This window comes from Lissotriton vulgaris, chromosome 8 (genome assembly GCF_964263255.1).
Source record: "Lissotriton vulgaris chromosome 8, aLisVul1.2, whole genome shotgun sequence".
NCBI lineage: Eukaryota > Metazoa > Chordata > Amphibia > Caudata > Salamandridae > Lissotriton > Lissotriton vulgaris.
In genome coordinates this window covers 781,876,695-781,948,783 of record NC_141696.1, presented here as the reverse complement: position 1 = coordinate 781,948,783, position 72,089 = coordinate 781,876,695, and positions in this window count along the sequence as shown.

Sequence of the window (72,089 nt, the reverse complement as noted above, 5' to 3'; positions counted from 1 at the left end):
TTTCTTCACACCAGCTTTTTCTGGTTGTTGTCTTAGCGTAACTTTCCCTCTAAACAAAGAAAACTGCTTTGTATAAGTGCACATTCAATGTTGCTTTTTCCCAGAAACTCATGAATACATCTAGGGCCTTTCATTTTCAGAGATCCTTTTTACCAAGTGCCTTTCTGCCAAATAAAGGGAATTGTTTTTCTGGAGGCACACAATCAGTAAAGGTTGTTACTTCTGTGACAGTGTTGTCTATGAAAGGGCTTATTTTCTATTTTCCCATGAAGGCAGATTCTCCTAAATGCAATTTTTTCCAAGGCTGTAGAGTCTTATCAATGTTTTTATGTTTCTAAATTGGCCTTGTAATTAAGGGAATGGTAATAGACTTCCTGGGCTGCAAAATAATTAATTTTCTCATTACTGCAGATTAGTAATGCTCATTATGTGGCTTAGGTTCAGATGCCACCCACAAGCACATTTCTTTGGCCTCGCTGTATTTGGAAGCATGTTTTCTGTATCTTCGGTGGGGTGCTCTATGGAGTTGTACTTTTTCGAACAAGACACTGCCATTGCACAGTGCATTGCAGAGTCATCTCGCCTATTATGTGCCTGCCTCCAGTAATTAGGTTCTATAGGGCATATTCTCAAGAACGTGTGACATCCATTGCAAAAGTTACCCAACGCAACTTTCAACATTGCAGTGCATCGCAGAAAAATTACGCAGTGTTAACCAAGCATTTTCAACAAGGTGTTACCATGCGATAGTCTCCAGATAACGTGTCAACTGACCGCATTTAAACCAATGCCATGCCGCAGAAATGCAAAACGCCAATGCAATAAAAGCTGCAATGAGGTCAATCGCGATAGCAAAATCAGTGAAAACCAGCAACAGACCTGAAATTCAAACGCACCAGGTTGGAAAAATCACCATACAAGTTGAAAAAAAACGGACAAACAAATGCCAATCAAATGCCGGACAAACAAATGCCGATTCACACAGTCCTGCCCTTATGACTTTGAATGATTCTGAAACAGAGATTGTTTTAAACATCATTTGCCTTTGATTTAGTTGTAGTATGAGTGATGTGTGGAAGTCGATTGCAGGCATGTTGCAGAGAAATGGTGTTTGTTTTTCAGCGCCAGGCAACATCCATAAAAAAGTTACTTTTAGATGTTAATGTTAATGTTAATGTTAATCAGCATTTATTGAGCGCTCGTACGCCCAGAGGCTTCATGGCGCTATAGAAAGGAACAAGGCGCGACAGTCAATTAGTAGAGATGAAGCAGCTCAGTGATGTGCCTGAGAAAAGAGCCAGGTCTTCAGGGAGTGTCTAAAGCTGAGGATATTGTCGCTCAGTTTTAGGTGAAGGGGAAGAGAGTTCCAGAAGGCAGCTGCAAGGTGGTCAAAGCAGCTGCCTCCGAGACGCTTCCTCTTGTACGGAGGAACAGTCAGGAGGGATTTATGGGTGGACCGGAGGTTGGGGGAAGGGCTGTATCTTTTAAATAAGTCTCTAATGAATAGGGGGCCAATATCATGTAAAGACTTAAATAGGATGCACCCGGCTTTGAAGGCCACGCGTTGCTCAACCGGCAACCAATGTAGCTGTTTCAGGCCAAGTCTGACTGATTGCCTCCTAGGGATGTTCAAAAGAAGTCTGGCTGCTTGGTTCTGAACCAGCTGGAGGCGTTTAAGCTCTCCAGTTTGGAGCCCAAAGTAGAGACTATTGGAAAAGTCCAATCTGGACAGGATCGGGGAGATGACGATCTGTGTGAGGGCAGCTGAGGAGAAGAAACAGGCAATTTTTTTAATTTTCTTCAACTGGAAAAAGCTGGAAGACACAACTGCTCCAACCTGTTTTTTTAGGGAGAGATCCTCGCTGATAAAGATACCTAGGCTCTTGACCGAGGATGACTCAGATGGGGGGGCGCCCATGCTGGAGGGCCAGAAGCTGGGATTCCAACTAAGTATACTCTGTCCAGGCAAGACCAGTTCGGTCTTGCCTGGGTTAAGTTTCAAATGATTGCAGCTCATCCAACTCAGAATGTGGGACATGGTGTTTTGAAATTCTACCACAGAGTCCTTGGTGTTCAAAGGAAAGATGAGCTGCAAATCATCAGCATAGTTGAAGATGGTTAGCTTTGCTTTCCTGAGGGAGTATAAAAGGGGGCGTAGGTACAAATTAAAAAGCAGAGGGGATAACGAGGAGCCTTGAGGTACTCCGCAGATGGTGGATATAGTAGGAGCCGTGAAGGAGCCCAGTCTGACCGATTGAGTTCGGCCAGTGATGAATGAGCGGATCCAGCTCAGCGCAGGGCCCCTAAGGCCTGCCTGCTCGACACGGTCGACTAAGATGGTGTAGTCGACCGTGTCAAACGCAGCAGAGAGGTCCAGTAGCACCAGAGCTTAGTGGATCCCTTCGTCCGCGTTCCGCCTCAAAGTATTCTGCACCGAAAGAATGACCGCTTCAGTAGAATGGCAAGGACGGAAGCCAGCCTGATTAGGTGCAAGATACTCTGATTTTTCCAGAAATGTGGAAATGCTGTCACAAACGTGAGCCTCCAGAAGTTTGGCACAGTATGGCAGCAGAGATATGGGTCTGTAATTAAGCGGATCTAGCGGGTTGGCTCCTGCCTTTTTTATAAGGGGGATGAGGAGGGCTTTTTTAAAGTTGTTTGGGACTTTACCCTGTGTGAGCGATCCGTTCAGCAAGGAAAGTAAGCCCCCGGGGATGCTGGTAGTAGTAGTAGTTAGCCCTGTCTTGTTCTGAATAGGCTGTTCGCCACTTTCGCTCCATTTGACGGATAAAAGCAGGACCTTTCAAATGGGAAATTGCAGTTGGTTGCTGACATTATTATAAGCATTACTAGGAAGCTGCTGCTATATTATAATATCGAAAAAACATATCATAATCCTTGACTAATAGATAGAAACACATTTGCAATTTGATCAAGTGTGCCTGCGCAGTGTCGGTCACCTGGCCAAAGAGGGCATGAAAAAGGTGATATTGGATCATGAATTCAAAGCCATTCTGAACAGCGGCCCCCAAAATACATTGAGCCCAGGGCCCCCAAAATCCTTAAGATGTCCATGTGTGTCAGTGCAATTTATGAAAGTTACCAAATTTTGTAAACAAATTGTATTGGCATTATCATTGGTAAATCATTGCATTTGTGATCTTACAGGAAAAAGCAACATAACTCTGCTTTCCCTCTTTTTCACTACACCGGTCAGGGTGTCCCTCAGGGCTCTGCGCTCAGCCCGTCTCTTTTTAATCTCTATATGCAGCCGCTTGCGGCAGTAGCTAAAGAGTGGGAGCTTACGCTGGTATCATATGCAGATGATACTCAGCTGGTGATCACACTTACTGAAGAGCCATCAACATCGGCCACGAGATTTAGAGACGGGATGGCTGCAGTAGCCCAATGGATGACTGACAATTGCCTGCAGCTTAATGCAGGCAAAACTGAGGTGCTGCTTGTAGGGAAGAACACCACCCTCTGGAATGAGCACTGGTGGCCATCCTCGCTGGGCATCATGCCAGCGTCCAAGTCACTAGTTAAAAACCTGGGAGTTTGGATGGACTCCTCACTCAGCTTTCAGACCCACACCAAGAGAGTAGCAGCTACTTGTGTGGGTCTGTTGAGAGGCCTTAACCCGATATTGAAGTTTTTTTACTCCAAAGTGCGTCAGCTTATTGTCCAAGCCACCATCCTATCACGCCTGGACTATGCCAGTGTGCTGTTTTTGGTTGCAAACAAAGCCGAGATAGCGCGTTTGCAGAGAGTTCAGAACTCGGCAGCGAGGACCTTGGTAGGTCTTCCCCGTAGATGCTCAGCCAGAGCCACGATCAGAAAGCTGCACTGGCTTCTGATTAATTTCCAAATCCAGTTCAAAGCTCTCCGTCTGGTGTTTAAGATTCTTTAATCCGGGAGCCCTGATCTCCTGTGTCCGCTTCTGACCCCGTATGTGCCCCAGCGTAGTCTGCGCTCACTGGGACAACATCAAGTGATCGTACCTCGGACTAAACTATGTCGCATTGGTGCTTCGTTCCTTCCAGGTGCTGAGAGCCAAGCTCTGGAACTCCTTGCTGGTGGGCATCCGTGGAATGGAGAACCTGTCTGCCTTCCGAAAAGCTATTAAAACTTTCTTGTTCCCCCCTTCTTAGGGATGCACGTCCTAGCTCGGCTTGCTTCTAACTGTACTGCACCTCTTGATCTACCAGCGCCGGGACGCCTCTTTGCTGGGGCAGCTGTTGCGCTCACACAAACTGCTAACATAACAAAGCACAATGGACGTTTCCGGAGCAAGTACGGAGGAGAACCAGAACTCCGCAAGCCCCCCGGAGGACCTGCCCGGACCTCGGGGTCAGGGAAGGCCAAGGAGAAGAAGAGTAGGAAGAAACGCTTCAGTCTGCAGGAAGACAGGATCCTGATAACGGAGGTAGTCGAACACCATCAACAACTGTTCGTCACCTCCACTGTGTCATTTGCAACAATAAATGGCCTATGGCAGTCCATCGTGTACAAGGTGAATGCAGTAGGAGTGCTGAAGAGGACAATGGAAGAGGTCAAGAGGCACTGGAAATACATCAAGTGCAAAACCAAGCTGAAACTCCCCAACAACTGGAAGGCAGCAATGCAGACTGGAGGTGGGAGTCCTTCTCCACAGGAGGAGCTGGATGAGATGGAGGAAATGGTGTCCATAGTCATCAGTGGGGAGACGGTGACTGGAGTCGGGGGACCGGACACTGCTCAACATGACTGCACACAAGAGCAACAGGGTGAGTAATGACCAGGGACTGGGGGATGGGGGAGATGGACAGGTAATAAGGTCTCTCTCCCAGTTAGCTGACTCTCAGCTAACTGGGAGAGAGACCTTATTACCTGTCTAACCCCAGGGGAACTGTGTACAACCTTGTTTTCTTGCTCTTTGGACAAGTACACTGGACCCCTCTAAATATAGTCCATTCCCGTCCCCCCTTTTGTTTACATATATAGCGTGGGTTACCCCCACGGGACACTTAGGATACCAAGAGTGACACTCTTTCACTTTCTTGGCCCACCACATACTGGGTGGCTGTCCCCCAGTACACCGCACTTGCGGTTCTATTTTGGAATTTTCTATCCAGACACCACATTTAGCCACACCCTAGCCATCATGGAGGATGTACCAGGCCTCAGTTTTGATGATGATGGCATTGACGAAGCCCTACGGGCGGCCCTGAGTCTAATTACTCTATCGGCTACGGCTACCTCGAGTGCTACCAATGACGATTGGACTATACTCACCGCCTTAAAGAAAGAACTAATCAGGATCACGATGCATGGTATAATAATGACCGAGTACCTGAGAAATAAAATTGCCCCCTTAGGCCTTATCGTGAATATTATACCCAGACTCTTTCTTGAAGATAAACAGTTCAAGATCGAGTGGGTACAAGTCTCCTGGAAATGTACTAAAGATCTGCTTTTCCTCATCGTACAAACATCTAAACGGCTGTCAGAGGCCTTACAAGAGAAAATCTCAGCCATAGAAGCCACAATGAGAAGTACGGTCAATAAGAACACCAAGGCCAATTTCACAAACAAACTAGCGGAGATCAACCAAGAAATGGCAGATCACCACGAATATCTCCTTAATCAAAAAACTGCCAAACTACAGAAAGACATTGCCAAGTTTGAGAAGGAGAAAGTGTATCCTTTTCTCAAGGATGGCTTCAAGAATAAGAAGACATCTTACTCCTCTGACGAAAATACGGATAACAGCCGGCGAGGCTCCACTAGTAGTGACTCCAGTGGAGGTTACAACTCCAGGAACAACCGGGCCCCACAACATCCCAACTGGCAACCAGGATACCATCAAGGACCGGTGTTTCATGGCCCTCCGCACATGGCACCTCCATGGCAATACCCCTTCTACCAACAGGGTCCGCCACAATTTTTCCCCTCAAACCCGCCACCTTTTCAAGGCAGAGGTTGGGGCAGAGGAAGAGGGCGAAAGCGAGGCGGACAGAAAGGAGTACAGTGGCAGGACCAACCGACACCACAGATGTCGGTGGAAACCAGGAGCACAACCAGGGGGAGAAGAGTCTGACGGTGAATCTATCGAAGAAAGCTCTGACCCCCATTGAGACTCAAGTCCTAGAAAAAGGACTGGGCTTTGTCCCCACTCCCATCCCTGATTCGTTTCAAGAAATGATCGAGATCAAACAACTCTTCAGGAAGATACGCTTGAGAGCTTTCTTCCAAGACAAACCAGAACCAGATAATTCTGATTCAGGTCTACGGAAACCTTCCACCTTCACACCCACAGATGGGATGGTTCCCCCAGAGATTCTGGCTTTTGAGAGAGCAGTCCTCTACACCCTCAATAACAAACCACAATGTAAACAATTCAACAATTTGTCCAGCTTGGAGAAGCAGGCTTGCCAGGCCCTAGGGAATGACAACATGATCCTTATCAAACAAGCGGACAAGGGGGGCGCTACAGTCATCCAAGATTATGATGTATATGACCTGGAATGTAGACGCCAACTCTCCAACAGTTCCCACTACAGACCCCTCACCATAGATCCAACCAAACGTTTATCAACCACGATCATGAGTCTCGTGATAGAGGGTGAAACTAATGAATGGCTGTCTAAAAAGGAAGCAGATTTCCTCATCACCTCCGAACCGATCACGCCTTATTTCTACACACTGCCCAAAATTCACAAGGGGGTCACTCCTGTACCGGGAAGGCCCATTGTGTCGGGCATAGGATCCCTTCTGGAACCCTTGTCTCAATTTTGCGACGTATTCCTCCAGCCACTAGTGAAGAAAATCCCTTCCTTCCTCCAAGATACCAGAGATGTCCTACGTCTAATTGAAGATATGGACGGGAGGGAGAACGTCGATCTAATATTGACTTTGGACGTAGAGGCACTCTACACTAACATCCCCCAACAAGCCACCTTGGAAGCAGTAGAGAATGCCTTGAGATCTGAGGAGTGGACATCTTGCACCCCCATCTCTTTCATCATGGCCCTTGCGAGTATAGCCCTGACGGAAAATTTCTTCAGGTATGAATCGCAATTATATCATCAGATCCGTGGTACATCCATGGGTTCTACCTTTGCGCCGAGCCTGTCCTGCCTTTACATGGCTTCCTTTGAGGAACATTTCATCTACCCTGCTGCAACCAATCCATTTCTCGAACATCTATCCCTTTGGCGTCGCTACATCGACGACATTTTGATCCTATGGAAGGGGGATCGTACGAGTTGTGAGGCATTTTGCTCCTGGATTAACCTGCAGAACCCGTACCTTAAATTCACGGGTACCATCTCCGCCGTTTCTCTCCCCTTCCTTGATCTCACCATCAGGCTTGATCCTTCAGAGATTACCACCACTCTCTATAGGAAAGAAACCGACAGGAACAGTCTCCTCCCTTATCAGAGCCACCACACTCGAGCCTTGAGGGATAACCTCCCCTTTGGACAATTTCTCCGAATTCGAAGAAATTGCACGTCATTGACTGATTTTGTACGTGAAGCTTCTACCCTCCAACATAAACTCCAGGATAAAGGCTACCCGACCAGACTTTTGAAACAATCATTAAAAAGGGCACGTAACAACAATAGAGAAGCCCTGTTGGAGACGAACCCAAAGCCAATAAATGATGTCATTACTTGCGTGACAACATACACCAGGAATTCCACCTTCATCAAGAAGACAATTAACTCACACTGGGGTACTCTGAACTCCGCTGGGCTGGATATCCCACGTCCACGCTTTGCTTTCAAAAGAACTGCTAACCTAAAGGACACCCTGACCCACACCAGACCCAAGAAGTCAAGCATCCACCATGAGAACCCCTTGTGGGACTTGCCACCAGTGGTTGGGCACTACAGGTGTGGCAGTTGCATCGTCTGTCCTCAAGCCATACAAAGCAAAGATATCAAGCTAACAGCAACGTTTACCTGGCACATGAACAAACACACCAACTGTAACAGTAGCCGATGTATATACATGCTCATATGTCCATGTGGGCTGAAGTACATAGGCATGACTATGCGAACTGTGAAAACACGGATAATTGAGCATAATAGTAACATTCGCTGTACTAAGACACACACCAGGCTCTATGAACACTGTAAAGAAGCGGGACACAGGGCAGACAACCTTCAATGGATAGTCTTGGAATGTCATCCATCCATCCACCAACAAGCACTATATAGACTGGAACAGAGGTGGGTGCACCGTCTTCAACTGGACACCTGTGGTTTGAACGACTCTATTCCGTGGAATCAACTAGCAAGATGACTCCGCCAATTGACGACCCCTAATTTGCCTAGTGCTTAAGAGACTGGTCATCCTCCCTCTTGATTATTTTACACTACAGCATCATACCAGTCCCACAGACACAGGGGCACCTCTAACCCGAGGCTTTACTAGTCCCATGGGCCCCGTGGTATCCCCACCCCTGAGTCATCCCCCCGGGGTCACTCTGTCCCTTTTGGACCTACCACTGACCCAAACATGGCCATTATATCTCATCCCCAATCTTAGGCTTACTAGCCCCATGGGCACCGTGGTATCTCCCACCCCTGAGTCAACCCCCGGGGTCCTTTTGTCTCTTATAGCCTTCCTACTGACCCTACTTTGGCCATTGTATTTCCGAGCCAGTCATCGGTCCTCCTATTACGGGTGGTCCCAAACTGGGTGGATCAGTCCCCTATAATATTTTGGAGACGTCTATGATACCCCTAACCACACACACTACCTGTTTACCCCACTAACTTCTGGTTAGTCCCCTGTTCTGACTGCGGCTCCGACATGCCTCGGAACGCTCCCGGTAATGGCATCTTCATTTCCTATAATCAGAAACACGTTGCATGTTACTAATTGTGATAGTGACTTTACAGTAAAAATATGGATTCTTACACTGAGGACCCTTTTCGGTGCTGCCTCGCTGTACTATGCGAGCCACGTCACTCCACCCGACTCCCCATACACGCCTATCACCGCGCTTGCATCCCTAACGTCCTGTGCCTTGGTAGTCAAACTACCTCCCTCGCACCCGCACGCCCTGCTCTTAATGGCGGCTGTGCTCCTACTCTTCACCGGCTGTTCCGTGTGTAGCACACGCCGTCTGTGTGGGGGTAGGTGATATCGGCGCAATCTCCCCGCCGCTAAGGTAAGCTCGCAGGACCGAGCAATCGCTCGCCGCTGCTCCGTGTTAACGGCATGCATGCAGGGGACCACGTGGGGCGCCCCGCACCGCCGGGCTGTCTAGGCCGCATATTCAGCTAGCTTGTAGCTGCCCCTCGAGCCATTATCTCTGTTAGTTTCCAACCCTATACTACCACTCATGGTACAACCATTGAACACCTCTGCTCCCTGTTGTTCATAAGCGGGCTAATACACCCCTGTGTCTGCACTGCAGTAAGTTACTTGACAGCCTGGCGAGGCGGGGCGACCGCTGTCCCCTTGCCTTACATGTACTACATCCCTGGTGACAACCCCATGTGTTGATCCTGCTTTGACATGCCTTCTTCCCTTGTTCCTTCCTCCCTTAGGGCTAGGTCCCTAGCGCAGTCCCCACAGGAACTAGCCGCGCAGACTGCCATCGGGCTCCTAAGGGTAGGTTATACATATTATACAACAACCATCCCACAGAGTGCCTGTCTCCCTCCGTGTGGCTTAGTGGCTTTCTGATTATAATGAATATCTTCTCCTATCACGGTGGCTGTAGTGTTAGTAAATAACATACCACCTTTTTAATGAGTAGTACTCACACATGCCCTGAATACCCTCTGGGTCACGTCTTGTTACATGTAATAATGGTCTCTCTCCCCTCACCACGTTGCACTCCAATATTCCTCTGACACCTAGTAGATCATGTATAACTGGGTGCGTGATTGACTTTTGTGGTGAAGTCAACGCTTAGTTTGTCAGCGTTGTAATCAATAACGATAATGCAGCAACTGTTATGTTTACTTGATTCCTAGGTCTGACGGTGATGCAGTATTCCTCGCCATCTTTAGACCTAGACCTCTCAGGTTGTATTATCAATAGCCTGTAGCTCACCTCTTGGGCACATTAGGTTTATATGAGCACTTCTTTCGGTCCTGAAGAATTGCCCTGCTGGGCATGAAACATGTTGACCAAATGGAGGGTTGATATGAGGCCACACTAATAGTTACGTTGGTCCTCAGTACCCCTCCCTGCACTTTTTAACAAAGTGGCTAGCCACATGAATAAAGGTTCCCTCGTGGACTATCCAACTTTTTTTAAATTATTCACCTTTTGCTCACTACCTCACTTTTTTAAGCCTCACAAGTTTCTACATATCACGGCAAGGAACAAAAGACCTCCGCAAAAGAGTGACACTTGTTGTCACCCGTCGGGCATTGCAGCGCCGGCTCGACGTAGGAGCAGGAAGCCGATGATTTAAACAACATCCCAAGTAGGCTGAATGAGACATGTCATCCAGCTCATCAGTTGTGTGAGGCTTCCTTAGTTCCGACAAGGAACTTGCTGACCTTCTAGCATTTCCCACCCTCTTGCTGACTCTCAGCTAACTGGGAGAGAGACCTTATTACCTGTCTAACCCCAGGGGAACTGTGTACAACCTTGTTTTCTTGCTCTTTGGACAAGTACACTGGACCCCTCTAAATATAGTCCATTCCCGTCCCCCCTTTTGTTTACACGGATGGGGGAGATGGCCACAATGGCACACATGCACAATTGAGCTGAACACACCTGTGGACAAACCATACCCCAGACCCCAACTCCCACCAAGAGACCAGTGTACACAAGTATGCAACATCTCAGCACTGCATAAGCATAGAAGGCAAAGGCACATTGCAGGAAAGGGATAAGGGGTTGCAAAACAGAGCAGCAGGGGCCAACCCCACAAAATGCAGCACACACACATAACATGCAGAGCACAGCAATACTGACAACAATGTGGCACAAACCGCAACACGTCCACAACAGAACACAGGACACAACTGGTGCTGACTGGATGTAGACACTGGCCAATCACAAGTGGCATTGCAGGGAAATGTGAGACAACTATGTACAAGTACAAACACACACGTCTGCTGTCGAAATGTCCACTGTCCCCCATCAAATAGGCAGCTCCTCCCAAACAGCCATGATGTACACAGTCATTCAGTCTGTATATAAACATGTACAATGCGACAACACACATGTGAACACAATGTTAAACTAGATCTCCCCTTCACATTGCAGAGGGACAATCAACACCTCTTGCAGAGCAGCCCAACCCTCTCTTCTCTGATGACGAAGAGGACCACCATAGCTTCGACTCCGACGTCCTCCAACAGCTCGGGGGGAGCCTCAGCAGCCCACTTCCAGGAGCTGGGCAGCCCAGCTGCTACAAGGAGACCCCACCCCTGCACAAACCATACAGCAGGCAGCACCCACCACAACAGCTTCTGCCCAGGACCCCCACGAAGAACACATGGCCTTGCAACACTGTGTGTTCGGATGCCAGGAGCAGCTGGCTGCACAGGTGCGGGTGGGCTTTGACCGCATGGCAGACAAACTAGATACCATATGTGGGTGTCAAAGTCCCATCAGGGACCAATCACAGTCCCTAACAGACACCCACAGTCCGCTCCATGCTCTCCACTGAGCCATGGCTGATATCACCAGAGTCCTGACTCAGAGACAAGAACAACTGACTAGTCAGAGTGGCTCCATCGAGCCCACCCGGTAGGCGGGAAACATGCAGAGGCTCATGGAGACCATGGAGCGGGCCAATGCGGAAAGAGCAGCTGCCATGGCTGCACAACTGTGAGTGAAAGCTGGGTTCCTCAATGACCTCAAAACCATACTCATGGTATTGCTGCCACAAGGTCTGGTGCTGATGTATGGTGCTGCTACCACTACATCCACATCTCCGCCCCCTGAAGTGTCAGTGCCACACAGTGCGGCAGACATTCCACCTCCAGACCCTGAGGTGCCACTGCCACACAGTGCTGGAGACAGAACACCACCACCCACATGTGAGGCACATGGTACAGTAGAGAACAAAGAGGCAGATGAAAGCGCCATCGTGGTAAGAAGGATGTAGTAGCATTCATCTCTGCCATATGGCCAGTTTCAGCTTGGTTCTGCCCTCTGCATCATCACCTTCCACTGCCCCCTATACACTCTGCAACACTCACGTTGGACCTCGACATGGACTGCCATATTCTGTTTGATCGACAATGACACAGCAAACAGACTGCAGACTGAACTCTTCCTCTTCCTTTGGACTTGTCATTCCCTGAACGACTCTGGCTGGTCCTCCATGGGCCAACATTGTAAAGTGGGGTTTGCATGGCCCTGTACTGCTCCAGATGCAACACTCCACTGTATGTACATTAAAAATCTGAATCACACAGATGTGTTGTGTCTTTGGTCTTTCATGTACGGTTGTATTGATGAATGTAGGGTCACTGAATTCCCCCTACATCCATGTGGCTCATGTTGTTGGACTTGGCTCACAGGGTAACACATTGCCGAATGTTGTCCGGGTAGCGCTGACGCAACAACGGGGACACACGCATTAGTTACTTACTTGTCCAGCCCCGTTTGGAACCATGCCCAGAGCCCTGGGGTCATTGTTCAAACCCTTATGCTGAACTGGCCTGTGCCAAGCCAGCTCATTACGCTTACTCACATGGGGGGACGACAACGCTACATGTCCCAGGTCTTCCCTTTATTGATATGCAGATCACAGGTCTAGTTGTCAGCATGCCACAGTCACTCCATCATGGCTAGTATACACCCACACCACACCCATTCAGCACACGTGTCACAGCACATGTGACCCTGCCCATAAAAATGGCCGGGTGCACGTGCAGGATGCCATTTCCAACCTCCCTCGGGGTGTATCCGCGTGGTGTGCATGTAGGCATGGGGCCCTTGAGCCTGCGACATCACGTTCCGCAGGCCTTGAAGTGACATGATGGTGTCTGCACCACAATACCCAATCATAGAGGGTCCATGACTAGCAGGGCACAAACTTGGTGGCATCTGATACACTGCGGCCGGCAGAAGCACACGTGCTTCTGCCTATTTGCGGATTGACTGTCTAGTTTTGGAGGGACAGGGACTGGGGATGTGCTTCCACTGTAGACAGCCACTGGGGGGGGGGGATGAGGTCTTGCTCGCTCTTCCTGGATGACTCAGAGCTGACCTGAAAAGACCTTGGCTGCATTTAGAGTAGTGGGAGCAGTTTTCCTTGAACCTGAATAGGGTCTGTCTCCCTTGCACAATTCTGTCTCCACCTCCTGTGGTCCTACTGCACCAGTGATGACAGAACTGCTTTGGACTTGGCTCAGAGACACTTGCACAAAAAGAATGAAGGCTAAATGGGGTATCAGCAGTAGAACTTAAACCCCAGAACTTTAGATCACTTCTGGCCTCAAAAGGAACCTCTGCTAAGGAGAAGAGCTGGAGAGCTGCGATGAAGAGTGCTGCCCCTTTTACTGTGTGCTGTGTGGGGGTGGCCTGCAGTTGTCGCTTCTGCAAAGAAAATGACAAAGACTGGAACTTCGTGGTGAAACAGTTTAAAGAAGAATCTTCAAGGGCCTATGTGTGCTGGCCTCCTGCTCTGAAGTCTCAGGGAAACAAATACTTCACCTCCAGCTCCCATGAACTTTATTGCTGACAGTTCTGACCTGCCAGGAGGTGCCTATTGCAGTTTTGGGCCTCTGGAGGTTGTTCCTGCTTTTGGGAGCTGGAAGCAACTTGAAAGAAGCTAGAAAACCTGTCTCCGATGCCATCAGCGATGATGCTGTGACACCACGACCTGCACTAAGGTCAGGGGCACCACTCGTGAAGTGCACAATGCACCGCTTAGTCTGCACTGCAGCTCCGACACCCTTCTACGTCTGTAGCGCTTGCACTAACTCCATCACTGCCTTAATCCTGTTATCGCGACAGCAATAACTGCCTAGGGCGACTCTACGAAGTCACCTCACCGCCGACCCAACAGACTTCTCCTGTCTTGGACTCGGCACGTCGCCTCCTTGTGGACATGATGCATCGCATCCACCATGGCGGCCAGGGAGCCAGCCTTGACCTTGGCACCGACGCCTCACCTTTGCGACACCATGCATCGTCATAGACTTCATAATCAAAAGGTACTGTTTATTTGGTAGTCCGTGTGACTTGGTGCCTGATGGTACGCACTTCACGGTCAGCGCTGTACTTTGGATGTATTGCTGTCATGACGTCGTTATAGCCGCAGTTGGAGTTATTTGTTTTCTACAAGCTTTATTTTGTAAATGACTGTTCTGAAGTGCTATTGTACTACATGTATGTTGGAGTTTTGTCGTTTTGGTCTTGTTGAATTTAGATAAAGATTCTTTAGTTTTCTAAACTTGTGTGGTGTCCATTTGCGGTGTTATCACTGTACTACTGTGTGTTTTGAGTACAAATACTTTACACATTGCCTTTAGGATAAGCCTGCCTGCTCGTGCCAAGTTACCAATGGGGTGAGCTGGGGTTATCTAGAGTGTGTATCCCCCTTTCCCTGAATAGAAGCAGGGGTTCCTATTTTGACAAAGGTGCATACCTCTGCCAACTAGAGACCCAATTTCTAAAAGGGGAACACCCAGTTAGACCCAAAAATACTGGGTCCTTATTCACTACCTGCTATAATCAGGTGGTAAACATCCGTTGTGGGGGGGGGGGGGGGGGGGGGTTGAAGTTGTGGGTTGGGTGGTGGGGAGGGCATCTGGGTGGTGGGGAGGCAGTAGGATCTTGGGAGAATCTGATTTATGTATGTAGCCTGAGGAAGTGGGCACGGGCTAGTTTGTACCTCTGCCCTGTAGCCACTGTCACAGTTTTTCCAGGTTTGAATCTCACTCTGGTCACGCCAACCTGGTGTTTCTGGACCTGGAAACTTTTGTTCTAAAAACAGCAGATCATTCGGTGTTGACCAGTGTGCTATAGACCAGATGTCCTCTTCTGGACAACTCATATTGGAAGCCATAGACTGGCTGCAATAAATATATAGAGCTGGTTCTGTGAGTGATTGGCGTTCACCTGCATTGGTGCTCCAAGGCGTGAATGAGGATTTCAGTTGCTCCGAGGTTCAGGCATTTATTCCTGTCCATGAGGGTTTTCAGACAGGGGCAAACAGGGTTCTGGCTCAGGACCTGATCTATATCAAACAAATGATGGACGAAATGCTGAATGAATCATACATTCACTTCAAATCAAGAGATCTGGGTTAAATCCATCATTCTTTTACTCACCATGCCATCCCAGTGAAGACCCAGCCATATGCAAATCTGTCTTCAACCTGAGCCTCATGGGAACAGTCCACACCGAACTGCCAAGCCACGTCCTCCCTGGACCAGAAACCAGCATCCTGGGACTAGTTTTAGGTTATGTCACCCTTATTCAGCCAGGCTAGCTTGAATTCAGTGGCACAGTGATCAAGGGACCGATGTCTGTGCATACCCATCCCACATAGGGCGAAAAGTGCTACGCAAACAAATGATGGGCGGAATGCTGAATAAAGCATTCATTCACCCCCAGTCAAGAGATCTGGGTTAAATCCATCATTCTTTTGCTCACCATGCCATCCCAGTTTAGACCCAGCCATACGCAAATCAGTCTTCAACTTGTGCCTCATGCATGGGCACAGTCCAGACCGAACTGCCAAGCCACGTCCTCCTGGACCGGAAACCAGCATCCTGGGACTGCTTTTAGGTTATGTCACCCTTCTTCAGCCAGGCTAGTTTGAATTCAGTGGCACAGTGATCAAGGGACGCATGTCTGTGCATACCCATCCCACATAGGGCGAAAAGTGCTGCGCAAACAAATGATGGGCAGAATGCTGAATTAATCATACATTCACCCCCAGTCAAGAGATCTGGGATAAATCCATCATTCTTTTGCTCACCATGCTACCCCAGTTAGGACCCAGCCGTATGCAATTGAGTCTTGACCCTGTGCCTCATGGGAACAGTCCAGACTGACCTGCCAAGCCTGATTTGAATATGGCTGGGTCCAAACTGGAATGGCATGGTGAGAAAAAAAATTATGGATTTAGGCCCAGATCTCTGTACTGGGGTGAATGTATGACATTGTTCTGCATTCTGTCCATCAATTGTTCTTTTTGCATTTGTCACCCCGAGTGGCACGGGTATGCCCAGACGTGGGTCCGGTGCTCTCCATGCCACTGGATTCAAGCAATCATGGCTGATGAGGGCTGAAAGCCCGAAACCAGTCCTAGGATGTGTGTTTCCAGTCCAGAGAGGACCTGGCCTGTCAGTTCAGGCTGGCGTGTTCCCATTGAGCACAGGGTCAGGCCTGATTTGCATATGGCTAGGTCCAAACTGGAATGGCATGTTGAGCAAAAAAACAATGTATTTAGGCCCAGATCTCTACACTGGGGTGAATGTATGACATTGTTCTGCATTCTGTCCATCAATTGTTCTTTGTTCATTGATCTCTGTTGAATGTGGGCCCCCCTGAACTTCCAACAACAAGGTCCAAAGATGGGTGTTTGCGTAAGGTTATGCCACAGAGCAGTATTTTAATTTTGCAAGTTTGAATTTGAGTTTGCTGCTACAAGATGGTACGGTACAAAAGGGGGTGGTGATGGACAGAGCATCTGAACCAATCAAACACTCACACCCAGTCAACAGATCTGGGTTTAATCCATCACCGTTCTTTAGCCCAATATGCCACCCCAGTTCAGACATGGCCATATGCAAGTCAGTCTGACCCTGTGCCTCAAGATAACAGTCCAGCTCGAACTGCCAAGCCATGCCTTCCCTGACCGGAAACAAGCTTCCTACGACCGGTTTCTGGCATTAAAGTCGTCTTCAGCCAGGGTTGCTTGAATCCAGTGGCAAAGTGAGCAAGGGACTCACGTCTGAGCATACCCTGCCAATTTATGGCGAACAAAGCGGTACAAAAGGGGGTGGTGATGGAAAAACTCTATTTTTATAAATTGGTGTTGTATTTCTTTTGGGTCATGTCAAATACTTGCACTTGAACTGACTGTCAAAACTTGGTCTGTGGACCCGCAACACCTTAACTCCTAGTATGTTCCATGGAATTCACCCTGCAAGTGACAGAGTGTCACCTGATGTTGTTCCCAAAGTATTGATTTCATTATCACTGTAAATTCTATAACTCCAGTTATACGAACAGTACATACTTTATTCTGGTGTCTAAAATTATATAGAAACAAACTCTATTTTTATAAATTGGTGTTGTATTTCTTTTGGGAGTAAAGACAGTTCCCAACAGGTATTATGCGGAGACAATTTTGGAAATGTATGCAATATGCATTACAAAGAAAAGAAAACCAAGGAGTCAAAGGCTTTTCAGAAAGGGTAGTCTTATTTTCATAAGCAATAGGAAAAAACTTTCAAGGGTCAATACAGTTAAAGCAGCACTGTACAGAGTGGATCTTGTGACAATCCGGTGACACTTGGTGCAGGTGCAGGAAATCCTGTTTATAGACTCGATCGTCCATTCACTGCCTGCAACCCGCTTGACAGCAGACTCCCGGATACGGCCCACAGCCCTGATTCAGTCAGGCCTCGCCAGTATTACTCGCTGCCCAGACGGAAGAAACATTCAGTAACCTTGGACGATCGAGTCTATAAACAGGATTTCTACCACGTCTTCCTACCAGAGCTTAAGTCACTGTTCCCATCGACAACCCCGTCCTGATGAGGATCCCGACTAACGGGGATCGAAACGCCGTCGACTAGACAGCTCGAATTTCACGACGCATTTCACGTCTTGTGCTCCCATACAAATAATTGTGTTTCAAGTGATGGTTACTTGTCTCTGTTGGGGCCATTATCTGATGTTTTTACCTTGATTAATGCGTCGCCTTTGCTGTTGTTTTTAAACACTTGCACACCCACTTGTCACTGATTGTATATAGCACCTGCACCAAGTGTCACCGGGTTGTCACAAGATCCACTCTGTACAGTGCTGCTTTAACTGTATTGACCCTTGAAAGTTTTTTCCTATTGCTTATGAAAATAAGACTACCCTTTCTGAAAAGCCTTTGACTCCTTGGTTTTCTTTTCTTTGTAATGCATATTGCATACATTTCCAAAATTGTCTCCGCATAATACCTGTTGGGAACTGTCTTTACTCACATGATACACCCATCCCAACGAGGTTTATGGGTCCTCTCCTGTTGTTCTCATACGTATTTCTTTTGGGTCATGTCAATTACTTGCATAACTCAAGTTCCTTTAAGTAAGCGTGTCTGCTGTTTGCCACTCTACCAGGACTCTGAGAAGGATTACTGGTGTGAATTTGAAGTGCACTTTTGGGTATTGTGGTAATATTGCATTGGAAAGCCTCCCAGCCATACCAAATAATCTTGTCACCTTTCTACAGTGACCCCTTCTGACATGAACACTGCTCTGGGAATAACAAGTGTTACATAAAGATGTCCCCTGGAACTGTAGTACATGACAGCACCGGGAGGAAAATTCCAAAGGCACAAAAAACCTCAAATGTGAAATATCCAAATTATGAGACAGAATCTGCGAGCCTGTAGCTTGGATCCAGATAAAACGAGACATGGAGCAGAGCTGGAGCTGGCGGACTGAAGGAGTTGCAACTCACTGGAACCATAAGCAAAGGCTCTAAATAGGAAACACCCAACAGCAAGGGGGTGGTCAGAATTACTCTACTTGTTTAATTGTCCCCTCTGCATTTTGCATGAGCACCAAGTAATATTATTTGATTGTGTGGTACTAATTTGTTTCATATGTAACAAGTAAGATGTAAGATTAAGAACTGAAGATAACGCTCTTATTGATGAGCGACTGACTGCGGGCTGTGGACTAATTGTGGTACTAAAATGTGGCAAATCGTCATAGGAACATTGTCATTTAGTCGATTTCTCTAGTCTAACATTTTGTACAGTATGTGGGTGACAACAACATCGACCAACTTGGGAACTGGATGACCTTACTTCAGGAATTCATCTCACTTTCACATTTTCTATGAGGAAATTATTATTGTTCAGTTTGAACCATCCCTAGAAAACACTAGGAAAAGGGGTGTAACATTGTGTCATATTTTTTCCTTGATCCTTGGAGCTGAATGAAGAATCAAGCACTATTAACCATGAGAATACTGGGACACTGGACACTCCACAACTAGCTAGCCTCCCAAGCCTCCTTTACTCTCTGGGAACATGTGGAGGGGCCTATCTAAAGGAGAACGAGTACGCGTTTGAGTCTAGGTGCAGTACAACATATCTATGACAGTTGCAATAAAGATATGAATGCCGAGCCGAAATTGTGTAAGATTTTGTAAATACACTGCAGTTAAATATTATCCAAACATATAAATATAAGTTCAATGAAAGCAAAGGTCAAACGATGAAAATAAAATAAATCACAACACACAACAAAAAAGATAATGCAACGCAGGGCCTTGACTATTAACAAAAAGATGCTGGGCCCGATTCACAGAACTAATTTAAGACAAAATCCTAAACTTACTACTTTAGGTATTCACAGAAGTTGGGATTTTGTCTTAAGTTTCAATACCCCAATAACATTGTTTTATGTCATTAACTGATTTTATTATTTCACTGTGACGAGGTTGCGGCATTGCATCCATGCCAAAGGCCTCAGTCAATGTTGAAACCTATTACCCTTATGTGCCCATTCACCAGCATACAACTAAGACAAAGTCAGGCTTCTGGCATACCCTCATTATAGGCCGCCCTCCTTTATCATTGAATTCCTGTGCTTGAAATCAGAGGTGCAAGTCTATGCACCGTCTCTGAATGGAGATCTTCAAGGACACTGTTAATTAATGCACTGTCTCATGCAAACTCATTGTGTATCCCATTTTCTCTTCCTTATAGAGCTCTGTAACAACATTGTTGTGGTATATTCACATTCACAAATACCCTTATAAATAACTATCTAATTGTTACCCAGGGTATGACTGAGGATGGCCTGCCAGTGACAAACCTACTGGTATCTCCATGGAGGTCATTCTGGCTCCCTATATTGTTTCCAAGAGAAAACAATGTTTATGAATATTTCATCAATCGGTGATAGTTATTTGTTATTTTCTATACAATGTGTCGGGCTTCCATACCTAGGCCAAAATGCATTAGGACCTTCTGTCTACAGGAGATCTTCATCAGAAAAAAATTGTGTTTTTTCTAGTTTGATTTTAAACTATCGGTTAGGATAAATCACATTCCAAACCATATTGGAGTGTATGCGTGTGTGTGTGTGTGGGTTTGAATAAGTGTCAGAGAGAGAAAAAAACATATTGGGAGAGATTAAAGGAGTCCCAATTTTTCCCAAATTTCCATTATGTTTTCATAAATAGCTTCTCTAGAAAAAGTAATATTAGGCCACTGTTTCTTCACCTAAAATAATTGAAATAGCATTTCAAGGTATATATATTGGAAATACTTCTTGATGATAAGTGCCAAATACTTGACATACTATTTTTAAACTACACTTGTGGATGCAACTATGGACGTGTGCACCTATAGGCATGCTAACCCACAGCTTGCACTTTTCTGCAATAAAGGGTTGTGGGTCGAATATGTGTGCCTCCATGAGTCAAGCTACACCAGCCAGTTGGCTCTTGAAAAACAGAAATGCTAGGGGATTCACATCTTTGCCAATGTATGTTTAAACTGCAGATGCCAATGTTTGCTAAATCTCATTTTACAACAACACTGGCTGGTTCAGGTCCAGGTTTTTAGGTCTGGCTTGAACTCTCAGTTGTATCCATATCTTATAGGAGCAACATAAAAAGATCTTCAAGAAGCAATACTGGGAGAGGGGTTTTGGCGTCATTCACTTGTTGATCTTTCTCCCTTCTGAATTTGATAGTGTAGAAGCTGTGATCTTCCACAGCAAAAGCAGAGCTTTTATATCACAGATTATAATTCAATAAAGTAGGCCTAAATTGGTTATGGTAACAAGCCAGTGATCAGTGCTATAGGCGTGATTGATTCAACGGAAAAGCTATTTTACATGCTGTAGATTTGATCAGTTTATTATAAAAATTAGGAGTTGTGGATAATATTTATGCGTTATTTGTTGAGAAAAGCATATTTTGAGGCCAGTAGGCCTTCATGGATTGATTGTTAATATACTGTGTTAAGTACTATAGAAAAATATTTTGTAATGCAAACTACAATTTAAATACAGTAGGAAGGGGCTTTGCATGACATAACCTTGTGACAAATACATTGTGATCTCTCTGAAAAAGAACAATAGGAAGATGTTTTACATTGTGATTTCCTTGCCAAACACCGTAGGCAGGTGCTTTACATTATGAGCCCTCTGACACATGCAATAGGAAGAGGATTTAGATTGTGAAATCTGACAACTACAACACCAAGGGTTTTCAATTGTGAACTTTTGAACAACTTCAATAGGTAGGGTTTTTATATTGTGAACTCTCTGAGTGGTGCAACAGTGAGGGCTGTTACATTATTAGTCACATGGCAAAGCCCAAAGGAGGGACTTTACATTGTGAACTGGCTCACAAAAAATAATAGGACCATGTAGTATGTTAAAAACTCTGACAAAAGCGGTTTTATCTGGTGAATATTATGACAAATACATTAGGAGGGGATTTTACATTGTGAACTGCAGGACAAAAATACATGAAGGAGTGTTACATTTTTAACTGTTTCACAATTATAATAAGAAGGGATTTAAATTATGAACTCCTGAGGAATGCAATAAGATGAGGTTTAAGAAATATGTCCCTTTAATTGGTCTAGCACCAGAAAATGCTGGACATCTCTAGAGACACATTTTGGGTTTCTGTCCATCTATACTTTTAGTTTTTCTAAAGTGTTTCCTGGGTCTAGGTGGACTGTTCTGCCTCAATACCCTGAGAGTCAAATTTTACATTTTGAACTAATTGACAAATGCACCAAAAAGGTGGATTACATGACGAACTCTCTGGGAAATGCAAACGGAAAGGATTTTACGTTGACACTCTTTGACAACTCCAATAGGAAGAACATCCTCTGAGGACATCACAGAGAAGGGCTATACATTGTTTAACACTGTTAGACCTTCTTGGATTGATCTACAGTACTAGTGATGCTAGAAAGGTCTAAATTCCATTGAGAACAGTTGTGTGTTCATTGAATTACATTTTCATTTTAAAGTAACAATAGTACACACAGATTTACTGAACAATTATTGTGCAGTTTGTGGAATTATTTATTTTTTATTTACCTCCACGTTAGTTGCCTTAATTAATTATTTAGGCGTTACTTGTGTTTACTTGGTGTCTGTGGCCTTCAGATTGTGCAAAATGTAACCCACATATCTGTTTCTTAATTGACCAGATCCCAGTTAGACATCCTTCACTGTTTTCCAGTGAATACTTACATCTTGTACAAACTCATTGCATGGATTACAAGATACTTACTTGCACTTGTCCTGTGCATTTCAGATTTCGGTGTCAGCCCTAAGTGTCCTCTCACATGCTTCATTCGTCTCCTCATGCACTCTTAATAGAGCCAAGCTCCATTGAATCACAGCAGTCAGGACCACTTTCTGGTTCTGGTTCCTATTGCCAACACTCCACGGATAAAAGACCTTGCCCATGTGAGTGCAGGATGAGTGGTGTGCCAGTGAAAATACAGCCTGCAGCACATTATACCAAGTGGCATTGTCAATATTTATTAAGATCGTCACTGCTAATGCAAATAATTTAGGCAATTTAGTGTTAAACTGTGTCTCCTTTTCCTGTAATCCCCATTAATCCCCCATGATAAAACAACAAGAATTCTGAGAAAATTGATTAAACAACTGCTCATGTAATTATTGTGCTTAATATTATGAATATTTTATCAGGTGTTTTTGTTGCTTTATTGTTGTTATTATTTTAATTATGATGATGGAATGCAAAAGTCAACTTTTATGAAAAACAAATATTGTTAAAGGTCTTGTGCATGTAATTTTTACTCTAGGTTGACACTGCTGATTTACTTTTGTTCAGTGAGTTGAAACCTTAGTGTAAAATTGGAGGCCGTGATAAAAGAGATAATGAATGCAGTTAGATCACAATAGGGTAATGGTGGAATCTGTCATGATCTCTGGGCAGAACACCTTACCATGGGGCTCCACTTGGTGGCTGACTGAACTAGGGCCCACAGTGCCAAGAACCTTGGGATTATCATTGACAAAAAACTTGACATGACTGGCGAAGTCAACACTGTTACAGCTTCCTGCTTCCACACCCTGGAGATGCTTATGAAAATGTACAAATGGCTCTAGACCAGCAAAAGGGTCACACACACCCTTGTCACAACCAAGCTGGAATACCCTCAATGCCAGGATCAGTAAACAAATCACCAGACGACTGCTAACCACTCATATCTCAGCAGCCAAAAAGACACTCCAACTCCTACGCCATACACACATCACACCCCACTTGTAGGAGCTCTACTGGCTTCCGATACAGAAATTAGCACAGTTCAATCTCCTCACTCACACCTCAAAGCACTGCACTGAACTGGCCCAGCCTACTTCAATAGAAGTATTTCCTTTCAAAAACCATCCAGACACCTGCACTCAGCCGGACTCCTATTTGCACACACCCCACACACACGGAACAAAATCTGGCACCCAGGCCATCGGCTACATCACTCCTGAAGCATGGCAAGACCTGCTGGCACACATCAGAGTCTTCTTAATATCCATAAAATGCTGAAAACATGGCTCTTCGCATAATTCCTCATGCCCATACTAGTCAAGGCTAGATTCACACCTACTGAGTGACAAGATACCTTCCTGGGTGATTGAGAGCTTCACAAATATAGATAACGCAACATAACATCTGTGCACAAAGAAATAAGGAGAAAAATTAACAATAACAGAGTAAAGTGGACTGCACAACGTGAAAAATACTACCACAAGCTACACAGGTAAAATGAAACAGTAATTGTGTGAACTTTCTTGTAACATATACACGCGCACCCTGGCTCCGAGTTTAAAATATAAACAAATATATGACTATGTATCCATGTGCTAATAAAGTAGCAGATCGCACTAATTTTGTTTCTGGCCTAGAGACAGCTTTAACAGTACAGTACGCTAGCCTAATATTAAAAAATTATAAAATAAAATGTAATACATATTTACATACACAGACGGTCTTTGGGTCACATCTCTACTTCTATTTTTCTTTTCAACTGTAATTCATGTTATGCTTCTTCCTTCCACAGAAGACAACATGCGGGAACGGGGCAGTCCGCTTCAGCAATTTGCGCTCTTGCTCGAATTGAAAGCATGTTTTTCCTGATCATATTTACAAATATGCCTTAAAAAAGCGCACTTCAATGCCAGGGCTGGTGGGCCAATATTCTACATCAACAATCCTTTTTTATTAGCATTTGTTATCATTGTTATGTTTTGCATTTAACCTATTCCTTCATGTTTTTGCAATTCAGAGCCAAAAGTATTTTTTTCTTTACAAAAAAAAACAATTTTTTTACACCTGTCCTAAGTATACCTATCTCATAAAAACAACCTTACTGTTGTATCAATTTTATGTCCCTTGGATTTTTTTTTAAAGATTATTATTAAAACCATACTGCCACTGCATTTAGGTGACAACTTGCTTTCTTTTTCTTTTCGTAGCAGGAGCTTTTTTTTAAATAAAAATCGAAGAACAACGTAAACTTCCATTAAATTCACAAGGCCATACCTAATGGCTTTACCAGTCCTTGTTGGGAAACGTTGCAAATGAAGAGGAAATTCAGATTTGTATGATGTCAGCTGTTTGAGTACAAATCCCTCAAGAAAAAATAGAATCGTCTTGTCAACTAACTTATGTATTAAAAAAATAGTTTCTGCAAGCAATTACCCCGCAATTTTAATCAACTGTTGTTCAAAACCCTTTTCAGCTATTGCCACTTGAGAAGAGACTGTGCACCTCTTAACCCTTGACCTTCTACAGCCGGCTCTTAGTTGGAAGTATAAAATATGCAGCACTTCACTATTGTCTCACCCATTCTTTCTTTCTTTAGTCTTCCTGTACTTCTCTAAACGCATGTTAAAATACCTGCTGGATTACTTATCTGCCATTATAACATAATGGGGTAACCCAATGAAATGGATTACTTATCTGGGCCGCAGACTGTTTTGGAATATCTGTAACACAAGTGATTTTTAATTATAAGATACATATAACATTCTTTTGAGTGACAGTGCTTAATAAGCAAGTAATGGTGTGAAGGATTGTGAAGTATCTTTGGTTATTCTCAAGAAATCAACTAATCACATATATGTTAGTCAAACCTGTCACATTTTAGTGCATTTATATTCCTGCTATCACGTACTGGTATCTAAGAAGTGTATTACTGATGCAGACATTCATTTGCAATATTCAGAGTTCCCAAAAAAGACACATAAAGTATCATGCTTGTAAATGTGTAGCCTCGGTTATTTTATTTAAAGTGACAAGATAAATGTGCGTCAAACCCATTTATGGTTACTCACCTGCCACAGTCGTGCTAAAATAATTATTCCCTCACCCATAGCAGTGAAGAAAGGTCACCCCATGTATCTGTAAATTATGTTTCCCTTTTTAGGTCAAAATCCAAACATCACTACACTTTGAAAGGAAACAAAACAAACTCACTTTATTACATCACTTTCCTACCAATAAGCAGTAGGGAAAGGAAAGGGACTTAGCAGTCTTTTGTACCCAGTCGAACAAATAGGAAATTGAATAGTTTGCGACAAATTGTCTGCATCTGACACTGCCAAAGAAAAGCCAGAATGTGTGAAAATGTGGAAAAAAACTGACGCCTATTATCACACAAGCTAAAGCTTGAGGACCTGTTGTAATAACATGTCACTCTCCCAATAATTCAGAAGGAATAAATAACTCGGTCCAGCCTTCTGGTTTTCATACTTTATACTCGAGAGCTCGGCACTCAAAAAATTGTATTCAGCAGTTCATTATTTGTTCCTATGAGTCATAAAGTGATGCGCAAGAGCCAAGGAGCAATCTATCCGCGTCCTTTTGCTATGACATGGACCAGTGCTGTGGAGTGTGGAGGATTTTAGTATCTCTCCTGTTCTAGCACAGAAAGGAATGACATAACTGGCAATTATTGTTGGCATTCATTTTGAGACCCAGAGAATGGTGCAATAAAAGGTGTGCAGAGTTGTAAAGTTTCCCTCCACAAATTTCATGAATTGTTTAACAAGTCTTCTCAAAGGTTGCAAAGTTTAAAAAAAAATTTGAGACTCTTTTTTCTTTAATAGTTGTTTACGCAGATAAAACTTAAAGAAAAGTACACTCATTATGAGAGAGGTGTGAGACAAGGGTGCATTTTAGCACCCTTTCTCTTCACCCTCTATATTAACAGTATAGGACCTTATCTCAGCAAATTCCAACATGACTATCCAAGAGTTGGAGACACCCCTATCCCTATCCTCTTGTATGCAGATGATGCCGTAATAATGTCACGGACCAAGATTGGTCTTCAGAGGGCAGTAACAAAATTCGCAACATACATGAATGCAAGAGGGTTAAAAATAAATGTGCCTAAAACATATACTATGATATGTGGAAGCAGGACAAAGAATATACATGCTATTTTCTTGGGTAAAAAAAAGATTGAGAATTCCAACAGATTTTCTTACCTAGGCATCAACTTTGATAAAAATGGGACACAGCAGGCTGCTGTGACCTCAAGAAAATTGGCCTTTTCTAGGGTCCTAGGTGCCGTGGCAAATTTTGCAAAGAAACTGGGAGAAGGCCTGTGCCAGTATTGTTGCAGATCTACAAATCTAAGTGTATCTCCACTAGTACTTATGGGGCAGGTATCTGGAGGATTGAAAAGGCGAAACAGATACAAAGATGTGAAAACCACATTACCCGCTACTTATTAGCAGTGCCTAGATCCACGGCGACTTCTAGCTGCCACAGTGAATTGGGTCTAACTTATATCACGGATACCATCAAAATTGCTCCCCTTTTGTTATGGCATACGATATGGGGTACAGCAGAAATGGGTTTGAATAGAGACATCATCATATAGTGCCCTGAATTAGATGGAGTGGTCAATATTAAATGGATTCACTATGTAAAAACTTGATGCACAAGATTGGGCACCCTGAATACTTTGACATGCCTGCCAGTATGGAACTAGTATCCAGAAACACATTAAAAAAGGCGGCCATGGAACATCTAGAAAACAAAAGGTGGCTCGTCGAAAAGACAAAACGTACAATGATGTAAAACCACCTGATGACCATCTGTGAGGGGGTCCAACCGTACTTGCTTCATGAACCAAGTTGTCATACTCGGATGTTATTGTCACGTTTTCACACTGATTCGTTTCATAGATTAATAACCTTCCCAGAATGCAACGACTGGTCTAGGGATCTGCCAAATTGCCCATGTGATGATGTTTCTTATCAGTCCAATATTCACTGTACCCTGTTCTGTAAATTCTATATAGTTCCAAGAAAAAGATTCTTGACCTCAATACTTAAGACCTGGGGGCAAATTAAGTGTAGAGTAGGATTTCTAAAACATCAACAACTAGAGACTGACATTGTAACTAAGGCAGTATCTTCTTTTTTAAGGTTAGTTATTCGATACCGAAATACCATGTAAAGAGCATCAACTAGTTAAAACATATCAATTTCTGTTTCTCATTGTTTGAACATGTTTTTCCCTACCCGGAACAGATCTCTTAAAGTGCATATTTATCACTCCATACATGATCCTAACAAACTAACCCATACATAATGTTCCCTTAGCCGCCTCACATTCTACACACCCACCCGCCAGCTCCGATCCGCCAGCCACGCCCTCGCCTCCGTCCCACGAATTCACAAATCCACCGTCGGAGGAAGATCCTTCTCCTACCTGGCAGCCAAGACATGGAACTCCCTCCCCACTCACCTACGGCTGACCCTGGACCATCTCTCCTTCAGGAAACAACTCAAGACCTGGCTGTTCGAGCAGTAGAGATCCCCCCCCCTTCAGCGCCTTGAGACCCTACGGGTGAGTAGCGCGCTATACAAATTTCGTTGATTGATTGATTGATTGATTGATTGATTGATTATAGTACTTCAGACCTTATGAATTATATATTTTTACTATTTCATGAATTTATAATCTGTATTTTTATATGCCGTTTTTAATTCTGTACTTATTGTTCATACATTTTTAAAATTTGTGCTTTTATGATTTTGGAACACAAATCGAATAACGCTTTATTGACTTGACTTGAGTCCTTTGCTAATCTCAGGACATGTTGCAGAAAGTCTCACCTGGTCACTCCAGCTTCTCCAAGAAGCTGAAATGTATGGGTGACATTCTATGGGATATGAAGGAATTACCAGAGAAATCGGGTTCACTAATCCCCATTCTTTCAGTAATTCCTCATTTCTGAGGGAAAACTATTGGTACAACAAAGGATACCAAAGTGTTTTGTTCTCCTAGAGGTCCCCTCGGTGATTTTGCAGCTGAAATGTTTTCGCCCAAAGTCAAAGTTTTATGATTCACAAACAATTACCAGCCTTTGCGAGATGCAAAGTGTGTAAACTTTGCAACACTTCACAAGAAAAATCTACTGAAAGTCACTGATTGAGTGAAAAATAAGTGATAAGTACACTGTAAGTCTCTCCAGAAAAGCCTTTTTGCTTAGAAAAGAACTGAGAATGGCGGTGAGAAAAACAAGACTCCCAGCGTCCCAATTCACGCCTGGGATCATATAAAGAATACCAGGAAGCTATATAAAAAGAAAATCTGGATTGATCAGAAAGCAAAACAGGAGATATTCTGGACAAAGCTACATTCCTGTGCCAAGCAAACCAACAACAGGCTCTTCTGGGAATTAGTTAATGGTACAATGAGATCATCACAAATATTAAATAATGCATGTGTAAAGGAGCCAGGATGGGCAGCTCACTCAAACAAAACCTTTGAAGATCCTACACAAGACGTTAATAGAGAGATGGACAACAACCACAAAGCTTTGGAGCCCAAACAATTTGAAAACAACATAATCAGAGCTCAAGATACCAGTAGCTCCTTGGTCTCACCAATAGCCCGGACAGCCAAAGCCATGCGGTAGAAAAGGTATCTAGAATAATAAAAAAGGGGCAGCAGGGACGGGGCACATGGACCAAAGGACATCCCACAGACCTTCTTTAGGAATGATCCGGATTACTGGGCAATTCCGCTGTGAGGGCTCTATACAGAGATAGGCACATTGAATACCCTTCCCATGAGTTGGAAAGGGTCAATAATCAACCCAATCTTCAAGCGAGGCGATAGGTCGGATCCAGCAAATTACAGGCTAAATACACTTAATGACATTGAAGCCAAATATTATGAATCATTAATCTTGGAGCACCTGGTAGAATGGTCCAATACAAACAGATTGATCCCATTCAATCAAACAGGATTTCGCAAAGGGTTTGGTACAACAACAAACATCTTAGCCCTGGACATAATAGCGGATAAGTGCAAACCCTTGCCAAGAAAATTACAACTATGTTTTATGGATTTTAAAGCAGCGTTCAATCATGTAAACCGTGGCTTGTTGTGGAGTAAATTAAGGAAACTGGGCCTCCCTGAAACAATACTACGAGCCATATACAACTGTACACATGCACGTGGGTCAGTGTGAACATTGCACATGTCACAAGACTGTCAATGAAAATACAAACAGAGATGGGATTAAAGCAAGGCTGTGTATCAGCCCCCCTTCTATTCAATCTATTCTTGGCAGATCTCTCACCATAATTGAATCAGGTTAATTCACATCCCCTGCACCTGGGTCCACTGTCCATAACACATTTCTCATATGCAGACAACATAGTCTGCTTAGCTTAACTAGAGTCGGTCTTCAAAGAGCACTCAATGAACTATTAATGTTCGCTAAGGCTAATGCCTTGGAAATTAATACCATAAAAACAAAAACTGTGTCAATTACGAATCCACTGGGACATCATCATCCAATCAAGCTGGGAGAAACAAGCTTAGGAGAAATATGTACAACAAACATCTGGGGGTATATATAGACAATCTATTGAATTTTCAATTTCACAAACAATATCTTGAAAAAAAGGAAATGGCATTATTTACGCTTTCTGTGCCCTTGCAAAAAAACTACAGGGACCATCTTTTAAGCCGCATTTAGCAGTGATGGCCGCTAAATTATTGCAGACAGTAACTTACTCAAGCATAGCTTTAAGGCCGGGTGTATTCTGTTCAGGTCTCTGAATGATTCTGGCCCTTCATTTATCAGAGATTTATTCAAAAAATACTGCCCCTCCCGTCACCTTCGATCCACCTATAAATCACTCCTGATTGTACCTCCATTCAAAAGGAAGCGCCTCGGAGGTAGCTGTTTCGACCACCATGCTGCTGTTCTTTGGAATTCTCTTCCCCTCCATATAAAGCTGAATGATAACATCCTCAGCTTTAGACAATCCCTGAAAACTTGGCTTTTTACTCAAGCTCATTACTGTTAGCACAGCTTCATTCCTTGACTGCTTTGCCTGGTTCCTCCTATAGCGCCATGAAGCCTTCGGGCGTACGAGCGCTCAACAAATTCCAACTAACATTAACATTAACATTAACATTAACATTAACATTAAATGGCAAAGATGCAAAACCTCTAGACTCTCTACAAACAAAGATGTATTAAAAGGTTTTTAGTCAACCTCGGAATGCATCCCCGGCACAGGTAATATTGGAATTTGGTCCTATCCAACAGGAGATTGGGAGAAAATATGCTGTAATTAAAACTTGGTACAAAATTTGGTTGAATCGATCCAATGTCCTACATGATGCCTTGTGGCGAGCCCAGGCAGAAGATCTAAGTTCAAATTATGGTAAATTCTTGAAAACCGCTTTGAAGGAAACCAGCACAACAGAGCTCTGGGTGCAGAACCCCTCCCTCCAAACCTTTCACGGAGTGATAAACAAAGTGGCCAAACTTCATTCATTATTACAAGATAAAAGCATACTAGGTAACCGGTCCCATGCCCGGATGGTGCTCCAATCTTACACATCAATACGCCTGGTGGAATACCTAAGCTTAACATATTCATCTTATCTGAAACGAAAGCTAATGGCTATCAGATTCAGGGCGTTACCAAATTTGGCCGACCAACCACAATGGAAGTATGGTAGCCCTAAAACATGTAGCTTATGTGGCTCAGTAAGGCAAGATTTTAATTCATCTCATCTGTGTTATTCCCTGCTTAAAAACAATCTGGGTTTTGCTACTAAAAAATGCTTTTAACGACAGGGGGATTCGAACTTTCAGATCTACCATTATTAAAGGTCTGGACACAACAGATCCTCAACTGACCTGTAATATGATGACATTTCTGGCACTTCACAAAAAGATAACACAGCCCAAGGATATACACACCACCAGTCCTGTCCAGTCCAATGATCCATTGACTGTTTCTAACCCCTAAGCCACTGCAGAAATGCACCCTTACAATCTCTTGAGTCCGCACTCAGGCTATTCACCCAATGCAGATGTGGTTCCCCTTCCGACCCAATTCCTGCCAAGACCCTGGGTGACCTAGCCCCCTCTCTGGCCAGCTCCTTTCTTTCCATCTGGAATGCTTCCCTCCATCATGGCATCTTCCCAACTACGTGGAAGGAAGCTCTGCTAGTCCCCATCCTGAAAAAACCGGACGCCAATCCGACAAAATTCTCCAATTATCGTCCAATCTCCCTCCTTCCCAAACCTGCAAAAATTTTGGAAAAAGCCGTGCAGCTACAACTAACAGAGTATCTGGAAAATAACTCCCTGCTGCACAACTCCCAATCCGGATTTAGAGCAGGTTTCAGCACTGAGACTGCTCTTCTGGAAGTGGCTGAGACTATCCGTGAGTGTGTGGATAGGGGCGAGGAGGCCATGCTGGTCCTCCTCGACCTATCCGCCGCTTTTGATACGGTCTCTCACAAAATCCTACTAAACCGCCTAAAGCAGGTCGGAATCGGTGGTTCCGCTCTCGCCTGGATCGAATCTTTCCTCTCTGGTAGAACTCAGAAGGGGATGCTTAGGCCTTTCACATCGGAGGGTAAACCCCTGCTGTGTGGTGTTCCGCAGGGCTCTGCCCTGAGCCCTCTGTTTTTTAACGTTTATCTCGCTCCTCTGGCCTCAGTGGTGGAGTCCTGTGGAGTCAGGGTGGTCTCTTACGCTGATGATACACAGCTGATATTTTCCTTTAGAGACCACTCAGACTCCACCTTTACCAACTTCCGCCAATGTCTGAACAACATCTGTGACTGGATGACCAACAATCACCTTAGACTGAATGCTGACAAGACAGAGGTCCTGTTCTTTAACCAAAAAACACCCATCTCCCCCAGCCTGTGGTGGCCCACAGCACTCGACCCTGCGCCCACCCCTGTTCTATCAGCATGTAACTTGGGCTTTCAGTTCGACAACTCACTCTCTTGCAAAGTACAAGTCAACAAGGTCACCTCTGCCTGCTTCGCGAAGCTGCGCATGATTAAGAAGATCCTTCCTTATCTTCCCTTGGATGCCCGCCGAACAATCACTCAGGCCCTCATCACCTCTCACCTAGATTACGCCAACAGCTTATACGCCGGTGCTTCTCAATATTTGATCGATCGGCTTCAGATCGTTCAGAATGCGCCAGCCAGATTGATCGGAAATATCCCCTACCGTCAATCGGTTGCCGCCTACCGCAAAGAGCTCCACTGGCTTCCTATTGCAAGCCGCATTCAATTTAAGATCTTAACCCTCGCCTTTAGAGCCATCAACGGCCTCGGACCTGGCTACCTGAAAAAGCGAGTGATAATTTCTCAATCTGTCAGATCACTTAGATCCAACAACCTTCGCCTCTTGATCACACCCTGCTTTCGCCGCTCCAGAATGGGCGGTAGAGGGTTCAGCGTTATCAGTGCCAAACTATGGAACTGCCTCCCTATCGACCTCAGGTTCAGCCCGTCTGAATCCATCTTCCGTGCCAAATTAAAAACCTGGCTATTCTCCAGACTCTGATTGTCTGTATAAAGCTGGTTCCACCCCTCCCTCCCCTGAGATCCTGTTTCTAGCGCCGGGACACCCCTCCGGGGGTAGCTGTGCGCTGTATAAGCTACTTAAAAAAAATTAATACTAATGTGATACCAATATTGTTGATAATTTTATAACACAGCAACTCGCTCCATTTTAGTCTGTTTTATATGATACAAAAATTGTCTTTTCATAAAAAATTTAAAAAAATGTATGTTTTTTCAACATTTTAAATGACTGTAAATCGACAGACTTTCTTTGGAAAACATTGTTTACCACAAATACTTTTCCCCTCAGGAAATTACAAAGCGGTTGTAACAACGCATACCATTACTCCGCAAGTGGGGGGGGGAGAAGGTGTTGTATTCAAAATCCAACATCTTCCCTACTGTTGCACATACTGGAATTGAAATAGTAAATTATACTATTCCACCATCCAGCTACCCCCCGCCCCCCTCCGCAAGTCATTGTTACGACTTGAAGAGTAATGGTATGAGTTGTAATTCTCTGCAGGGAAAAAGATTGCGTTAAAAAGTGGTATATTCACTTTCTCATCTTTGAAGTCCTTCTTTTACTTACATTCAACTATTGTTATTGATTAGCCAAAAAAAAGACAATATGGCTATCATACCAACTGATGCATAAGATGTACTTCCTCTTATAGAGCAAATTCCTGTAATCGAAACAGAGTAAGTGAATTTTTGACTCGCTTCGCCAAAAGTAGAAAGGACTATGTGCAAGAGATGCATTAGAACAATAATGCCTAACCTTACACTGCCTGCACTAGAATTGTCCAGTGTTGGCACATGAAAGCTAAATCCTTGAAAGATGTTAACGATATTTACATAAGATACATTTTCACACAATGGTCTTGAATAAGACTCCTTTCTATAGTCTGTGTATCTGTTAGAGCCATGAAAGAGTCCTGAGCTACAACCTCTAAATCTGCATTTCAAGCCAATTATGTATGTGCATTGTCCACTGTTCCATACCTTCAATACATTAGCTTGGTAAACCAAAGTCCAATGCTTGCCACACTTGTGTACATACTCTATCAAACCATCTCACATATATCACATTATATCATATATCTCCTAAATTTGGCTATTTTGTACCCAGATCTAATATGATTTTTGAGATGTGCATATTTTGTGTAGTTATTGTTTTTCTTCCACTTCCACTATTTTGTGTTATTTTTACCTGTGGAAGATTTGGTTCAAGCAGAAAATGTCTCATATGAACTGTGAAAGTGTATGTGTGCTATGGCACACTGTCCTAACCACATTCGCTACATGATTTTAGAAACTGTGTGGATAATTCACTAAGCAAGTATATTTTTATGACAATTATGTGTATTTTGCATGATAACTGTTTTTCAAGTTCTCCAGCTCCTAATTTCTCACTCCAGCTCAACCTTTCTTTAAGAGTAGCAATGCCTACTCATGACAAAGTTGCATATGATATGTGTGACCTAATCACAACTTACAACATTGTTTCCTCCTAGATCATGGAAACTTGACTAATGCTAAATGACTTCTGTTTGTTAAGAGCTTATCCATTTTAGTATCACCAAGTTAACATAACCATACAAAAAAAGATTTTGAGCTTGCCATCTCACACAAAACGAACCCTCCCCTCAATCCCAACAGCCCATTTGAATGCCTCCCAGCATGCTTCTCTGTTATGTTATGTTAAAATTTATTTCTTAAGCGCACGTTCACCAGACGGTTTCTAGGTGCTATGAACAGGACCGAACGCCGTGCTAAACAGAGAGTGAGTATCAGTTATACGCGTGGGAGAAAAGCCAGGTTTTAAGTAGTTTCCTAAGTTGGGTAGACAAGTCCGTCGTGCGCAGGTGGAGGGGGGAGGGTGTTCCAAAATTGAGGAGCCAGAGTCGTGTATCTGAGGCCACCATGTTTCTTCCGTTTAAAAGGATGGGACACCAATAAGTTCTTATTAGAAGAGCGTAGGTTGCAAGATTGAAGATACCGCTGCATGTTTAGGGCGATAAAAGCGGGGCCACGTCCTGACAAAGCTTTGTGGATGGTACAGCCCAGATTAAACAGACAGCGTTGGGGAATAGGTAGCCAATGCAGACTTTTCAGCAGTGGCTTTACATGGGAGTGCTTAGGCTGTCCAAGAATGAGTCTGGCCGCTTGATTCTGGGCGCGTTGCAGGCGAAGTACTTGGTAGGCAGGAATACCCACGTAGAGGGAGTTGGCGTAATCGATTCGCGAGATGACCAGTGCAAGAACCACCTGTGTCAAGGCTTCGGTGGAGAGGAACCTGCTTATTTTCCTAATTTTGCGCAGATGTTAAAAGCAGGCTGAGACCCCCGAGCTGTCCTGGGCCTTCATGGTAAGATCACAGCTGATCATGATCCCCAGGCTTTTTACTGACAGAGCCGGGGCAGGGGGGCTGCCTAGTGAAATGGGCCAAAAGTTCAAGTTCCACGGGTTGGCCACGGTGCCCGTAAGAATGAGCTTTGTTTTGTCTGGATTTAGTGAAAGTTGATTGGCACTCATCCAATCGCTGTTGATAAACATTATAGATTGAAAATTGGAGATAAATGAGGTGGATGGATCAATGTTGAAGATCAGCTGAAGGTCGTCAGCGTAGTTGAACACCACAACCTTCCTTTTGCGCAAGGCAGTAATCAAGGGAAGGATGTCCAGATTAAAAAGTAGAGGTGATAGGGCGGAGCCCTGTGGGACCCCACACGTCAGTTTAGTTTGTTCTGCCCTGAAACCAGCCAGGCGAACAGATTGAGAGCGATTACTGAGAAAGGAGGTAATCCATCCCAGTGATGGGCCCTGGAGCCCGGCACTGTTGACACGGTCGACCAAAATCTGATGGTCGACCATGTCAAAGGCAGCTGACAGGTCAAGGAGCACCAGGGCCTGAGTAGTACCCTGGTCCGCTCCCTTCCATAGCTTGTCCAAGACTGATAGGACAACAGTTTCGGTGGAATGTTCAGGTCTAAAACCTGCTTGGTGGGGGTCCAGATAGCAGGTCTGTTCAACAAACGAGCTAAGGCTGTTGGCGACAGGGGCTTCCATAACCTTACTCAAGTAGGGTAGCAGAGAAATGGGGTGGTAATTGCCTGGTGCCTGCAGATCTAAGCTGTTTTTTTTTAGAATAGGGGCAACCTCAGCCATCTTAAATAGATCTGGAACAATCCCTTGAGCAAGGGAATTCTCTGTCTAACTCCTCACCCCATCACATGTATCCTCATCAACCATTCCTCTGTTTTGAAAAAAAAAACCTCAATGAGTTCTTCAACCTGAAGTGAGCCACAGACTTCTATGCTGATCATAAAGATACCCAGAACTTCAAACTCTGACTCCAATAACCAATGTACTCGATGATCCACACTGGCTATATGGTCTTCTCTCAGCCTCATCACTCACATAACAACATACAGCAAAATCTTTCAAACTTTCTCAAACTCATCCTCACAACATTGGCTAATGTGTTCTGCTTTCAACTCCTCCATTGAGACTGGATCCCTATTTCATCCTACGATTCCACATCTCACCTCCCTAATCCCTACACAAGAGTTAGTTCAAATCCACTGAATACTCTGCATGAATATGGATAGGTTTGCCCCAATAACAACAGACACACTCTCCCCTATGTTTCAATCAATTAAAAGCGGCTCGCCGTTAGATCCTGCCCCATTTAATATTTTAAAATTAGTGGCCCCCACCATCTTCCCACATATGGCGATTCATAGGGCTCGATCTGGAGGCCGTCTTTTTTCATATAACGCCTCCAAATTGTGGAACTTACTGCCTTTAGACATTCGGGCTCAGCCCAATCTTTTTTCATTTCGTAAACTGCTGAAGACGTGGCTGTTCCCTTAATGATATCCCTCTTGTACCTAATTTGCTCTATCACTAGCGCTGGGACGCTCACAGGCAGCCATGCGCTTTACAAATCTGTAATCATAAACATAAACATAAACATGAAATTATTCCTGATCAACTCTTTTCTTCATGCCTTGAACAACCATCCTCTCACCTGACAAGTCTTCCCCTCTTTCACCTCATTACCACGAATACGTCTCTGACTCTCCTACACTAATCTACATCTGAGGAAGGCAACTCCAAAACAAAGCACCATGGTATACACAATACGCTAGGTTCTGAAGATGATAACGTTCTAGAAAACTTGTTATGTAAAGATCTTCACAAAGGTGAAGCACTATGTAAGTCCTATCTCACCCCCTTCCACAGCTTGCTCATGTGTAAAATCATTCTGCCTCATCCTATTATGTATTTAAAAAAATGAAACTCGAGTTTTAAAGCACTTTTTTGGTTCTATGAGCAGCAATAAAGTTAATAAAGAAAATAAAGGCACCCAATTGTAACAAGCTTCACTAAAACACCTCTCTATGAAGCTTCTTTATGGCCCATCAATCAAATATATTGCTGAAATTACCAAGTACCTCAAAGGGACTTCATGTGACTATAACATATGTCTACTACTATTATCAAATCCTAACAGCTACTGCTCCTAAGGGATACCTCAAAAATCCTTTTCTCACTATCTCCTTCCTCTCCTCCCTTAAATCTGGTCAGGACTTCATTACATAAAAGTAATCAATGTTTCTTAATCCCCCCTCCCACACAAAAGTCACTGTCAGGGGTGCAATCCATGCACATTTTGTCAATTTTCTTGCATGTGTACCTACGTCTGTAATACGATACAAGTGCAGAATCAAACGGGTCCCTCATTTACATTGAGTTCACCCCCACGCGATTGAGGAATCACCCCTTTGTTATCTCATCAGCCCACATTTTGTACCATTGCAACCTGGATTACAGAAGGTGTCGCAAAAACAACTGCAGCCCCTTCTAATACCAAAGTGCTACGGAGGCATCAAATATGGGTATGAACGCTTCTCTGCCTCAGGTGGGCCTCTGTGGGGGGGGGGGGGGTAATCAAAAACCTTACCACTCCCAATCTTTATTAGGATATGCCCAGAAAAAAGAGTTTTAACTTCCTTCCCAGTGTAGCCAACAGAGTCTCAAGATCCGTTTTCACAAGAAAAATCAAATATACTCTGAAAATATATTTTTTCCTATGGGCTCACCTCATTTTTCTGTAAATGTTATGGAGGTTTCTAAGTTTTGCTTAAGAAGTGCATGCCATCCTATTTTTTCAAAGGAATGCCAAACCCGCTGTGCTCTAGTATAAATTGCATGGTGATAAGTTCTGCTGTCTTGATGAGAAATTGAGAAATAATATGTTCTGCAGTTATAATACCATTTCATATTTTGTTATATAATCCCCTAGTCTATTGCTTTCATACTCTGTTATATCTGATTATGAGTGAGCCTAAAAATTATAATGCCTGATCAAGCCCTGTTTGTGCAGGGCTCAGTTGTCTGTCACACCCTTTATAACCTACATATATTTTTCCCAATTTAAATTTGGGGCTGGTCAAAACTTGCCAAAATTTTCAGGTAGAAAAATGCTCAGCAAATCCCGATGCATGCGGAATTTGGTGTCAAAAATTCAAATTCCAGTCGTAATTCCCCATTTTTCTTGGGAATAATCAGAATATTGAGTATTTGATGCACTTGGTTACAGCTCACCAGTGTGGGGGTTTACTGGGTGCAACAAATCCTCGCTACGATCAACCACACTTGTGGGTCTGTGTGCTTTTTTAAATCATAAAACGTTGGCCTGAGTAAGAGATAAACTAAAGTCAAAACAGATAGATTCCCTTGCGTTGTATACACAAATAGCTAAAAGTTAGCTATAACACTGAACAGTTTTATATCACTCACATTAAGAATATAAACAACATCAATATTAAAAATATTCAACAATTTATTATAGTATAAAAATAGCATACAGTACACTTCTAAATAATATCCAAAAACAGATTAAAAACAAATTTGAAATTTTGTGACCTGCACAAAAAATACAAGACAGACAAAACTAAATTGTAAAACGTGGGATTTGAGATTTTACAGAGCGTATATTCACAGTACACTTTTCAAACAACCCTGGTGTTGTAACCTTACAATCTTATATACATCTGGGAGAGGTGCGTGAATTATACATGGAATTGCGTCGACGCGTTTCGGTGGTTGAGCGTGTGGATAAGTACCACCTTTATCAAGACTGTTGTATTCGTTGTCTGTCTCACAGATGGATCTTCATCGATCTCCTAAGATAGATATACATGAGATTAGATATCTAATTTTCCAAACAGGGTAGCTCTGTTTGGATAGAGAGTTAATGCTTATACTATTATCTAAGCAAACCATGTTATATGGAGAGTAACTGTATACATGCCTAATATCTCAACACATGGAGGATCTCTCTACATCCAGATTCCAAACTGCTTTGTTTGAATGCCACTTTGAAACTTCGTATTAAAAAATGTAATCTGTTTTGAATTGGTGGCCTACTAGATGTATTCCGTGGCGGAACAAATACTATCTTGAACTTAGACCCTCCTTAGTTAAAGTAGAGTGGCCAGAAACATGCTGGTTGTTTAGACAAGATGTTGGACTATGTTAGTTCTGACTAGGCTATTTGTTTAAAGATATGGACTGCTTTTTGAGATAGAAAAAGCTAATTAAGAAGCTAGCAGGTGTAAGCATTGGAATACGTCATGACTGCATGTCTACTCTTTGAGCTTGTTCTCTATGGCATACCTGTGGGTTTCCTTTACGTGAACTGTTCTGCAAATTATAGTGGCTGCGGTTCTTGAAATTAAAAAACCATCTATAAGAGGAAGCATATATTTCACTTGGTTAAGTTTGGGTTAACGTATATTCTAATTTTTTTAAAAATTCTCCATAAATTTTGCAATGGACATACCTGTGGTTTATTAATATATTTACTATTCCCTTTAGAGATACAGGTATTAGTTCGGGTCCATCAAAAAAGTGGATACTTTAGTGCGACCAGACGACCTCTATTAATGGCATGCGTTGTGTCGCGCTTCTGATCAGGTATATGCAGTTGACCTGAGGAAATCGCTCTTAAATAAAGAAAAAAGTGAATTTAAAACTAAAAGTCTATATAGTTATGCTTGGATACTATTTTTGAATCAAAACACAAAGGCGTAAATTTTTTAATCGTTCCCTGTTTCTTACCAGTTCTGGGGGATAGCTCAATCTTAAGATTATTTCTCAGAGGCGCGGTGTGCTGCCTTGTCTTAGTTATTCGCTGGGGTATTTTTGGTTTTTTCGGTAAGAATATCCCCTGGAAGAACAGAGATTAGGTTCAAGTTATATTTAAATTTAGTTTAAATTAAGTCCTGCCTGTTTGTGATTCGTGATTGGATAAACGACCGGTTGTAATACATTACAACCGGTCGTTTATCCAATCACGAAGGAGCAGGGTGTATTTGAGAAAAGGCGGGACAGCACCAGTTACCTCTCATTTGCAACCAGACACCCACAGCGAAGCTACGCTACTGCTCTACCAGGTAAGATTAAGCCCCATAGGAAATATTCAAACAGGCAGGACTTAATTTAAACTAAATTTAAATATAACTTGAACCTAATCTCTGTTCTTCCAGGGGATATTCTTACCGAAAAAACCAAAAATACCCCAGCGAATAACTAAGACAAGGCAGCACACCGCGCCTCTGAGAAATAATCTTAAGATTGAGCTATCCCCCAGAACTGGTAAGAAACAGGGAACGATTAAAAAATTTACGCCTTTGTGTTTTGATTCAAAAATAGTATCCAAGCATAACTATATAGACTTTTAGTTTTAAATTCACTTTTTTCTTTATTTAAGAGCGATTTCCTCAGGTCAACTGCATATACCTGATCAGAAGCGCGACACAACGCATGCCATTAATAGAGGTCGTCTGGTCGCACTAAAGTATCCACTTTTTTGATGGACCCGAACTAATACCTGTATCTCTAAAGGGAATAGTAAATATATTAATAAACCACAGGTATGTCCATTGCAAAATTTATGGAGAATTTTTAAAAAAATTAGAATATACGTTAACCCAAACTTAACCAAGTGAAATATATGCTTCCTCTTATAGATGGTTTTTTAATTTCAAGAACCGCAGCCACTATAATTTGCAGAACAGTTCACGTAAAGGAAACCCACAGGTATGCCATAGAGAACAAGCTCAAAGAGTAGACATGCAGTCATGACGTATTCCAATGCTTACACCTGCTAGCTTCTTAATTAGCTTTTTCTATCTCAAAAAGCAGTCCATATCTTTAAACAAATAGCCTAGTCAGAACTAACATAGTCCAACATCTTGTCTAAACAACCAGCATGTTTCTGGCCACTCTACTTTAACTAAGGAGGGTCTAAGTTCAAGATAGTATTTGTTCCGCCACGGAATACATCTAGTAGGCCACCAATTCAAAACAGATTACATTTTTTAATACGAAGTTTCAAAGTGGCATTCAAACAAAGCAGTTTGGAATCTGGATGTAGAGAGATCCTCCATGTGTTGAGATATTAGGCATGTATACAGTTACTCTCCATATAACATGGTTTGCTTAGATAATAGTATAAGCATTAACTCTCTATCCAAACAGAGCTACCCTGTTTGGAAAATTAGATATCTAATCTCATGTATATCTATCTTAGGAGATCGATGAAGATCCATCTGTGAGACAGACAACGAATACAACAGTCTTGATAAAGGTGGTACTTATCCACACGCTCAACCACCGAAACGCGTCGACGCAATTCCATGTATAATTCACGCACCTCTCCCAGATGTATATAAGATTGTAAGGTTACAACACCAGGGTTGTTTGAAAAGTGTACTGTGAATATACGCTCTGTAAAATCTCAAATCCCACGTTTTACAATTTAGTTTTGTCTGTCTTGTATTTTTTGTGCAGGTCACAAAATTTCAAATTTGTTTTTAATCTGTTTTTGGATATTATTTAGAAGTGTACTGTATGCTATTTTTATACTATAATAAATTGTTGAATATTTTTAATATTGATGTTGTTTATATTCTTAATGTGAGTGATATAAAACTGTTCAGTGTTATAGCTAACTTTTAGCTATTTGTGTATACAACGCAAGGGAATCTATCTGTTTTGACTCAGGTTTAATACCCTAATTCCCTTGTTCTTCTCAAGGGGTTCCTCTCTTTTCTCATAAGAGATAAACTAAGCCAGAAATGAACATTGAAGCTTAAAACCTAAAAGTGAGTTATATGCCTCGGTACAGAGTACAAAACAGCAAGCTGAGTCCATGAGTAGTAGAAACTTGTAAAAGTGACATGTATTCACTTCGCACTCAAGAAGAGTTTAATATATATAGTGAACATGAATTTGAGGTGAACTGTTGGGCAGTATAATATAAGCAAATGGCACTCTGCTTTGCAAAAGGACCATATCGCAGCAAGCGAAATTTGTCAAATGTCACTTTGCCAAAAATGAGTCAGGCAGGGAGGCTACTCCTGAAGTGGAAACACCCTGAAGTGCTCTGCCTTGTACGTTGGTAAGTTCTCAGCAGCGGCCAGCATGGCTAAGGGGTGTTGCGGGGTGGGTGGGGGTTGTAAAAAAAAAAAAAGAAGAAAAACTTACCTTTTATAGCTTCTCTCCTCTCTCTTCTCTCCCAGCTGAACAATAACCAGAAAGCACACCAAGGTTTCCCTGGCCAATCATAAAGCTGCAATGCAGGCGTGGATTGGTTGAGCGCCAGGGAATGGGGGCCTGAGCATGTTCTCCACGCAGGCTGTAATGCAGCCTTCGAGAAGAATCTGCAAAGTGCACATGGCGGTTTGGCCGGCCAAATCTTCGGAGCAGCCCTGCCCGCCATACGAATCTGCAGCAGAAGGAAACATAAAATGATAATAACCTTCAGTTATCATTTTACTTTTCCCTTATTTCACTGCTGTAAAGCAGTTGGGCGACGCTCCTCCAACTTAGCGGAGGAGCCGCCACTGTCTGTTCCCTCGTTTGCAGTTGCGAGCTCGGCCCAAGGGTGCTTTACATGAGCACCAGTAACTTTACACAAGGTCTGATTCATTTGTAAGGCACAGGTAGATTAAGCGATTTGACAACAATCGCAGGATGTTGAGCCAACGCCGAGGCTCGGACCTAGTACCAAGGTCCAAAGTCGGCAGCTCTGGCCCTAACTCACGTTCTCTCCCATTTTTTTGTCTCTTGCTTGAAGAAAAGACGTTGATGTAATCAGAAATTGTGTGCATTCAAGAATTATCAGCTATGAAAGCGATAACATTTGCCATATCCGTGATGGTATTTCCAGATTTCGATCTGCGCTTGTCTTTCATTTATACATACAGATGGCAACACTTTGCTACAGTATCAGAAGATAAGACAGATGCAGAAGATAAGACCGATGGGAAGTCAGCCTTCTAATTTAGACTGGTGGTTAATTCATTAATAATGAAAGGTCACACTTGAGCTATTTCTGCCTTAGAAAGAAGCGGGTATGACATTATAGACTTTTAATGCCGAAAGTATTTCCTTCCCCCTTCGATAGCAAAATAAGCTGTTTGTGACAAAGTAAAAGGACGCAAAGACCAGGTAATAAAACATTTTGGACTGGCATTATTTCACAACCTCTGTGGTAAATAGAGGAAGGGCTTGCTCCAAACATCTTTTACCACTGTTTTATGAAAACAGAATTCTGAGGTGATAATGATAATGATAATGATGATAATCATAATGATATTTGTAAGGCGCGCAAGTACCAAAAATGGTGTCTCGGCGCTAAAAAGAAACCAAGAGTAGAACCCCAACCGACTCATCTCACTGAAACAACCAAGTTTTCAAAGATTTCCTGAAACTCATGAGAGAGCTAGCCTTCCTAATCTCATGTGTGACACGAACGTTTGTGGATATTTGTTGTGTGGTATTTTGTTGTGGTGGTGATGGGTTCTGCTAAACGAGGCTTTGCCATTAAGGCCCCATTTCCACTTCACTTAGCATGAAAGGGGCGTGCAATGGGTGTTGCAGTGGCTGTTTCACCACAATACCCATTGCTTTTTGATGCTGCCCCATATTTGCAAGGATGGGGCAGTTCCAAAAACTAAAACCTGTTTTTCAGATGGTGATTCGTGGAGGAGAAAATATTAATTTCTCCTCATATTTTACTCTTTCTTTGTATGCTGCAGAATCACACATAGAGACAGCAAATCACGCTTAAAGATTGTTAATGTGCAGGAAGGTGTCCCTTCCTGAACATAAACAATCGCCCCTGCAGTGCAGAGACCCTTGCAACATGGCACAAGGGTACCTGCGCTGGCTCTAGGCCACTTTTTTAGCGCTAGGGGAATTGCAGGAGTGAGCCTTATTTTTGTAAAATATGGCACATCCCTGCTTTTAAAAAATGTCAGAGCATGGCATTACCAATTGTGGCGTAACACTGCACTCTGACATTTTACTGTAAATATCCCCTTCAGTGGTTTTCCTGAGGTGCATTGCAAGGGAGTCGTCTTTTGACAGCAACATGGGGTTGCCTCAAACTGCATTACAAGATGGTCACCATGCAAACTGCATTGGAGGGCAAAAAAGAAAAACTGGCAAAGCCAAAATGTCTGTGCCTAGTAACAGAGGTAAGATCTATTGGGGTATCCATGTTTCTCTTTTGCTAATAGTTCTCACCCCTTGTCATTTTCTGCACATCTTACACTTTTACTGAGTGCCTATTTCATTTTCCATTATTCACTGGGTTTGTAAATTATTCTGAAGCAGCATTCTTTTCATACTGCAACATTTGTAGGGATGAAAAATGTCAATTGTGAGTTCTAACTTATTTTTTGCTTCTTATTTTTTCCTTTGGACTACAGCGTTTGGTACTGCCTGGAGCGACACTGGTCTTTGGGGTTCTCTGGACAGCTTGGGGTTACTCTTCTAATGAGCCAATCAACTCATGGGGCCTACCTATCTGCAGCCATTTTGGGACATCAGCAGAGAGGGCAGTGCTCCCACAAGCTCTGAGCAGCGGGTCAGCATGATAGAGAAGCTTCACCACCCTTTCTTCTGAGGCGTGTGCACAGGGGAGGGGGCCCTATGGAGGGGTTCTTTGCCAGCACATGCCGCCTGAACTAGACTTTGATTTGCTCCAGCGATAGATGCTAAAATTGGAGGGTGGTGATGACTGGATGGTGCTCAGCAGGTACTGCTGGCTGTCATACATGCTGCAGTAGATGCTATTTTATGGATGATACTGATATTACAAAGTGGCTGATATCACAGTCCTTCTGACTTAAGGGGGCGCTGAGCTCTGAAGGATGCTGATTTAAACAGGGTGCTTGCTGATTTGGGACGGATTCTGATTTTTAACAAGGTGCAGAGGAAGAGAAGGTTGCTGCTCAGATGGTTCTACTAACAAGTCATGTGAGTGTGGACTTGCAGGGAGTACTATGCAGAAGGGAGTTTCAACGAAATGATGCCCATGTCCTCTACAATTAGCTGCTGGTCAAGAAGGAAGGCAGCCACTGGGGCTTCCTCAGCAAGCAAACCTCGGATAATACCAAATGACGCTATAAGTGATTTTCGCTGCTGCAACACATGCTCTTTCCCCATTGGACGTGAGGGTTAGTTCTTCCGAGCTCTACCTGCGGGGTGGGGGGGAAGCATTTGCAAGCAGCGGGGTCTGGACAAAGATCCCTGTGTGGGAACGAGCCTTTGTGGCCATCTTTTAATGGAGTTTCATATGTTTTTGGAAACTTCATTATAAGATGGCCACCAAATATGTGTGACAGCCACTTTTGAATGGTTAGTTTTCCAACGCTTTTGAAGTAATTCAACAAGGTTTGGCAAAGTCAGAATACAAGTGTGCCGGTGCCAAATAGCAATTGGCAGTGTCAGGAACGTCAGCGTGGGCCACATCCTGCACTGGAGGTTGAGGGGGTATTGGGGGTAGGCCAAAGTGCTAGCGAGGAGTGGCAGCAAAGTGGACAGATTGCAACTGGTGACTACTTAAAAACCCATGTAACATGTCACAAAATGCCAACACTTTAAGGACAGTCCACAGAGCCCATAGCAACTTCAAAAGAAATTCTAACAGCCAACGGCTGAGGGGCCTGACCAAAAGCCCACTTTCAAGATTGCATGTATTATTGTTTGTGCATGTGAGTTGGTAACTTGAGTTCTCCAGCAGTCAGCTATAACTGTCTGTAGGCTAGACCTAAAACGTTATATTTCTCAATTTACTTCTTTTAGGACACTTGTGCTTGCCTTTCGCACTTGGCGTTACGTCATTGCTACCTCATTGCTAAAATTAAAAAAAAAATCATAAAACACTGTGGCTGTCATAACACTTCAAATTCTTGTTTATTAGCAAACAAAAGCCTTCATACAAGCAAGATATATGAACAGCAATAAATTGAAGAAAGATTGGCACAGAGAGAGGATGAAAAAAGGGGAAAGATCTGGACCCTATTTTTGAACTGGGCTAATATTTTTGATTACTTTGGCCATAACACATCAGCTTGGTCAGTGAATTGACTACTAAGCAACTCAAAGGCACTATTCCGAGTAGGAATCTAGTATTATTGGACCTGGCTTTTTTTGTGGAGGGTTATATCCAAACATTTTGCCTTCTTCCTCCTATTTTTCTGACCTTCTTTTTGTTGGCTTTAGGACTCTGGGCATTTTACCACTGCTAATCATATGCTCTCTGCTCTAAAACGTGGTATGATTGTTTTCTTCATGATTGGCACATTTGATTTGCTAATAAGTCCCTAACAAGGTGCACTACACGTGCACAGGGTCTGTAAATCAAATGCTACTAGTGGGCCTGCAGCACTGATTGTGCCTCCCACATGAGTAGCCCTTCAACCATGTATAAGGGCTGCTCCTGCAGAGCCTGTGTGTAGATTTAAACTGACAGGTCAATATGGCAAATACACCTACTTGAGAAGAAACTAGATCACCAAAGTGTACTAGACAGAACACGCACCACTGGTGCGCTAAGGCTTCATAGTGAACAATAGGTGCGAGAAAAAATCCTAGGACATCTAAGAATATGTGTGAACAATCAGGTCAGACCAGTGATCAAGAAGGAATAATCAAGAAAATTAACAATTTTTATAAAAAATATATTTTTAATCAATATATTTAAAAATCATATTGTGAATGACCAATAAGGCCAAACCATATGATGGGTATTAAAAATTTCTTAATTACATACAATTATAATAAACAAATAGCATAAAACTCATATTCAATACAGTGAAATTTATCGACAAAAACATATATATAGTAACATAGGTATTGAAAAAAGCATAAAAACTCGACGCGCGTTTCGGCAGAGGACCGCCTTTTTCAGGAGACACAGATTAAATCCTGAAATACATTCATAAAGGAAGAATAAAAAATGTTATCTATACATTCATGATTTTATGTCAACATATCAGCGAATATATAACAAGGTGTAGATGGCAAAAAAACCTATTTACTAATATCAACATATAAAAACGACATTCCTTACTTTACAACTGACCTTGACTAACGATTTGTTCACTCAAAGCCAATGATTGGCAGAATAGTATCTAGCGATTGTACAGTATCTGACTCAGCAGGAGTTGATCATAAATAAGTCATTGAAACAGGCCCCGTCATATAGAGACACCTAATGAAACTTCTATAGTCAGACTAATGTTTACTCAATTCAAGGTATACAAGTTTATATGTTGCCATTTAAGATGATAAAGATTGCAAACATATTTGATCACGTGGCTCTCATTACATGTTTAAAGAGGTCGCGGTGTAACATAACATAACACTCAATAGATGACAATATACTTACAACAATGGAGACTCTATCCATGCAGTAAGATAACGGAAGGTGAAATCTTCATATATTTTTGATGAACATATAGTCATAGACTGATGAGATTCCTAATAGTAAAAATAATAATTATAAGTGGGGTGAACCTAGGACATATTTATCTAAAGTCAAGCACGATGGATCAAAACACTCTGGACAAGACATGTGGATAGTCCTGCAAGTTCAGAAATGATCAATAAAACGGTGAGCAGGGGATGGATAGGGTTCTCAATATGGTAGAACCTGCACGCGGCAACAAACTTAATTATAAGATATTAGACAGATTCATTACTATTCGTTGCCCGTGGTTATATATTTACCTGATCTCTATGTTAATATTCTAAAAGCTGTTAACGATAGTATGATCGAACGATGTCTCGGACAGGGGCAGCCCGCTCATTCCTGTTCAAACTATGCAATATTTAAATCCCATACGCAATCTCACAGCTGCTGGACGGATGGAAGCAGTGGGAAAAATGAAAGGGACCAAAATTACTAGAACAATAGTTGATCTGTGATATATGCACATCTATACATGGCCAGAGATATACGTTATTTAGATAAGGCATAATGCGGGCACATGATTCACAAGAGCCATGTCAGTACCTGAATATTTCCAGATGGAGAATGCGAAATATGATGTAAAAGGGTTAATCTTTAGAAAAACGTTGATGGCAGTTTTGCTGGTATTTCATGCCGGATAGAAGGGAATGTGGGCTAAAAAATATAGAGAAAGATACGGGCTTACTAATCTTTGATAATATATTTAGTCTCAATGGTTATCTCCATCTATTCAGCTAATGCTAGAAAAATCATTATAGGTGTCTCAATTACCTTTTTGAGATAACATAGCAGTATGTAGTATCAAGCTTGATGCAAGTCGACTGATGATGACACCTTGTTGTAGAAATTAAAAGAGCCTCTGAAAATAGAGTCACGGTAGGGAATTAGTATAATTAAAATCTCACTATTGGTAAAAAGCGAGATAGTATATAATTTCACGAATTCTCGGTGTACCCAGCATGCCCAACGCAGCGAGGTTCTTACCGTAAATCAATTGGTAGAAGACGAACAGCAAGATGGTGCTGCTCCGACGTTCGTGGTGTGGGGACCCGTCCTCCACACAAATAAAAGGTAGCCACCGGATGATTAATGTCTTATTTAAAGAGAATATTTGGCGCGAAAAAGTCGGCAGCACTCGTGGTGCATGTAGATCTCAAAGTAGGACTAATGGGACAGAACGATCCTAAGCGTGTCCCAATTCAAGATGGCGTATGAAACGCTCGAGTTTTGTCAATCCCATGAAGATAGAGGCGCGTCCGTTTGTAAAGGACATATAAGGTTTATTTATCAGAGTATTATTAGTAATACTAGTCATCTCAGGAAAAGTAATAATTTTAAAAATAATGTTGAGAAAAAAAGGATCCAATATGGTTAGTCGATATTTACCATTATTACCATAAATATATATGTGTAAATATAACGCATATATAGAAAAACCAGCGAAAGGGAGATATAGTGTTTACAATATACTCGGTGGATCCTGATGTCGATCGATCTGGAGATAGGACTAGTGGGATTTCAGAGGTCTTGAACATGTCCTAATTAAACATGGCGCGTAAAAACGCTCAAGTTCTCAATTTGTCCCAATTCAAAATGGCACTTAAAGACATTCGAGTTCTCAATCTAGTGGGCATAAGAGCGTTTCTATTCATGGGACATTTATATGAATTATTAATCAGGATGTTCTAAGTAATATTGCTCATCTCAGAGCATTAGAGATCCTATTATTGCAAACACTAACTGCAACTCAAGATAAGAAATGATCGAAATGATCAGTTGGTAATGGTTATTGGTTATACCTATCATAAATTATATATGTGTAGAATAAACATATATATGGGGGAACAATTGTAATAAGGAATCGGTTACTGTGCTGGAAATTAGATAGCTGAAGGTACCTATAGGATAGCATTCTCCCAGGGAATTTCGGCATTAAGGCCTTTTTTGAAAGTTCCCAGGGAGAAAATCCAAAAGACTTCCCTTTTCTTTCTGACTTGGTCACCCCCTTTGTTGCTAGGGAGTCTGATTTTTTCCAAAATGCGCCACTTAAATTCGTCTGGAGCGTGATGGTTTTCAGTGAAATGTTTCACCAGAGGGGCTAGATGTTTGTTAGTCCGAATAGCTGACCTGTGTTCTGTGAGCCTAGTTTGAACGGATCTGGAGGTTTCGCCCACATAACCAAGCTGGCATGGGCACAGAATGAAATATATACAGTTAGTGGTTTTGCAGTTCCACATGTCTAGGGCAGAGGTCCGACAACCATTATGCTCAAAAAACTCACCTTCAATGATGTTACTGCAGGATTTACAGGATGAGCATTTAACAGTGCCTTTGACAGGGAAATTATTGCTGATTGATCTTTGTACAAATTCTGACTGAACATTACCTGTTGTAAACCGAGAATGCACAATAAGGTCTTTGAGATTTTTATTTCTCCTGTGTGCGAAGATGGGTTTATCTAGTTTACTACTGGTGGGGTTCGAATTCAGAATATGCCAATTCGAGTTGACAATATGTCTTACTGTATTGTCCAGGGTAGAATGTTTTGTGATACATACCAGTTGGTCATTAGTTACTGGTGGTTTTGTTCTGAGGAGGTGGTCACGATCGTAAAATCTAGCTCGTTTATACGAATCTCGGACCAACCTATGAGGGTAACCTCTATTTAGGAATTTCTGTCTCATAATTTTAGCCTGGATATCAAAATCTGCCAGATTTGAACAATTTCTTCTGACTCGGAGAAATTGGGAGAAGGGGATACTCTCTCTTTGGCACCGTGGATGAAAACTCTTAAAATGAAGAAGAGTATTTCTCGCTGTAGATTTAATAAACAAATCCACAATGAGTCTATTGTTTTGGTTCTTAATGATTATATCCAAGAATTCGACTTGGGTGTCGCTATGTTGAGCCGTAAACTTGAGATTTATGTCCGTTAAATTAATCCATTCAAGAAATTCTTGGAGAGAATCTCTCCCATTGGTCCAGATAAAAAAGATATCGTCTATATATCTGGACCAATGGGAGATAGACTCGTAGAATGGTGCTATCTCATTGTGGATAAATTTGGATTCAAAGGCTGCCATGTAGATATTGGCGATGGAGGGCGCAACAGATGCCCCCATACTGACGCCTTTGATCTGGCGAAAGAGGGAATTTCCAAATTCAACAATATTCTCAGACAGGACAATCTGAAGCAGATCTAATAAAAAGTCTTTAGGACATAAGATGTTAAAGGTGTCAATAAACCAACTAGTGGCTAGTATAGCTTCTTGCTGTGGGATATTGCTATACAGCGCTTCAATATCCATCGTGACTAACTAGTCTTTATTAGGGTCAAAGGGCAGATTTTCTATTTTTGATATCATTGAACCTGTGTCTCTAATGTAAGAGGTAATTTTAGGTACATGAGGACGCAGGTAAGAATCAATGAACTTAGAGAGTGGTTCTGTATTTGTACATATCGTCGAAACGATGGGTCTATAGGGGGGGTCCATAAGGTCTTTATGGATCTTAGGCATGCCATAAATGCATGCTGTTTTATGTTGATGGCTGTTGAGATAATCAAATTCTTTTTGACTAATATCTTCTGATGAGAGGGCTGTTAGTGTAAGGTTATGTATCTTTTTAGATGTTGAGGCAAGAGGATTGGTTCTAATCTTGGAATAATATCACTTTATAATATTCCAAAGATCCAAATGATACAATATTAAAAACAGATCGAAACAATAATGTGATAATGCAATGTGATTTAATAAGTTGCTTGTAGGCTTGTCAGGTTGTCACAGGTGTTACATCACAAATGTATGTGACGAAAATATAGCAATCACAACCTGAAAAGGTGTTCAGGGTTGTAACACCTGACCCAATGCATTTTGAGTGAAAAGAACTCTTCATCAGGGATAACTGCGAATTTTAAAGAGAGATTCGCTAGTTATACCTCTGAGAAACCACCACAGGTTCAAAAACTGACAATCATTGAATGAGGAAAGACTAAATGGCACCCATCCAAAATCCTTAAGCTAACTGTCAACCTATAGTGAACTAGTGAGCCGTAATTGCAGGCTGTGAAAAACAATACACAGAATCATAGAAAGGTAGTATCAACCGTTTGCAAGAGCGACCAATCTATTCAGTGGGAGAACAAAAGTGAAGAAGTGAAGGTGAACAACAAATCCCACCATGCACTGGTCCTGAAAGATGGAAACCCAGCATACTATCGAAACTGACCATTGTGGGAGAATCTGAAATAGTGCATTCAGAGGGGTATGAGTCTGAAGTAAAAAGTAAAAGACAGTGGTCCATATGAACAATACCTAGAGTGAGGAATACAAAATGTTTTTGTGGCACTCTTTGGTTGCTCAAACTTTCCCTGATTAAGCTGGTTTTTTCTTAGGTAGGATGTAGGTGGGTATCACTCTCTGACCTAGGGCGACAGTCTTGAAAGTAAAAAGTGGCATTGTTGAACCATAAACAACGTCCCCACTGTGCACTCCGTAGGGTAAAGACCCTTATTTGATTTTATCAAAGTAATACAATTCAAATGGAATGTAGCCTTTGTTTAATTGTTTTGAGTACATAGTGTTACATCACAATCATTGTTTTTTTATCAGTTGATAACAGGAATCTTCTCAGTAAATCATTTTATATGATTTTCTTTGTGAGTCACTTTGTGCAAATTCCCAATGCATTTTGGGATGGTTCCCTTCATCAGGGGAGTCGTTCTGAAACAATGATAAACAAATTGCAAATTTCAGTAACTCAAGAGGAGTTTTAGCCACAACAATACATAGAAAGCTTGTGAAGAAGTGGAACCACGCAATAGTCATGCCTGTGATAACGTAAGTTTTGAATTTTGAAAAAAAAGAAATACATTCTCCATTTAGACGGATAAAGATTGAGAGTATCTCAGTAGAAAGATAGTGCCCAAGCCTTATTCGCTGATCGGTTAGTTTGGTCAAAATCATACGTATATCACACATAGTAGAGGAAAGTCGGATTACCACATTCAAACTAGTAATACTAGATGCTGTTAAGAAATGTTTAAGTGCTTCGCATTGTACTACTGAACTTAGTATTAAGAAAGGTACCACAATTTTATAAGCCAGTGTGTAAGAATGACAAATCATGTGTCAAGTGTTTGAGGTGTCAAAAATCTAGGTGTTGATTCCCTGAGTTCGTTCTACGATATTAGTCAAGTGACGTGATGGATTATAGCCCTCTTGTGTAGTTTTATAACATAGTACAGAAGACTTTAAACATACCGTAGGAAAAACATACCATAAGAAACACAATCAAGTGCCTGAATATTTATTCAATAATAAAACCTCTGGGTAACACAACGCTGTTATCAAGCGTAAAGTGTACCTGCATACAGAAGTGAGACTGATGCTATATGTGTGTCATTTTAAATGACAAACATTCTGATGTGCGATAATGGCCCCCCTAGGGGAGTCCTACCTTAAAGGATGGGCCAGGTAGATCCATGCCTTCACTTGCAAGTACGCCAGTCAACTGGTAGTGGTTTGAAAACGCAAGTGTTACACATGTGTAAAATAGAGCCCCAAAAGAGAAAAGAGAGTGTGTGGAAGTAATGGATTCATATGGTGGTCGCCATCTTAGAGTGTGGAAAAATGTGGAAGTAAATAAACAAATGTTGATATGTCGAGAAGAAAACAGACCGGAACCTACTACCCCGAAAGGGTGATGTGTACGAATGAACGTAAGGTCCTGTAACAAATATAATCGAACAATGTCGCATTGTGCAATGTGCCATATGATAATGGTACCTTGTGTTCTCAAATAATATGAGTGTGATGGCCTTGGCCATCTTGGAGTGTAAACATTAAACAGAAAAGTTAAACTAGTCACAAATATGTGAATGTAAGCAAATTGGTACCCGGTATGCAAGAAATCAGAAGGTGTCAGTGACTGTGATCTTAAGAAAGTTGGGAGTGTTGACTTATACTGTGACAAATGTGCCAATCTGTTTACAAGTAACAACTGTAATCTGACAGTTCGTTCAAACTTTTAGGGTTAAATGCATCTAATTTGTTCATCCAAAACAGTACTCGTTTCAACAACCACTTTTTGTTGTCACTTCCTTCTACAATTGGCACCACTTCCAACACAAAAAATCTCAATTGGCTAACATTATGTTTGTTTATGGTGAAATGCATCGCCACCGGTGATTTTTCTTGACAATTTCTGATGTTTCTTTTGTGTTCAGTTAGCCGAATTTTAATTTTCTGTTCACGTAAATGAGTCCACATGGACATTTGATTAAATATACTACATCTTTTGAAACACAAGTAGTTGCAGTAAACAATGTCATGGGTGTCCCGTGGGTTGGATGTGCCATGGTGTTTCCTTTGTTTATTCTGTTACCGTGCCCGCATTTAAAACACATGGTAGTGCCTTTGTAAATCTTGATGCTGGGTGAAGGGGGTTTCTTCAAACAATCTTTTAAGTTTCTTGTGCGTTGGTAAGAAAAGAGTGGAGGATTTTCAAACATTCCCTTAAAGTCTTTCTCATTTTGAATCATAGCCCAAAGTTTTAACAAGATATTCTTGATTTGGTAACTCTGGGTGGCGTATTTCGATTAAAAAACTGATCTTTTTGTTGTTAAAATTTGATCTCTTCCTATTGTTCCGGCTCTTTGAACTGCTTTCTCAATGACATTCATGGGATATTTCCTCTCTCTAAAATTTTTTCTATCACCTTCCTGGTGTTAGTTTCATAGTAATCATTCTTAGATGACATCCTCTTAACCCTCAACAGCTGTGGGTAAGGCAAATGTTTTTTGAGGGCGATTTGATGATAGCTGTTAAAATGAAGTCAATTGTTTCTGTCAGTAGTTTTTGTAAAGACATCGGTTTCTAGTTTATTGTCCTGTCTCATGATGGATACATCTAAAAATGTGAAGGTGTCAGTACTCATGGTGTTTGTAAATTTGATATGTTCATCTATTACGTTCAATTGGTCAATGGCCTTTACAAGTTCCGATGTTTGTCCCTTCCATATGAGAAGTATATCATCAATGTACCTCCAGTACACTAGCAGATTCTGGGACCAATCCGGGTTAAATAAGATGTTGTCAATTTCAAACCTGTGCATGAAGAGGTTCACGTAACAGCGCACTGCACAATTGCCTATTGATGTATCTGACAGTAGCTGGTAGAATTCATCTTTCCAGCTGAATTAGCTGTGAAAAAGTGAAAAATGTAGTAATTCCAGCAGGAATACTACCAAATCCTCGTTAATTTCATGATTTAATAGAAATGATTCAACTGCGTCTATACCCTGGTTGTGGGGGATAGAAGTATACAAAGAGCATACATCAATAGTACATAAAGTTAACATGCTGTCTTCCTCGAATTCAATGTTACGGATTTTATTAAGAATGTCAGTAGTGTCTCTTAGATATGTGGACATTTTTTGCACAATAGGTCGCGGATGCCAATCAAGGTATCGGCCTGTTGGTTTGTGTATGGAATCCCTGGTTGATACAGTTGGCTGAAATGGTGGTTTAATTAAGCTTTTGTGCACTTTACGTAGCATGTAATGTTGCAGACTTTTTGGATGATTCTGTATAAGATACTTCTTATCTTTTTCAGTGTTGGTGCCCATGGTACATGCTTTATCCAAAATGTCTTCAATATTTTCAGAAATTCTTCAGTAGGATTCCGTGTCAATTTCATGTACGTTGCCTCATCTTGTACATGATCATTGACACTCTCCGTATAAAAATCGGTATTCAAAATAACCAAAGCTCCCCTTTATCTTCTTTGCAGCATGTGATTTTGGGATTGTTTACCTTTTTGGTGAGGTTGGTTCCCTTGGGGTTAGGTTTCTTAAACATCTCTTTTAGTTTTTTAAGCACTATTGTTTCATAGGAATCTAAATTTGTGTGGCCGATAGATGCCACGAAAGTGCCTTTCTTCCTAAGACCCATGAGAGATCCTTCTTCTCTTGTCAGTTGAGCTTCAACCAATTTAGCAAAGAAGTGTCTTAGACGTAAAGTCCTCATGAATTTGTAAAAGCTAATCTCTGTTTCAAATTCATCTGAGTGGTATGGCGTGACAAATGAAGTCCACTTTTGAAGTGCTTTAATCTGGAATTTAGTAAGTGCAGTACTGGAGAGGTTAATCACTAAGGGGCATATTATCAACAACTAGTGATATTTATCGCTAAGTAAGCTTAGCGATATTTTTTTTATCGTCAGATTTTATTGCAGAGATAACGTGCTATTAGCAACGTTTATCTCCAAAGTGATAAAATATCCCGCAATAGCAGCGAAATGAGTGAATATCACTGGAAATCCAGTGATATTCAGGCATTATCGCTAATAGGGACTTAGCCTGAATATCCACCTCCCATTGGATATACAGGCTAAGAACTGATCTGAGCAGGTGTTAGTTTTCAGCGATATTCGCGCTTCGCACAAGTTTTTTTGTTGCAACGCCTGCGTTGATAATAGGCGATAGCAATGTTAGCGACTGCTTTCAGTCGCTAACAGGTTGGATACACCCACTTTGCATGTCATTAGCGATAAAAATCGCTGACATGCAAAGCGGGCCCCAAACCGCTCGCTATCACCTAAAAGCTGTCACTAACTGATGTTAGCGACAGCTTGGTAATAGGGCGATGCAATTATCGTCGCTTTGCGTACGGAAACGGCTGCAAAAGCGGCGATAATTTCATATCGGCTGCCTTGGTAATATGCCCCTAAGTTTTTGGGCTCCTCGTCGATTTGGTTGGTCTTTTGTTCCTGTAGCCGCATCCCCTCCTGGTTCGACGCCGATGTTCTGGCCTCTCTCTAAAAAATGCTAGTAGATGCTTCTGTTGAGACGATGTTAGAAACACTTGTATCTTTGTTAGTATGGTCTCCTATAGGTCCAGTTTTGTCTATAGATTCATTGGACATGGAGCTCTCTCCAGCTGTAAATCTTGTTGAGAATGGTTTCTTTTGTCTTCTGTAGGCATAGATCTCAGCCCAATTATACACCTCTCTCAATTTGTAATCTATTGTGCCCCTGTTATATTTTCCTATCTTTCTTGCGTTGTTCTCCTTATTGTATATGTCTAGCTCTTTGTTAATGTCGATTTATTACAGTATCTAATTCATATTTAGACATTTTGTTGTTTAAATCCTTTTTGAGCTGGATTATTTATTATATCAAATCTTCAAGAACTTTAGATAATTCTTCCACGATCAACAGAATTAAATCCAGGGAACATTTGTTGAGAATAGTGTACCAACGCTCTGTGAACTTTGAATGGTTTTTACATAGAGTTGATTTCGAAGAGATCCTTAAGCCTCTTGGTATCCGTTGTGCTCTGTGCTATCTGATCAAAGTGCTGACATGTAAACGTTGATTTATTTCTCTTTTGGTTGTGTATAGTAGCTGCTTAATCATGCTGTGTGTGGAAGCTGTATTGGTTGTGGTTAGGTCCGCCAAATAGATTACATTATCACACTTCTAGAATGTTTGTCTTTTAACCCCTTCACTGCGGCGGCTATTCCGCCGCAGTGCTAAGGGGGTGGGGGGACCGCGCGGCGGTCTCGTGCTTGTGATGGAACCGCTCCGTCAGGGAAAGCGGGTGAGCTGTGCTTGTGACGGAACGGTTCCGTCACAGCACCGCCCGCACTAGAGAACGTTAGCGCAGGCGCGGAATTCGCGTCGCGCAGGCGCGGCAAGAGGGCCGTGACGGAACTGTTCCGTCACCAGCACAGCCCACCCGAGGCTCGTGACGGAACGGTTCCGTCACGAGCATGGGAGGGGTTAAAACGACATGCATATAGAGTCAGTCTCACTTCTTTATGCAGGTACACTTTACGCTTGATGACAGTGGTGTTACCTAGAGTTTTTAATATTGAATAAATATTCGGGCACTTGATTGTTTTTCTTAAGGTATGTTTTTCTTACGGAATGTTTAAAGTCTTTTGTACTATGTTATAAAACTACACAAGAGGGTTATACTCCATCACGTCACTTGACTAATATCGGTGTATGAACTCAGGGAATCCACACCTAGATGTTTGACACCTCTAACACATGACAAACGCATGATTCATCATTCTTACACACTGGCTTATGAAATTGTGGTGACTTTCTTAATACTAACTTCAGTAGTACAATGTGGAGCACTTGGACACTTCTTAACAGCATCTAGTATTACTAGTTTGAATGTGGTAATCTGACTTTCCTCTACTACGCATGCTAGGCGCATGATTTTGACTACACTAACTGTTCAGCGACTAAGGCTTGGGCACTATCTTTCTACTGAGATACTCTCAATCTTTATCATTCTAAATGGAGGGGGTATTCCCTTTTTTTTTATTCAACTCTTATGTTATCACAGGAATGACTATTGCATGGTTCCACATCTTCGCAATCTTTCTATTTATTGTTGTGGCTGAAATGCCTCTTGAGTTACTGAATTTTGCAATGTATTTACCATTGTTTTAGAACGCTTTACCTGATGAAGGACACCATCTGGAAATGTATTGGGAATTTACACAAAGTGATTCACAAATGAAATGATATAGAAAGAATTGCTGAGAAGATTCCTGTTATCAACTGATAAAAAAAACATGAGTGTGATGTAACATGATGTTCTGAACGAAATAAAACCAAGGATACAATTGTCTACAATCCATTCAAATTGTATTACTTTGATAAAATCAAATAAAGGTCTTTACCCTACGGAGTGCACAATGGGGACATTGTTTATGGTTAAACAACGCACAGTTTTACTTTCAATACCTAGAGTGAACCATGTATAATTAGTGAACCTTTCTTTTGAATTCACAGTTATCCCTGGTGAAGGGTGCTCTTCACCCGAAATGCATTGGGTCATGTGTTATAACCATGAACAGCTTTTCAAGTTGAGAATGCTATATTTGTGTCACATACAAGTGTGATGTAACATTTGTGACAGCACAAAAAGCATACAACCAACTTAGTTAATGATTTTGCACTATCACAGTATTGTTTCTATATTTTTTCAATTTTGCATTGTTTGAATATTTGGAATATTTTGATTGATATAGTTCAATATGTAGCCGTAGAGGGCTGTGTCTAGCAAACTTCGGTGATCTAGAATTTCTCAAGTTGATCCACAGGCCTAGGCAGGGCGCATTATAGCACTGCATGCTAACTTTGTTTCTAATGTTGAAACTGTATAATAATTTTGGTTACATTTGTATAATTGAGTGCTTTTCAACTACTGTCTGAATAGGTACACCTACTTGCCAGGCCCAAACCTTCCCTTTTACTACATATAAGGCACCTCTAAGTTAGGACCAAGGTAGCTCCATAGGCAGGGTGCTGTGTGTTTAAAAGGTAAGACATGTGCTTTTAAGTTTTACATGTGCTGGTAGTGAAAAACTGGGAAATTCGTTATTTGCTACAGCAAGGTCTATCTCTCCTATAGGTTAGCATTGGAGCTGCCTTGTAACACTATACACGTGGAATTCCAATTGGGAGCAGGTAGAAAGCTGGAGTTTGGCATCTCTGGACTTACAATTTAAAAGCATATGTTTTAGTGAGGTTGGCTTTTAAATTACAGGTCTGAAAATCATTTTCTTACTTTAACAATTTTGTGCCTCTGCATGTCCCTAGAATACACGTCCAGGTTGAATGACAGTTGGGCTTTTTAAATTCACTCTAGACAGTCACACACAAAGGGAGCTGAGGTGTGCCCTGCATATCCTGATGTCCCATCACCAGACGGATGGGTCTTCCTGAGCTACAGTGGTGGGAGGAGCTGAAACTTGCACCTGAATAGGGCTGTGCCTGATCCGACACAAAGAGCTGCATCCCCCCTGTAATGTGTCTGGAGCCAGAGCAATGAATGGCAGGGTCCTGTGCACTACAAAGACCTTTCTTTGAAATCTCCCTACTTCAAAGGCTGAAATGGGTGTAAGTACTGGACCTCTGACACCATTTACTCAAAACACTCTGGACTTGGGCCATTCTGCAAGAAAGACGAGTTGTTGTTCTGCCAGGAGGGTCTGCCACTCTGCTGCTTGCATTGCTGTGTTGGACTGCCATCTTCTGATTCTTGCCTGGGCGATAGAACACTGAACTTTACTCTGCACTCTGCTTTCTAAGGTTCTATAAGGGCCTAATTGAGATTGCATCCTAATGCTGAAGGCCCAGGGACATCAAAGACTTCACCTGCATCTTGAAACTAGCGCCTGGGCTCCTCTGCTCTGGTCCCTTACCTGCAAAGTAATGCTAAACCCAGTCCTGGGCCCTTGGAGATGATTCTGGTGCTACAGCCAAGACATCAACATATCTACTTGAAGCCTCAGTTCGGAACTAGCGCAATCCTGTGAAATTGGTGAATTGCTGCTGCCTGCATCAAATCCATGGACATCACTCACCGAGTGCGTGATGCAACAACCTTGACTTTCAATGCCGCCCTGACTTTGCCGACGCAGTGTCTCCAAGGAACCGCCGATGTGTGAGTCTCGAGCACTACATCACCGAAGTACATGACCCACCACTGTGACTCCGACACAGCTCCGGCCCTGTCTGGCTATTGACCGAAGCATCGCCTTTAGTCTAATGATTCGACTTTGACACTGCGGAATTGATGCACCATGCTCTTGACATTGACACATCATGGAAGCCATCAGGCACCACAGCCTTGCACCAACAACGTACGCATCACCTCTTCTGCGGAATGCATTGTCCCGAGCATGGAAGAACCTTAAGGAACTGACACATCACCTGCAAAAGTGATACCTCACCTCCTCAGCATTACGCATCTTCTTTGATTTCTGACACATTCAAGGTACTGTAAGGGGTCAGCGAGATTCCAGAGTCCAGCCCACACTCCATCACGGTTGAACTGAACTTTTGGATTTGCACCGGTCAAGTGATCTATAGACTTGTAAGCAATGCATTTTGATTTAAATCTTTAACAAGTCATATTTTGTGTTGTGTATGTAGGATATTAGTCTTTTAAGTCCTGCTTTTCTCAGATAAATATTGGCTATGTTTCTAAACTCGTGTGGAGCACTTTTGTGTTGTTTTCAATGTGTTATTGTTTGTGTGTGCGTAAATGCTTTATCCATTGCCTTTTTAGTTTAGCCTCACTGCTCTGTGTCATGCTTCCAGAGGGTGAGCACAGATAAACATTTAGGGGTTGATTACGATCTCGTCCAGAAAGCATTCCGATCGTACCGGTTCCAGAATATTTTACAGACAACTCCGATTGGGGGAGTCCGACCGAGCGATTTGGATGCATCCAGATTCTTCTGGATACGATTCGGTCGCACTCCCATTGACTTTGTGCACCCTGTGGCGGACACCTCATGGTGCCTGCCGCATTGTGCATGGTTGGGAAGGGGCTACATATGGGTACCCACACAGGCCTAATTCAGAAGGCTCTTGGTGAAGGGGGGCCTGCTACAGGCCTGCAAAGACAGATTCTGGAAGCTGATTCATCCGGAGAAACCAAATTGGAACAGCTGTCCGAATCGGTCATCATAATCGCTTGCTTGGAAACCGAGTCCATAGAGCTGTGCGATTCAACTCCAAAAGACGTGACCTGTCCGAATGCCTTTCAGAACCTATTTGGACAGCCCTAATGGTGTCCGGGCATGGTAATTGGTCATTCAGAACTGGGTGAGATTTGTTTGTAAACAAAGACTTCGTGTCCGTTTCTGCAAACCCAAATCCGATTTGGAGCCCTTCCTAATGGGATAGTAATCGACCCCTTGGTGTTTACTACACTTACCTTGACTTATAGTGTTTGTCCCTACTTGGACAGGATAAATACCTCTGCCAACTAAAGACCCCCATTTCTAACATGTATAATGAAACGTTTGGTGTAATTCTGCTCGGTTGGTTTTGTTTTACCTACAAGATAGCTTGTCTATGAGAGTTAAGTTTAAGAACAGAAGATTTGTTCCATCCCCATTATTGCCTCCCTGGTTGAATCTGCATGAAACTTGACATACTGAAACTTAGCCAGAATAGTCAAAGTGACTAGCAGATTTTTGTGCAGATTTGGAAAGTGACAACAAGGTTATAAGCACAGCAAAATAGAGACTAAGATTTAACCTTCACCACTGAGTCATGTTTGTTGACTCTTTAAATATATCTAAATAGAAATTATGGAGATGATTTCTACTAAAACACTGGTATTACTATTTGCCAATAATGGTTAGGTACGCAAACATAATCTGCCCACAATGCTCTTCTCGTGACCTCATGCCTGATTTTACAGATGACATCACAAGTTACATCGTCGAAGACATCGCGTCACCTCATTATTGATATCAGTGATGACATCGGCGACCAGTATACTACACTGCTTTGTGACTTAATTGTGTAACTTGTCCTCATTTTTTAGACCACTACAGAGATGTGCAATAAGATATATACTCATTTGGGGCAGACTGCAAAAACCTACAGGCAACATTCACATTCTTAACTTAAGATGAAGCTCCTAAAATTGTATGTGTTGTAAATTTAAAACATGACAAATGAGCAGCACATGATTAAGATTTTGGACACTATGTACATAGAAGGGACAAATACATTGTTCAGATATTATACCATGTCATGTCCCCACTAATGCTTTTTGTGGGAGAGCACCTGGCCTTAACCGGAATAATATTCTTCTGTCTTGTGTTCAAGTGAGAGTTCCAGTTATGTTTGCGTTTTAAGGAAGATAGCAAACCATGCAATGATTTTACACATTTTTTAGTTTTGCAAAATGATTGAGGTCTAATTTAAAGCTCACCTCGGGCACAACCTTTTTCAAGGCTAAATATGGTTGGCAAAATCTCAAATAAAAAAGACATTCCCAGGACAATTCACACAGAAGCAAAGCTTAATTACTTTTCTGTACAAAAGACATGTAATACTCGTACTGGAACCGTTGCTCTGGAACCCTTCTGTGAAACAGAGTAACTGCTAACCTCAACCAATCACAGAAAAAAGTGCCACAGCAAAAGATTGACAAACATACTTCTATTAATATTGCCTGCGTTGGCACTAAAAGGCTGACTGAGAGCCGCTCTTGCAATATTTTTCCTTCTATGTAATTTTAAAAAGGCCATGGATCATCTGGAATACATTTTAATGCTTAATCTGGATAGGTGGAACTTTGACTTCATAAAGAGAAATTAGATGCCTCAATACTTTACAGAAAGAACTCCAGGACAATTGCCCACCCACATAAGCCAGAACCGTACCACATTGCTGCATTGCTTAAATCTTGGGAGCAACTTCAACTCAAGTACCAGTAGGTTTTAAACCTTTCCATTTATTTCTAGGCCAACAGCCATTTATACAAAGAACATTTTAACCAGTTAACTCTTTCTCTTTGAGACGCTCATCTTCAGAAAAGTAATAGATGTATTGGAGAATACTTCATACAAACCTTTTTTGTGAGTCTTTTGGTGTAAGATCAAACATGTTTACGTTGTCAGCATACAGTGATGTTTACAGATGAAGCAAGCCTAACCTAGGCGGCAAGCTTTACAAATGTTAAAACTTCCATGTGAATCGTATATACTGAATCAAAATAGTAGGGAAGCTAATGGAAAGTCCTGTTTTAAACCATTATTGGCCTTCATTCACATGGACAATCTATCTCAACACCCATTAGCACATTACACCACGTTGATGAATGGATGAAAACTGCTAAATTGAAAAAATCTAGAATACATTTTTAGAGTGATCAATTCTGTCAAAGGCAGTGGCGGATCCTCCGCTACAGTGGAACAAAAGGAACAATAGTTATTATCATTTTAGGTTTCCTTTGCAGTCGGTGGCTTTCGGGGTGGGGCTGGGCACATCAGGGTAGAGAGGTGCTTTACAATCCTCAAGTGAGCATGACTGCCAGACCGGCCCTCTCGGGCCTGCCAAACAATCATGCAGGCTTTGCATGCTACCCACCGGGCTGCATTATGCAGCCTGGTTAGGAACATGCAAAGCCTGCAAGCCCCTGTCTGAGACCAATCATGGGGAGCCTGGGTGGGTACTTCCTGCTGCCGGCTGACACTGCAGGAACATGAAGAGAACAGTGAACGGAGGAGAGGCGTTGTACGGCCGTTTGCGGTAAGTGATTTGATTTTAACATTTCTAAAGCGCACAAGTGCCCATGGGCGTCTTGGCACTGTGTCTGATGCGTGAGAAGATCTGGCCATGCGTGTATTGTCTTAGAGGGTAAAAAGCCAAGTTTTTAAGTCTTTCCTGAAGTGCAAAAGTGATGGGCTACATTTTATTGTGATGGGTAAAAGAATCCAATCCTTGGCAGTCCGAAGCAGATAGCTTCTCCCTCCCCACCTCACCTGCTTGAATTTGGGAACTTGCAGAGTTTTGAGTGCGCTGACCTCAGACTTCTAGCCGGTACATACCAATTCAGATGGGTTCTCAGAAACTGTGGTCCCATCCCATGTAAGGCTTTATAGGCCAGACACAATGATTTAAACCTGATCTTTTTCCCCACAGAAAGCCAGTGGAGGCTACTCAATCTATGACCAACTGGCTCGGATCTAGGAACTTTGAGCACCAGCCTTGCGGCTGCATTCTGCAACCGCTTGAGTTTTGCTAGGTGTTGGACTTGTATTCCTGAATATAAGGCATTGCCATTATCTAATCTGGCCAAAGCCAGTACAGTCACTCATGTGTTGCATGAATCTTGAGGAATGTATGGGCATACTCTGCTGGTCACTTTCAATATATACCAAATGGTTGAAAAGAGGTTATTTATCTGGACATTAAAAGTCAGTTTATTATCGAAAATTACTTCCATATTTTTAACCATGTTCACTGGTTTTGGGCAGTCACCCAGACTATCCGGCCACCACCTGGGCGACCAAAAATCTGACCCAGCTCCCAGTAGCATAACCTCAGTTTTTTCCCCATTTAGCTTCAGGCAGTTTGACTGAACCATCGGCCAACCTGTGTCATGCATTCATTGAAACGCACAGCTGTTTCCTGAACTTTACCTGTAACTGACAGCACTATTTGGGTGTCATCGGCATACGACACTGGCATAAACCCATATTGCCTAATCATTGCTGCCAGGGGAGGAATATAAATATTAAAAAGTGTGGGGTTCAGGGAAGATCCCTGAGGCACTCCACAAGGTGATTTAAAAGAGTCAGATGTACACTCTCCTAGTTTTACTGAGATGGACCAATCTCTTAAAAAGGAGGCCATCAACAAGAGTGCAGAATCATGGAGCACTATATCTGCTAACCGATCATGTAATATCTAATGATTCACAGTATCGAAAGCTCCAGAGAGATCCAATAGAAGTAGGGCAGCCTTCCCTCCAGCATCTAAGATCATCCTGAGTCCCTATGCGGCCAGCACTAATGCAGTTTCTGTTCGGTGCTTCTCCCGAACCCATATTGTGAATGGTCCAGAAAGTTATTCGCAGCAATAAGTTCTGATAATTTAATATTAAGTAGTTTTTGAAATACCTTAGCTGGAAAGTGTTTTTATTTTATCTTCGTCATCGTTTCTTGTCCCCCCTGCCCCGGCCCCTGCCCACGCCCTACCACCCAAATCTTGTAGCAGCTGCTACTGGTCAAAGGTCATTGAAAAATTATAATGGTCTCATTCATAGAACGGTAACTCCCTAATACCTACGTACCTCTTCCATAATCGCAGCGTCTATATCAGCTAAACAATCAATGAAGTCCTGTTTTGGAACTGCAATTGCTGAGGGAATGACGTTAGTCTCACATAATAAAACTATAATCCACCAAAGGTAATGTGAAATGTTATCCCTTGCTGCCCTATTGAGGTTGTGCCAAAGAAGATCATTACATTTTCTTCTTAGGCCAGTACAATGTTTGAACCAATACTTTCCAGAAAATGCAATGCCTTTAGCTCAGGTCAGTTAACAGTTCTTAAACTAGCTGTAGTTCAAAGGAATAATCTTCGCAGACAACTGTTAAACCATTTTATGGGTTCTTATGAAGAAAGGCTACATGAGGATAGTCAGCAGAACGTCTCCTACACAACACTCGTGCTTAACCACACAAGAGCCCCTTCATCCCCAAGAACAAGGCTCCTGGAAAGTGACGCATCTTGATGGTAAACATTTCAAATGCAAAAACACAATGATACACCAGACTAAGAGGGAGTTTTCTTTGGCAAGCACACAGGCAGTGCAACAATAAGCAAAGCAAATCACAACTCAACATGGAAGAATGCTTATCACTTGATGCTATGTTTGGTGCACTTCAGCCCAATTGTGCTGAAATGGCTTTCTTGCCAGTCAAAACATTTGTGGAGGGAGATATGAACTGTGGCAAACGTACAGGTACAGCTACAATTCTAAACAGGAACCACATCACATTTCCATATATCACAGTGGCAATTTCCTTTAGAAGCAAAGTAAAGACAGTTGCGTGCCTGCTCATGGATTGATTTCTGCCAACAGCTCTTTCAACTCCCAGAACAATAATAGCTACCTGTTTTAGTTCAGCAAAACACTCTTATTGAATCTACTATTGTTATGGTAAGGCTCAGTAATAATTCACACACCTCTCTAAGAGATAACTTCTTCTGTGCCTCGTCTAATCTCTTTTGCTCTCTTGGGTCCTTCTGGTTTATTGGCAAACACACACAAAAAATAAAGTGGAGGGCTGTAAATAAGGTTGCTGCAGTCCCTTAATTCTGTGTTTTTACATACAAAGCTGTGGGACCTGAATATATCCCATATCAGAGTTTTCAACAAATGTAAGAGTTTTCATACTTTTCCATTTTTAATTTTTTTATTACATCACTGCCATGATTTGGTTTAATTTTTAATGACACGTCGAGACAGAGGGATTATTGATGCCTAGCAAACTTCAAACCTTTATTTTAAGGTACTGTGCGCGAGCAAAAGTAAGCGATCACTTTCAGCATATTTTTTCATCTGGTCTGTAGTGTAGCCACCGGTGGGGGCAACAGCACTTATTTTGGCAAACCGTGCTTATCTCCCCACATTCGATAATGATCATGAGCAAGTGAGGGAGAAAACACACAGATCGAAAAGAAGGAGAAAGACAAAGATGGCAAATCGTCACAAATGGAGAAAGCAGGAGCCAGCAAGACCAAGAAAAATGAACAGGGAGTGTCTGGTAGTGGATTTATGATTGCCAGTCTATGTATTTGGTGTGCCATCCATGGATGCCGATTCTTTAATATGCCTGGGTAGCGGAAGTGACTTTGCACACTTTGACACGCACCTTATGACATCACAGGAAGTGATCTCATGGTACTCTACATAGGTTGTCTTTCCAGGAAGGGATATCATTGTACTTGAAAGGACTACAAAAAAAGCAACTTACCATAATAATAGAAAAGACACTAAAGTAGATAACACTAGTTCACTTTTCAACCACATATATAGAGGATGCTACATTGAATGCCCGAGGTACAACAGTGAGCAGTAAACAGGCATGCTATCATAGGCAAGTCAAGTCAAGTCAAAGAATTTATATAGCGCACTACATACCCAGAGGGTCTCAAGGCGCTTAGGGAGGGAAGGAGGATTACTTGTCAAATATCCACGTTTTAAGTTGCTTTCTGAATGCTAGGTGGTTCTGGGTAAGGCGAAGGTAAGTGGGGAGTGAGTTCCATGTTTTAGCTGCCAGGTATGAGAAGGATCTACCTCCCATGGTGGTCTTGTTGATGCGAGGTACAGTGGCGAGGGCTTGGCTGGAAGAGCGTAGTTGGCGGGAGGGGGTGTAGAAGGACAGTCGTGAGTTGAGGCATTCTGGTCCGATATCGTAGAGTGATTTGTGTGCGTGGGTTAGAAGTCGGAAAGTGATCCTCTTATTGACGGGTAGCCAGTGGAGGTTTTTCAGGTGACCAGAGATGTGTTCGTTACGCATGGATGTCTAATATGATCCTGGCTGAGGCGTTTTGGATTCGTTGGAGTTTTTTCTGGAGTTTAGCGGTAGTACCTGCGTAGAGGGTGTTTCCGTAGTCCAGTCGGCTCGTGACCAGAGCATGGGTGACTGTTTTTCTTGTTTCGGTGGGGATCCAGCGAAATGTTTTTTTGAGCATGCGGAGAATGTTGAAGCAGGATGAGGAGACGGCGCTGACTTGTCTGTTCATTGAAAGTGAAGAATCCAGGATAACGCCTAGGTTCCGTGCGTGGTCAGTCGGGATGGGTGCTTTTCCAAGGGCTTCCGGCCACCAAGAGTCGTCCAATGCAGAGGGGGATGTACCTAAGATGAGGACTTCTGTTTTATCTGAGTTCAGTTTCAGACGGCTATGTTTCATCCATTCGGCAACTTCTTTCATTCCTTCGTGTAGGTTGGTTTTGGCGGTGCTGGGGTCATTGGTGAGAGAAAGGATCAGTTGAGTGTCATCCGCGTAAGAGATGATGTTGAGGTTGTGTTGGCGGGCGATTGCCGCGAGGGGGCTCATGTATACGTTGAAGAGGGTGGGACTGAGTGAGGATCCTTGTGGTACGCCACAGATGACTTCAGTGGCCTCGGACTTGAATGGTGGAAGGCGGACTCTCTGGGTTCTTCCGGTGAGGAACGAGGTGATCCATTCAAGTGCTTTTCCTTGGATTCCGATGTTTCTGAGGCGTTGTAAAAGGGTGCTGTGGCAGACTGTGTCGAAGGCTGCAGAGAGGTCGAGGAGGATGAGGGCGACTGTGTCTCCATTGTCCAGTAGAGTTCGAATGTCGTCTGTTGCTGCGATGAGGGCGGTCTCAGTACTGTGTTTTGCTCGGAAGCCAGACTGTGAGGAGTCGAGGGATTTGTTGGCTTCGAGGAAGGCGGCGAGCTGGTTGTTGACAGCTTTCTCGATGACTTTGGCCGGGAAAGGAAGGAGCGAGATGGGGCGGTAATTTTTGAGTTCGGTGGGGTCCGCTGTGGGTTTTTTCAGAAGGGCGGTGAGTTCAGCGTGTTTCCAGCTTTCCGGGAAGGTGGCGGAGTTGAAGGAGCAGTTGATGACGTCTCGGAGGTGCGGTGCTATGACGGAGTCTGCTTTGTTGAAGATGTGGTGAGGACATGGGTCTGTGGGGGATCCTGAGTGGATGGAGTTCATCAGGTGGATGGTGTCCTCAGTGGAGATTGGGTTCCAATCGTAAAGGGTGTTCAAGGGGGGAGAATGTTCAGCATATGGTTGGGTGGGTTGGTCTCCGGGTTGGTTGTCGAAGTTGTTGTGGATGTCTGCAATTTTGTTGTGGAAGAATAAAGCCAGGGAGTCGCAGAGGGCTTGAGAGGGGGTGATGTCGTTGGAGTTGGCCGAGGGATTGGTAAATTCCTTGACGATGTTGAAAAGTTCCTTGCTGTTGTGGGCGTTGTTGTCTAGTCGATCCTTGAATGCTGTTTTCTTGGCCTTTCGGATTAGTTGGTGGTGTGTGCGGGTGGCGTTTTTGAAGGCGTCCTTGGTGCTAGTGGTTGGGTCTTTTTTCCAGGCCTTTTTTCCAGGCCACATCCCTCTAAAGCTAAAGTACAATCATAATATTTTCAGACATAGTCTCAAATGTCCAGACATAAAATCTAATATTAAATCACATAATTATATGCTAAGGCAAAGCGTTCATATTTTCATCCAGAACCTTATTTTTCCCACACTCAACCTCTATTTGACCAGGTATATGCTGACATGCCTGGAACAGTCTCGTAAAAGCATGGGAGAGACACTTATATGTCTCAAAACCAGTCTTCACACAGGATGCATGGACCCAAACCATGGACAGAATTATAATTATTAATTTCTGTATTAATTGTAAATTAATGTTTTCTGGATCAGTTTGTGTTTTTAGTGATTTTTGGACAAGTGTAGGTAGCATACTTCTAGAAGTATATTTGTTTCTAGGTACGAAACACTGTATAAAACGTTATTATTATTTTTATATACTACTACTACTAATAATAATATTAATATTAACCTGTTTTTATACAGCGCTTCAATCCACACTTAAACTACAGATATTAGTATTATCAACTCAAGGTAATACAATTTTTACTCAGTTAATCCTTAAAATGCTGAAAAAGGCCGACCCAATATATACCCTCTGTATGTCTTCCAGTGTTATTTTAGGGTGATCTCCTTTCCTAAAAATGTTTAGCTCTTCATTTCAGCACTAAGCAAATTAGATTTTACAAGATATGAGGGACACCCACAACAGTTGCTATATATTGCTTGAAAAAAATAAAAGCACACAATGTGTTGACTGACTTACTTGAGATTTGATGTATTTTGCAGCAGCAGTGGTAGTCTGGCACTGCCAAGCAACCTTTAAAGCCTTTTCTGCTTTCGTCAGCACCACTCAATTTTCAGCAATACACACTGAGAGACCAAACTCTGTGGCACCAAGCTCCAGATAATTGTTTCCTTACTGAACTTGTGACCTCTCAATTCATTGCTTTTTGCAGCATTGCCCTGAGTCATGTAACCCTGTCTGAATGCATAACCAGAAAGAAACATGGTAAATGTTTGGCAGAAGCTATAGCTTTGTTCAGTGCTTTCAACACTAGCAGGCCACACTGCAGTGAAATTCATGTTTTTCTTCTTCAGAAATTAAACATCAATCATTCAATCAATCAAACAGATTTGTATTGCGCACTACTCACCCGCTAGGGTCTCAAGGCGCTGGGAGGAGGGGGAGTCGCTACTGCTCGAACAGCCAGGTCTTGAGTTGTTTCCTGAAGGAGAGATGGTCCTGGGTCAGCCGTAGGTGGGTGGGGAGGGAGTTCCATGATTTGTCCGCCAGGTAGGAGAAGGATCTTCCTCCGGCAGTGGCTTTGCGAATTCGTGGGACTGTGGCGAGGGCGAGGGCGAGGGCGAGGCTGGCGGGTGGGTGTGTAGAATATGAGGCAGCTGTTGAGGTATTTGGGGCCCATGTTGTGGAGAGCTTTGTGTGCGTGGGTGAGGAGTCTGAACATGATCCTCTTGCTGACGGGGAGCCAGTGCAGGTCTTTCAGATTGGCAGAGATGTGGCTGTGATGGGGGATGTCCAGGATGAGTCGTGGAGAAGCGTTCTGTATGCGCTGGAGTCTTTTCTGGCGTTTGGCTGTGGTTCCAGCATAGGTGTTCCCGTAGTTCATTCAGCTGGTGACGAGGGCCTGGGTGACCGTCTTCCAGGTTTCAGTGAGGATTCACCGGAAGATCTTTCGGAGCATACGCAGGATGACGAGACGGCGTTGACTTGCTTGGTCATCGAGAGGGAGGAGTCCAGGATGAAGCCCAGGTTGCATGGTCCGTTGGCTTGGGGGCAGTGCCCAGGGCAGGGGGCCACCAGGACTCATCCCAGGCAGAGGGGGATGGTCCCAGGATGAGGGCTTCCGTCTTGACGGAGTTCAGTTTCAGACGGCTGAGCTTCATCCATTCCGCAATGTCTTTCATTCCTTCCTGGAGGCCTGCTCTGGCGGTGACAGGGTCGTTGGTGAGGGAGAGGGTCAGGTGGGTGTCGTCAGCATAGGAGATGATGTTTAGGTTGTGTTGGCGTGCGATGGCTGCGAGGGGGCTCATGTAGACATTGAAGTGGGTGGGACTGAGCGAGGATCCTTGCGGAACGCCGCAGATGACTTCGGTGGCTGCGGATCGCAACGGGGGAGGTGGACTCTCTGGGTTCGTCCGGCGAGGAACAAGATGATCCACTCCAAGGCCGTTCCTTGGATTCGGTATTGCTGAGGCGCTGTATCAGGGTGCGGTGGCATACGGTGTTGAAGGCTGCTGAGAGGTCCAGGAGGATGAGGGCAGCTGTTTTCCCATTGTCGAGCAGGGACCTGATGTCGTCGGTAGCTGTGATGAGGGCGGTCTCGGTGCTGTGGTTTGCGCGGAAACCTGACTGCGAGGGGTCGAGGGATCCGTTTGTCTCAAGGAAGGCGGAGAGTTATTTGTTGATGGTTTTCTCAATGACTTTGGCAGGAAAAGGGAGGAGCGAGATGGGGCGGAAGTTCTTGAGGTCCGTGGGGTCCGCGGTGGGTTTCTTCAGGAGGGAGCTAAGCTCAACATGTTTCCAGCTCTCCCGGAAGGTGACGGATGAGAAGGAGCTGTTAATGATATCCCGGAGTTGGGGTGCGATGATGGAGTCGGCTTTGTTGAAGATGTGGTGTGGACAGGGGTCGGTTGGGGAGCCGGAGTGGATGGTGTTCATCGTGCGGGTGGTGTCTTTAGTGCTGACCGAGGTCCAGGTGCAGAGGGTAGTGGTGGGGAGCGCCGGTTAGGTGGTTGGGTGCGTGGTCTGTGCGCCGAAGCTGTTGTGTATGTCG